The sequence below is a fragment of the Acanthochromis polyacanthus genome, chromosome 10, assembly GCF_021347895.1.
Source record: "Acanthochromis polyacanthus isolate Apoly-LR-REF ecotype Palm Island chromosome 10, KAUST_Apoly_ChrSc, whole genome shotgun sequence".
NCBI classification, from domain to species: domain Eukaryota; kingdom Metazoa; phylum Chordata; class Actinopteri; family Pomacentridae; genus Acanthochromis; species Acanthochromis polyacanthus.
Window position 1 is genome coordinate 13,875,607 of NC_067122.1, and position 72,089 is coordinate 13,947,695.

A 72,089-nucleotide genomic window follows, 5' to 3' on the forward strand; every position below is an offset into this window, starting at 1 on the left:
TAAATATTCTCATTATACATTTTTAAATTATTTATAAAATATATTTTGGCATATATGTTTTTTGTATTTTTGTGTTTGTGTAACAAACGCTACTGTAAGCTTCAGTTTGAACACCAATGTTTATTTGTTTTTTTCTCTTGAAACAAAACATTAAAGGGATTGTCACATAACAACAGGTTATTAAAAATGATAATAGTAAACCCTATACAGAGTTTCACATAGCAAGACATGAGTGACGATCCCTTCTATCCTAGCCCCATAGTCAAAAGTCAAAAAAAGTACAAGACCAAAGCACAAAGTTCTAATTTGTGCTCCACTGGCTACAATCAAGGGTTGGGCACAGGAGATTTCAAAAGCAGTAAGTCTTTTTTTTTTTTTCCATACAGCTCAATTTGAACACAAGGATCTGTCTGTCCCACTTCCAGTGTTCAGAGTGGCTTGGCAGATAGCGAGAGTTCATTAGCTCCATCCGTGATAAAATATAAATACTGTAAGGACCTCACAGTCTGATACACTAGGATGTCCTCAGGGATACGCAGACAAAGTTTCTCTTATAGTCAGGGAGAGGGGCAAATGAGACCAAGAGGCCTTCCGTTTCTTCTCGCTGAACGTACTGAAAACTGCTGAAGGAGTAAATTGATATTTTTGGATGAATCCTGTGTATATCTGTTGCTGTTTATTACAGTGATCGGAGCTCACTATACAAAGAAACAAAGAGCGATTTTGGCAGCTAAAACAGACTGCAAAACCAAGAAGGCCAAGATGTCAGTTTTGATACAAAAGTAGTTCAAAAGGCATAACTGGTACGTATGAACTGGCACCTCAGGTGTCCAAACATGGTAGTGTCCTGGCTTTGGCTCGAGGCTGTGAGAGCTGCCACTGGCCGTGTCCATGCGGTCAACAGTAACCAGGCCTGTCCACTGCGTTGCAGGACTGATAGAAAGAAAACTGAACAAGAAGCAAACAAGGAAAAAGTACTGGGCGACTACAAACAAAGCCACATCCACTACCTGGGCCTCGAGCACCACAACTAGCTGGGCAGCATACTAGCGGTTGTGCATTATCAGCCCAAGCTGGTTCTTGAATTTGTATACTGCAAATGGGTGTGTCTCTCTACTTCCACAGCTGATTTCCTTCTGTGTACACACAGCTATTGCGGGGTATATATACCGTGAGTTAGCACTGTACGCGTGTGATGCATGTTGGTGTGGTGTCGCAGAAGAAACTCGCTAAAGCACAATGTCCTTCAGGCGCTTGCTGCTGGGGGATTCCTTGTCTCGGCCCATCGTGGAGAAGCGTGTTGATCTCCCTGACAGCCGGCTCACTGTCCTTCCCCTCCGGCTGCCGCAGCAGGCCTGTGGTTGGCAATTCGCTCTGCGTCGCGGCATTTCAGTGTGTTGTAGGCAGATGACGGCTTGGATACTGGGCTCTTCAGGTGCACAGGGGAGGTGATGGGGCTGGCTGCCTCACGCCCATTGCCTGCTTCACGAAACAGCCCCTCCATTAGCCTTAGGGCTACACACCTGAGACTCCTGAGTCCGCTTTCCCTTTATCTCTCCCCGCTCCACATCTTCAGGCCCATCCTTGCCAAAGGTGGCAAAAGTCCTCTTGGTTGTGCCATCCTCATAGTGTGGCACATCCACTGTGGTGGCCTCGATAGACAAGAGCAATGACATTACGGGCGTGCTCGGGTGACTTGGCACGTGCCGGGATCGAAACACGAGGCATCCAGCAGCGGTCAGAGTGGCCTAGGATGCGGCACTCGTCCTGGCAGTGAAAGCCCTCGCTGGGATCTGTGAGAGTGGGGAAAAAAGAGAAAATCTAACTGTTAGATATATCTTAAAAACCAGCTTAATTTCCAGATACATTGCGTACAGATCTCATGATGATAATCCTCCCAGATGGCCTCCATTTGACTTAACTATGTCAAACCTGTCATAAAAGTAATAGAAGAAATGAAATTACAAACAACGATGCACTTTGTTATAATTAAAACAGCCCAAGCTAAATATTTCGCAACGATTTCCTTTCACTTGTATTGCATTCCATCTACATCTGCTCAAGACTGCAAGTCCCGTTAAACACTTCTCAACGGATAACAAGAGCTGGATAGTTTGGGGCACGTCTAATATGCCAATTAAATTATGTACTGTTAAATCAAAAGTCCATTTGCAGCTCTTGTATAATTGGGGTTTTCTGTAGCAACATTAGATAAAAGGCAGGTTTAAACAGTGCAATGAGATATCTCAGAGAGAAAGACACCAGACGAGTTGTGGTGTTGCTGCCTGGTTCATTATCTTTCTCCCTCTCTGTCTCTGTCATCTGGCGGCCGAGTTATAAATATGTAATGATGTTTAACGCTGGAGTGAAAAAAAGATTTGTCTGAGTCGGTATATACTGTGCTCTTCTGTACTTTGTTGTGTTGGGGAAAGAACTTTCAAGAACATTTTTGCATCATTATAAACAAAAAAAAATGTCTATAGTTTCTCAAACTTGAACGCTGTAATTTTTGTTTGTTCTTAATTCACATGTACGCTTAACACAAGAGCACTGCTGTCTTTTGTCTCATGTAGATTGGATAAAGAATTGCTGTTCAATAACAACAAAGATTCATATCATTACTTTTAAAAATGATCTGACAAAAGAAAATAGAACAATTCAGTTTCCAGAATCCTTATGCGACTGTACTGTGCGTGTTTTCCACCAGCTCCGGTCTTAGAAAGAACCTGCCACACAGATACACAGTGACATATTTCTGTGCTCCCCTACTGCTTGTTCACTCCTAGCAAGAGCCATCCTCCATTCAGAGGCCCAAGGTGACAAGAAGGAATTGTGAGAGGGATTGCGATCGACCCAAATGCATACGCTTACATCTAGCAATCGGCAGCTTGACAGATCACCTAATTAAAATCACTATGATCTGTTTTTTCTCCCTTCTTTTCTGCACTCATGAGAGGCACCTCTGCTAAGCCCTGGGATCGATATTTAAAGATTGGAGACAGGCTTTTCGGGGGCAGATATGCCAGAGCTGTCCTCTCATAAAGTATAATCTGATGAGACTGACAGATAACATAGGAGCTAAATGACGGAATGAGTGAGTAAAGGGTATCGTGGGCTTTCTGAGCCACATATGGGGAGTGGAATTGTGGAGCAGTCGTCTCGACTGTGGTGCAGAAGACGTGAATACGACCCAAGAATGCAGACTATGACCAACGCAACATCCACAGGACTGGTTCAGAGTGAGACACAAAGGTAGCACAGATGGAGATTCTTTTGATCATGTCTGACTAAACGAGCACACAGCGACAGACATGAGATTTTCCCCGAATGAATGCAGAATCCACCTGCTTATGTGAAATGGCTTTGTAACCAGGATCTCAGATCTGGGCTACTGTAAACAAATCATTTCACGTCTTAGCATTTCAGCATAAATTTCAACTTTATGAAATATTACTCCACAGTTTTCACACAATGCAGCATAAATAGGCAGTTTTATATCGTCACTATCATCTGAAAGGCAAAGATGAGCAAAAAATAGACTATTTTCCACCATACAGTCTTGTATATATGTACGTTTGAATGAATACTGATTGGTCCAAGGAACTGCATGGCAGCAATCAAGGAAAGGCAATAAGCTGGAGGTTTTGTTTAAAGATATGCAATCAGAATGTAATAATGCAATCACAACAGTCTGCACCAGGTACAAAGAACATAATGGAGGGTGATGAATAAAAAAGAAATAAATAAAAATGCATGATTAGATTGTCCACTGCAACAGTAATATTAAAGCCAATTCAAACTCTTTGTCCCCTTTGAAAAAATTACATAACTGCTTTTAAAGTAACAACTTGGTGCCTTTTCTTGAATAGACTGCTAATGATAAAGATAGTCATTTTTGAAAGTATTTTTAAGAAGATTATATTACAGTAGTTATTGCATTGAAAACTTTTGTATGCAATATGCATTTTTACGTTGTAACATAAATCTCAGCTCCACATTTAGTAATCAGAATGTTCCCCTTAAATCTTGTTTGATATATTTGACAAAGTGGATCTTTTTCTCCGCTGATTAAAATTTACAAGCATCTTAGTAATTAATGCAATTTCCTCTAAACACTTTGGCTTATTTCTATAGCCTAAAAGCACTTTCTAAGGCATGAAAAGCCTTGAGGCACAAAGAAATATACACGCGTTGTATGCTTGCTACTTAGCAGCACATGCATATGCAGTGAATGCCATTTTCTCTCCTTTCCTTTAGGGTCTATGGGAGAGCAACTGGGTTGTAATGACATTGTTATAGAAAGCCAAGTGCTATTAACACTCACACATCCTGCCTCTGCTCAGAGCTTCATAAAACGCAGATGTTGCTCTAAAGACCCGCAAAAAATGGAGGAGACAAAATTTAAATAAAAAAAGTGACAGGCCATCGACCCCTAACAAAACCTAATCTCCTCCTATTTCAACAAAAAGAGAGCAAACTGCAATGCTATGAGATGAATTAATGGCTTTTACTGCAGTACTTTGGTTTGGAAGTCAACAGAATAGAAGACAGTGAAGGCGCATCGTACTGAGCATTCAAAGTCATCAAGAAAATAAGCTTGGCAATCAGGAGCAGGAACAGCCTTAAAAGTACAGTGCAGAGCAGGATGTCACTGGGAACAGTTCCGATCTACAATTTAATGCCTATTAATTACCAAGAGAGCTGTGTGTTGTGCGTGTGTGTTGGTGTGTGTAGCACATTTAGAAATACAATACAATCTAATGGCTGTTGAGCCCCAAAACATCCACGTATCAGTTGCAAATCACCATCAAATCTGATGTGCTGCACTTTAACACTGAATCAAGGTCCAGAGACTCTGCAGAGCACTTTAAATATGTACCGATGTGCATGGCATTGGAAATAATAAATATTGCCACTTCAAATGCAAAAGCCAAATCCTCCTGATAGCGCTGTCCATGTTTCTCTGTTTGTAGTTACCTGGAATAGCATCACTTTGCATCAGCACTGGGAGAAAACCCACACGTTCGCTGCCATTTCATCTTGTATCTGCAGCCTGCCAGCAGCCGATTCAGTCCTGTCTCTTTCCCTCAATCAGATGAAGGCGTCTGAACTTCAAGTTACAGCAGACAGATCTTTAGCTTCAGCGTGGGAATCTCGCAACCTGACAAGCTCATTGCTCAATATACCCTTGTGCGCTGCATATAATGATCCCTTCATGTTATACAGCTGCAGGTGCTATTTGTTTGTTGCTAATGTAGCAAAAAAAGAGGAATCAGCAAAAGACCAAAATCCTCTGGCACAAAAGGGAAGGGATGTGTTCAGTGAAAGAGGCAACTCCCTGCAAAACTGCCTGAGCCTTCGCCAGCTATTTTGCGTCCTGTCTGGCAAACACATGGAGCCCGGCTTGGAAAAACACAGGCGCTTATCCCTCCAAAAGTAGCGCACTCAGCCTCAAGGTTGAGAACAATGATGTAATCCTATAAAAATAAGCGTAAGCATGCTCGAGAAACTGAAGGCCAGATAGGAAGGCCGGAAACATTGCTGGGCTGATATGAACCCAGATTCAGGTGACAAGATCTTCATTCTGTATTTCATCGTCTAACTGGAACCACGAGGCGATGGGGACTTACAGAGTGACACAATTCAGTCAGTTAGGTTTTAGAGCACGTGAACCCTAAAAAGAATTTGGAACAGCAGTGTGGGCATGATAAATCATTTTGCAAAGAATGTCTGCCACTTTTGGCCTCAAACTACTTTTTGTATTTCCTCTGTATGCCTGACATTTTTGTTGTAACAGTAACAATAAATGTCCCGATTCTGTTTGTCGTATGAAATAGACACTCTGAGCGGGAGCATTGGTATAATGCACATCTTCCTGTGATGTAGCTGTAAGGAAAGAAATAATTTAGAGCAATTTAAACCTACACAGACTTTACTTGGGGCCTGCATAGACGGTACAGATTCCCTTTGATTTCCCTCGCTTTCCAGTTTTTTTCCTCACTGTCTTTGATATTAAACCCATTAAAATGCTGAGACAAAGCTTTCAAACATAGCCTGTCTATAGTCTGAACAGACAATTATTCAGCTCTGTTGACTGAAACAGCAAACAGCAATGTTTTCATTATGCTTTGCGTTCCCTTTTCATTGCTGTTTGAAAGGACTGGTGTGAAATCCAGAAGAAATAAATCTACAGAAAGTGAAAATAAATGTGGCCACAGCCCTGAGGATCCTTTCTGAGACATGCAACACCCCGCTGCATGTCTGAATGGCATACAGAAGGTTTTCATTTGCTGCTAAAATGTCGCCCACTTTCCCTGCTCTCATCTTGGTGTTCGAGAGTATCTTTGACAGTGAGATGGCTGTTTTCTAATTGCTCTCCATATTAATTTTCCTCCTGGCAGTCACATGGCAAAGATTGATTAATCTAAATTGTTACTACGCGGTCTTGATAGAGCCCTGTGATGCAGAAGCTCATGAAAGTATCACAGGGGAGGAAAAAATAAATAAATCTGAAAATATTGCACCAAGAAGAACAGATATGTTCTGTCTGTGGTCGGTTGACGCTCAGAGTCCAAAGCATGCTCAAGACCTAACAGGCTTGGCCTCGTCTGATCCTAACACTGGAATGGAGCTTACAATCTAGTCTGTCCTAACTACGGCAGAGGACAGTTCTACGGCCAGCTGAGGCTGAAGCTTGGCCATGCAGCCTCCTACACTACTCAGCAGGGAGAGTCAAGCACTGCTGTCATCCCAGCCAGCCAATTCAGTCTGTGGGCCATAAAATCAGCCCGGAAGGCTTGGCTCCTGCGGGAGCGGCAAGATGGAGTGTGATGGTCTTGTTTTTACAAACAGTAGAGGGGCACCCTTACTGCGCCACGCAAGCCATCATTCTCTGCACAGCGCCGAGTCCTCTCCTTCTCCCTACAGCATCTGGTTCAGTCACATCAAGCTATCCCCGAAACCCCTCAGATCCATCCCTCACAGCTCCCTGCACAAGGCCATCCTTTATGATTCTCCTCCTTCTGCCCTCCTCGTTCATCTCATCAGTACCGCTGTCTTACGTATATTGATGTAATTAAATGAATCCTTCACCCAAAATCTCTTCCCTCGTTTCTGCCTATCCGACCAAAATTGCTTCAGCTCTCAGAGTCAAATATTATTGCCAAGAAAATTAGACAAACTCAGTGGCCTTGTTAGTCCTGTGACTGGTGAAGCCAGGGGTTCATGTGGCCCTGGTTCTATTTCTGAGTGTTAGTAGCAGTCAGTTTATCAAGAACAAACTCACTGTCCAATCCATCCAGCACTGCGGAGCGTGTCAGACAGTTTTTCACTTCCATCGGGCCTGCCTGTGTCCTCCCAGAAAACTGATGTAAAATGGCAAGTTAACTTCATTTCGAGAAAGCCTTACAGTTGCTTCTCTGTATAAGTGCTTGTCAATAAATGTTTTAAAAGCTCATGATAGTTGTGGACAAATTCTGCAAATGTTTACTCCCTCCCTCGCTGTGGGGTCCATCCAGCAGAGCCAATGCATTCTATAACGAGTCCTAGTATAAAAGAATGAATTTCCAAACTGGTGTTGACAAACAATGCACTAGCTTCTAAATTGGTACAAACAGCATCTGTTTAACAGCTTGTGTAACAGCAGCGGGAGGAAGGGGAAAAAAGCAATCGCTATGCCGTTTTATAAATCACTATGTCATCACAGAGTACTGTTTTGTTCACAAAGCAGGACCACTAGCCAATGGACTGCTTGATGTAGTGGAAACAATGTGAGCTAGTTGTCATGATGACATACGTGGGTGGGCTGGTTTCATTGCCCTGGCAACAAACACACTGTTTTGCTGTGAGGAGTCTTTCACCTTATTGTGCCCAACTCCTACCAGGTCTGGCTCCTAGAGGTCGCAGTGTCTCTCAACAGTTTTTACAAAGCTCTAAAGCATTTCCCTTGGCTGCTATCATGACAATATGCAACAGTTGGAGGGGCCACGATTCATGGTGGTCCGGTCTTGTGTGATCTGTAGTTTTTTTTTTTTTTTTTGGCAGACCAGCCAGTATCATAATTCATGGCCTGGTTTTCATACATTACATGGCCCAGTGACCATTTAACTCTCTCAACAGGCACTCTGAACTGGATTTAACCCAGGCAGAAAGGCATAAAGAGCTAAGCCTGGCTGCGCAAGGCTGAATTGTGTTAAAGAGGTACCAGAGAGCTTCTAAACACTGACTCCAGCACCAATACAATACACTTAAGTGTTCATGACGCACCAGGAAGCCAGTGGGAAAGCCAGTATCGTGTCTGCCTGAAAAGCGCCCAACTGTTCATACCGCACTGCCAATCCAACAACCATGCCGAGATTTGGTAGAAGATGAGCCTCTTCCAGCATGGATCCTTTACTGGACACGAAAACTTGAGATTACTATTACGAGAGAAATTATGTTAATATTTGTGTCCAAATCACCGTCTTTACAGCTAATTGCTGATATTGTTGCCAGAAAAGCATTTAAATCCTCTTCTACATGTTTTGAGGATGTTGCTGTGCACCTGAATGTGTTGGACAGCTAAGAATGAAATACATCACTTGATTTAAAACATCTGATATATTTTTGGGAGTCACGTACATACACAATCATAACCCAATGAGTGAACTGCGTTAGAAAATAAACCCATACTTTCCTCGCAAATTTGCTACACTGATGAGAAGAGGGTCATTAAGTGTATTTGGGTTTGGATATAATTACATACACCTAATAACTACAAATTATAAAATAACTTGTAATATGTCTGTGCTTTCCTCAGCAACAAGATAATGATGCCATGATATTGCTGTCATTGAAACAAGAAATCAGTTTAATAACTTCGGGGTACTAAATTAGACAACTTCGTGGCCATGTATAACATTTCCAAGAAAAACTAATCAAGGATGTAATTCAGTGATGAATTTCCATCAGAGAAAATTCATCTTTGGGTTAGAAGTGTTTTAAAGAGACAATTATTTTTAAAACATGAAAGTTACAGGATGAAAAATCATGCAATTAAAATCAAAATGAACTAAAACTTGAGCTCATCTTGTTCAACACAGTTTAATGTAACTTGCAGTTTAAAATAGGGTTGCGTGGAAACATCCTGCTGAGAGGAAACTCTGAAAAGTGCCTGAAGGAAAATGGGACAGAATTGTAAATTTAGTTGATTGGAGGAGCATTTTCTGTGAAAAGATTTGCTATTATAGTGCCAATTGGTTTTGTAACCAATTCCACATTACAACATAAATTATACGCAAACTGCAGTTGCCATATGGTGACGTCTGTGTTGAGCTCTCCACTTTTATGGCACTTTCCTTTTGAACACATTTGTAAGTGGTAGATAAATTCCACATATATTTAGCTGCTTAGCTGCTTTATTGGCTTAAAGGCTGGAAAACACAGATACTTTCTTTAATCTTGAGTAACACATATGACAAAGATGTTTTTTAAAAATGACTTATTGCATGCATTGCTTCCATATTACAAGCAGGTTCAGTGCCTTGCTATGATGGCCACAGCAAATGTCACCCTTGTCAATTCTGGGCATCAAATTGCCCCCTCTAATGATGAGCTTTTAAATTACCTGTGCTCAGGAGCTGCATTCCCACAACAATAATACAATGCACTCCCAAAACTCCCAGTTGCAGACCTGCCCATCCGCCATGGCAGCCAGACCGCCTGCCTGCCTGCCTCTGTCTGCTTGGCTCGTTCCTCCACAATGCATCGGCAGAGGACATCTTTAAATACACTGGAACAAATTCAGCATTTCTGTGTTTTAAGCTTGACCGAGCTAGCGAGCTAATTTGCTCCTAAACCCTGGAGTCTGGAGAAGCAAGGGGGCAGAAACAGACTCTTAAATACATCCATGAATGGGTTGGGGGTAGATGAAAGTAATACAGTGAGCGGGAAAGGAGAGGGGAAGAATAGCAGGCTTAAAGATGGCAGCGTTATTGACTGTGATCACTGATGTTAAGACAGGAGGGGGGGAAAAAAAAACGAGGTCACTTTATCTCATATTGAATAAACTATGAGTGAGAATTAGATTCACTTAAATGAAACCTAAGGTGTCTTATTAAGTGGAATATATCCCTGTTACAAGTGGAAGTGTTTCAGCAAAGATAATGGGCAGGAGAGAAACTACTAACTGCAACTGTTAGGGAAATATAACACTGGAAGATAGAAAACAATCATTTCCTTGATAAAATGGAAGCCCATGACAAATTAAAGACCATTACTTCCATTTGTAAATTCACCTTTCGTCCTAACAGCCAAAAAATACAACAAAGCATTTCATTGCAACAAGCTATAACTATAACCAATAAACAGCCCAGATAAAAAGCCTATTATATTCTCGCAGATTTGCTGCAAAGAAACATTGCTCATAGTTTCCCCTCTGAATACTTTTTCCTCTCCTAAGTGCTATTTCTTTTAGCCATCTGATACAAACACAATACTTCAGCATTTGTCGATGTGTCCAACAACTGGGGATGGCACACCGGGCAGCAAACCAATATCTTAGGATTTTCTCTCTCTCTCTGTGAGCTTCTGCTTCGCCTCAAAAGAGTGGCCTTACATAATTAATATAATGTGGCTTCTCATTCAGTCATGTTCACTTTGTGTTAGCCAGGACTGTGTGTTTTATATTCCATTTATCTTGTCACAGAAGCACCAGCATGGTTCCTTTTCTCTCTCATGTCCTTATTTTTTCTGCTTTCTTCCAACAAAAAAAAAGAGAAAAAAATCCACTCGTCCCTTTCTCAGAATTTAACACTTTGTAAATGGACACTGTAACGTGGTGATTGTGGTGAGCAGTGTGTTTGGGCAGGTTCAGCTCAGTGTGCACAACATACAGTTTAACTGTGAGAGGAGGGTGGGCCACCTTCAGAAAACAGATCATGGCTTTGAAAAAAACAACCTGCATGTTTCCCGCTGAACCAGAATAGACAACGTCACTTAGGGGAACAGCAGATAAAAGAAATAAGAGAAACACAGCGAGGCTCCTATTGTGTGGAGGGGCATAGATTTACACCCACTGGCAGAGGAAAAGCAAGAAGGAGGCCCTCTAACACTTTCTAACACACTTCCTATTTCCCTGTCACAAGGCAATCTGTTTGCATCTGGGAGCATACTGATCTCTCCCAGGTTCTCTATTATCCACTACAGTGAGCCTGCGCCATGATACCACTTAATATAAGACAGTCAGAACCAATGTTCCGTAGCATTTAGCCACCCACCAGCCAGCGTGAGGATTGTCAGCAGGAGGCAGTCCTTACAGAAGAGCTGCAGCTCGTATCTAAGAACACACAGATTGAAATGGAGGTGGGAGGACTGTCTGAAGAAAAGAGAGGGAACTAATAGGCACATCTTTTCTGATTTTAGGAACATGACCTATAGCATACATAAGGATGACGGCAGGGGTCTGACACAGTGGTAGTAATTGGATTTCTCAGGCCCTGTGCCCACTCATGATAACATGCTGAGCTGTGACATGAAAAAGTCCTATGTGTGCAAGGAGCAAGGTGCAGCAGAGTGGAAGTGACAGGTGTCAAAGATCCAATTCCCGCGCTCCTCTTCGATCCTTGGGTTCCTTTTCTCTGGAGACAACCGAGGAACAACTTGCCCTGTGGTAAAGCCAAACACTCAGCTGCAAATCCAAGCCAGTTAAACCTATGTAGAGCGCGGCGGAGGAAGAGAGGTGGAGGTGGGGGGGTGGGAGAAGAGGAGCGGGGAGGGCGGGGCTCCGTAAGCACTGTGGATATGAGAGGTCACGGCCTGATTGCTTGCTTTATTTATTTTCTGATGCTGATGTGCGCTGAATGGAGAAGGAGCACAAGATTCTTCAATGAGCTGATGAAGTCACAAAAGGCCCTGCGATCCCCCACCCCCTCTGCAGATCTTATAAATGATGGGGAGAGGGGAGATATGCAGTGTCTGGCTACAGTCTCCTCTCTGTCCTCTCTGTGCATTCTGGCCTCATCTTTAACAAGGACTGCATGATAAGAGGCACATCATTAAAAAGAGCCTTTCTGAGATTTTCCTGTCTGCCATTAAACTTACAGCTGGCCTCTCTCATTACCTTTTATCCTCCTCTTTAAGGAGGTGAGGGACAGAGAGGTTTGAAAGCTCACATTTGACTGGCAAGATGTGTCCACTGAGTGAATTCTGTCCCTCATTCAATTACAGAAGGGACAACATTAAAGCCTGATGTAATTTAACAAAAGCACCTTTTGTGTATTACGACACTGTTTCTGCCAATAAGCAGATTAATGTAGCAGTTAGTGCGGTATTTACATGTTTCACGCTAACCTGATTTTACAAAATATACTAATGTGATATGATAATTAGGTTAATGCCCAGAAAGATATGTAGTAGCCTCCAGGAAATCTCTTACTAACAGCACAATACAAAAATAGAGCGCCTTTGTGAATGTTTTTTAATGCTGATGAATTTACTTTAATTTGATTATCCACCACCTCTAGCTACGCCACAATGCAGAAACACCACTCAGGATCCTGTTTGGCACTTGACCTTTCTCACAAATGAACAGAGTCAAAACAGGCAGACTGCAGTGTGTGTGTATGGGACGGTGATTCAGACTGACTGGTAAACTCGGAGCGGTGTTCAGGTTATGCACATCATAATTTTGGTCTTCATCAACTAAGAAGACCTTGTTAAGCCGAGTAGCAGAGTGTGTTTCTTTAATCTGAATTACTGGTGTGTGTGGTTATTCACTGAATGAGGAACAAGCAGGCAGATAAAAGGCAGCGGTTTCTTGAATATGAAGACGTGTCGAAAGACGAAATGCAACCAACGTCCAGCGGCCAAGCAAAGGACGCGGCAGGCTCTCAGGGTCCACGTACACCTCAGCAGGTCTCCCCCTCTCTGCTACTGTGCCCTCACTCTCTCATCATAGTTTATAATCTGGGTCACTAGCAGCCACGAGGTGCCTGCCATTGTGAGACTGACTCAAATGTTGAATTACAACATACTGAGCTCATCTCTGCAAGGTCATCTAGGGGACAGCGAGGGAAACACTGACACTAATTGGTGAATGAAAGATAGTAATGATAGAGGTGGCTTGGATGACTTCTCTTTAACCTCTGTTTAACTTCTGCTGAGTACAAATCCAATGAGCATGTTCTGCCATGCTATGTTTTACAGTATATGCAGTCTCGGCGACAGAAATTCTGCATTTCAACTGTTATAAAATGCTACAGAATAAATCATTTCTAACTGAATATACATGAGGAGAGCAAAATATGGAAATATTACAGCACTCTGCCTGAGGTAGTAACCTTTTGTTGCCACAACTGAGGAGGACGACATAACTTTACATATTCCTGCTACATATTTCCATCCGAGTTATAATGTTGTCAGGAGAACCAAGGTGATGAGAACTAAGATTAACAAAAAAATACAGGACGGAGATGACAAAGGCATAGACGGGTAGACGGTGAAATGAAAGCAAAATAAAAACGCAGGAAATCTCAAATGGATTAAGGAGGATGGAGGTGTAGTGTTTTTCCCACAGAAAGGAAGTAATAGGGGTTAAAAAAAGAAACGCACATTGCTGCAGCACAGGAGACCCCCCCCCCCCCCCCCTCCCTCTCTCTTCCTCCGTTACCCCAGCTGCAGTGATAAATGTCTCTTTGTATTCTGGACAGAAAACTGCGGGCTACAATGTACTTGTCAGAAGACAGCTGATTTTCCCCTTAAACAGAGCACAGTATATTCTTAATCTTTCCTTTCACACAGGGAGAAGATAAAACAAATGCCTCGTGCCAAGACACATAATGCCCAGAAAATCTCTCCCCATTCACTACACATTTGTGCGGCGTGCAGTTATGAATGTGCGCCTGTGTGTACAGTGTACGTGTCTGCAGCAGGTGTAGCTATAGCATGTGCAACTGCATGCTACTTGTATTTTTCCTAAAAATTTGCAGCATCCTTAATCCCCGCAGTGGAGCCATAGTTCCACTATGAGGGCTCCTAAATGGGAGCCAGTGCTACAGGTAATGGAGCTGATTATAGCTATCTGGGCTATGGGCCAGCTGCCACACTCTACCCTGCCTGGAGGGAGCACAGGCCGCCTGGTGTCTGATATCCTGGGATCCCTGTAATACAAGCCTTGCTTTGGCAGTCACTCTGACTATCCTGCCCACTTCCAGCCACACACTGAGGCTCCTTTGAGTTAGTCTATGTGTATAGTATGTCCTCATCAGGTTGTTTACTCTACATGCTATCAGTCTAGAGTCATACCATTTCACTACCAAGGATGCGGTAAGTCCTGCTTTTTGGAAAACGAGTGTCAGTCACAGATGACAGAAACAGAAGATATGGGTTTGCTGCTTTTCTGTCAGAGAGGCAATGTAGCTTTTGGTGGCCAACTTTACTGTTACGCACACAGACTGCATTCCTGACACAGCAGACAACAATGGCTAATCAGCTGGGGATGCATTCCCCCAGGACAGCCATAGAAATCTCTCTCTGAGCTGACCACCGGCCATTAGAGCTAATGCTGGAGTCCCGCTCCCTCATTTCCAGTAAAACTCAAAATTAAGACGTTCAGTCTAGTGCTGCCAAGATGCCATGTCACTACCATCAAAGGACCATTCCCAGAAAGGCAGTAATGAAATTCACAACTGTGTCACAAGTACTCTAAATTGCACAGCAAAACACAACAAAACAACATATATAAGCATTTTCTGACTTGATGTCAAATCCCTAGGTTGAGATAGCTTCTCTGTCCTTTCCAAAAACAGATCCACGTTGAAAAACAACTGTTTTATGTTTCAGATTCGGTTTAGTTCAGGGAGAAATCATGAGGGGAGGTAACTCCTATTAAACATGCAACGATTTTACCTCCATCTCCTTCCTCCTTTGTCACTGTAGAAAAACCTCCCCCGACTCCCTCCTTTGTTCTTACAAAATTACTATGGCGACCAGAGGGCTTTGAACATAAAGGGGGCATTTGCTGAAACAATATTTGCCTGGGGTATTTGCTGAAACCACTGTTGTTGTCATTGTCCGTGGGAGGATGGTCTCGATAACTGTTACTTCACATGTTAAATTTCGACAAACATGCAACAACAAAGTGAATGAGAACCTGCACCGGTACATTTCAAGGAGAAATAATTGGCTTCGACTCACTGTGCCTTTTGCAGTCACAATAGGTGTACAACCTGCATCACCCTGTGATGGGAGGTTGTGGGTGAGAAATTCGAGAATGCTTTGATAACCTCTAGATAGGATGAATTTATGTTACATGAAGATTACAGCCACTTGTCCATGCCAGAAAGTCCACAAAAACCTCATAAAATATAGACACGGTAACAAAAAGAACATCTTTACTGTTGCTGAACAAACTAAGATAAATTTGCAAACAAGTGGGTAGTGAGAACAACAGAGAGGTGCTGTGGGGACAGACAAACTACAAAAAAAAGTGAGGAGAAAAGTGAGGTAGGAAGATGGCAGGAGAAAAAAAATCAATACAGTCATTATACTGCGATTAACGCGTGATTTTTTTTTTCTAAATAACTTTTTTCCAACGGCTCCGTGAGGTGTTTGTGATTTCAGCATAAATGTGGCTGCAGTTCCTTTCACCCATCCAGGCTGCTGTTTCAACCCACAGCCTTATTACTGCTTGCTTTGTATTACAGTGGAGGAGAGGTTGTGCCCATACGGTGACCTCAAAGAATTAAAAACACAATGGTGCGGTTAGAAAAATGGCTGCTGCCTCAGTTCCTCCAACAAGAAGTAGAATCAATCAGAGCCGCAAAAGGCGAGCGGACTGGAGACAACGCTATAGCTCTGCGTCTTGAATTTCGTTCTATTCCCCCCCCACCCATAGCGTTTCTCTCCTGTGCCACCTCTTTGTCTTTCTCCCTCCTTCCCTGATTAACCTTTTAAGACACACACTTGCAGCCACACACACACACACACACACACTCTATATCCTATGTACACACTCTCAGACAGATTTAAAATTCAGGTAGTCTCTCCTTCTCTCTTTAATACACACTCGGCCCCCATCAACTTCTGCACATTACCTGTTCTTAATCTCCCTCCCTCTGTCTGGGATCATCCTGATCCCCCTGTTTTCCCATCTGCTGTCGATTGGGGCCCAGCTTGGCTAGGTGTTCAACAAACAACTGTGATTCACTTGGTTTCTGCGGAGATTATTAACACACCTAGCATGCCACAGCGTCATGAATAAGCAATGGAGATCCGGAGCCCTATTTTCTCTCTGCCTCTGTGTTTCCTCCCTCTCTCTGTCTCTGTCTCTCTCTCTCTCTCTCGCCCTGCCGCGTTGTGAACTGAATGCCAGGATTGTCTAGAAAATGAGCTGTCAGTGGAGGGCCTGCAATGAGATACATCAGGCTCATTGTGAGCCCTAGAAAATAATGAACTATTCCCATTTCTCTCTCTGATATGTTCAATACGCTATCCATGACAAGTGCAAAGAGATAAGCAGTCCCCTCTTGAGCTGATTAAATACACTGGGTATATTCAGGAGAGCTTTGGCAGAGTGAGGGGTTCAGGGGATGCCATTATAGTATTATAACATTGCTATATGTGTGCAGTCTGGGCTAGAAATAAAGAACCCTTGCGTGGATTTTTGTTTGTGTCTGTAGCTGCCGTCGAGGAAGAGCAGCTAGAGGCGATGCTTGTAAAAAGTTGTCAGAGAATCAAATTATGTCACATTTGTTTTTCTCTTTCACATCCCTGAGCTGATTCCCGTTCGGAATTGGCTAAGGAACTAAAAGAGTGGGTTTGGACATGATTTTTTTAAAGAATTTGTTGGTTTACTTACGCAAGCATTGGAAACAAATACCACCACAAGAGGCCATAGTCAATTCAAAAAAAAAATATTTAGAACCTCTTTTCACAGTAATCTGTATAAAAACAGAGAAAGCAAGAGAAACAACATCTCATCATTCCTTCTTTTTTTTTTCTTTTTTTTAACCAGGGGCAAAAATCAATAATGGTCAGCTCTGTTTTACTACATTAGGAAGTCATTTCAATATGACAGCCAGAGATCTCACAGAGTCACAAAATTTCATTCAGCAATGAAGGCAAAATAAAAAAATAAAAAAAAAGATGAGCACAGATGGACACAGCTTGAAATGACATTTTATTTCCTTCTTTTTCCTCAAGTCTCTACATCTCAGAGGCAAAATCTGCATCTTGGTTGTTCATTACAGACTTCACCACACCTGCTTGCAAGCATCCTCTGGTGTGTTTGAGCATGCGGTGTGTTTGCACTCTATCTTCCTTAATGCTCGCATTGCACTCAGCTCTTTGTCACTGTCAGCCATTTTACCTCCACTGGTTCCACATTAGATTAGGCAAATCCTAAATCAAAATGGATGGTCCCAGTATAGAGTTTATATGTTGATCTAATCATAAAGTATCACAACGCAACACGTGTCGTCGCTAGCCCGAATCACAACAAGAGTTTTGATGCTTAATTCAATCAAATGTTGCTTGAGAATCAGTCAAATCCTCTGGCACATTCACAGTTACCTTGGAGTGAGGGGGGGAAAAAAATCACCCCTACCTGTCAGAGAAATTGTTTCTTCTTTTCCTCTTTTTATTTCCCCTCGCTAAGACTGCTTACTAGACTCCGCTCATCTCTCAATCTCTGTCTGCCTCACACACAGACTCTCTCTCCCCTCTCGTGTTGTCAGCACAGCCCTGTTCCTGTTGCCTTCCTGATTCTGACACCTGTCAGCATTTTCGTTAGTAGATCAGAGAACTGCAAACTAGAAATGTTCCTGTGGTGAATTTAGGGCAAGTTTGCAGCAGAAACATGCGACGTGCCTTTACTCCTTCTTTAATTCAACAGGGAAAGGGAACTGCTTGACTGGCACAAAGTTGGGAGATGTGGGTTGGAGATGTTTGCAGTCAGGAGATGGAAACAGAAGAAAACGATGGAAAGACATATGGAGAAAGGGAGAGAGAAAAAAGAGAAAGGAAAGGTGGGGGGAGCTGAAATCAATTAGGAGCAGTGAAACCCTGTGGATCTGCTGATGGAAGGAGGGAATATGGAGGAATCTGCAGCCCATGGAGGGGGCTTCCATTCCTGGGCTCCAGCTTTAGGCACACACCCACAGGGAGCTAACAGATAGATGAGAGATAGTCTCCAGAGGTGGAGGCCAAGGAATATGTCAAAAATAAAAGAGGCCTGTTCCCTGCTCTGACTAATTGAGCAGTCTTGGATCCCTTTGAGTCTAATAAGCCAGGAAGAAAGGATTTTATTTGAAGAACACTTACACATTGACCTGGAAACAATTCCAAAATCAAGACCACAAACCTCTAAGCCCACAAATCGGACACTGTAAAATGACATTATGCTCTCTCTCTCTTTCCTCCCGCAGAGATAACTTGAGCGATTTAACAATACATGAATCTTAATCCTTGAAAACCATGGCTCATCCATATCCGCGAGGAATTAAAGTGTGAGCTATGACAATCAAAGGAAGTCAAAAAAATAGATTAAGCTCCCTTTGTCACCAGCCCCTTCGGAGTCAGTTCCCTTGCTTCTCCCTTGACACTAATGGTTCTACAGAGCCAAAGCTAGCATGTCGCACATTTCAACCAAATCCCCCTGACTTCACAGACATGCCTATAAAGATAAAGAAGAATTCATTTTATATAGCTCTTCTCAGTTTATAGTTACAGCGATATCATCCATTTTTATTCTATTGGCAGATATGAGGGAGCCATTACATGTTAAAGATATCCCTTCCTTTATAGATTTTAAGAGATTTAATGTAATTTGTTCTTCAGATACTCCCCTAATCTAATCCACCGGGTGAGGATATTTAAGGTCAGGTTTTCAAAAAGAGCACACACGCCTCTTTAGATTCTTGGCAGGGATTCAACAAAGAGTTGTTCACTCAGATTTAAGTCTAAAATCTCTTCACGAGCACTTCGCTGAAAGTTACCTTGGTAGGGGCTGGTGCGGGAATAATGAATAGTGTTGCTGAAGCTGCATCAATGAAGAACAAAACATAGCTGACGGACAAAAGCCAAATATCAAACTCCCAAATTGCTTCAGAAGGGAAAGTGCCCACTGTGATATGGTGCTGGGTTAGTTAGTGGTTGAATCTAGTCACACAAATGGATTCCCACATGAAAGCCAACGAGATGACAAGGATGCGGGCTCTTTGTGTAAAGGTAACGACTCGTCTCCTGGGCAAACAACATCTTTACATGGCACTGGGAATGGCAAACATTTGCACCGTGAAAGCCCGAGAGTTTAACCCTTCCTCCTCCCCCCCCCTTCCAGTTTCCTTTTGTTCTCTGCGCTTATCAACACAAGAAAACAGAACAATAAAAAACACACAAAAAACAAGGCTCCTCTATCCGCAGCTTGTGTGTGTGTGTGTCTGTGTTGTCCTTTGGCAATTGCAGTCTCTCAACTTGTTTTCTGTCTTAGCTGGCAGGAGAGGCACACCATACAACACAGTTACTCCCAGAAGACATCTAAGCAGCGGGGTGTTTAGTGAACATGCCTATTTGTTTTCTGAAAATTCCTCCCTTTCACTCAATACAACTGGCAGATAGTGTCCATTTTTGTCAATTAAGACAAATGGGCTCAAAGTAAAACCACATCGTCACGTGACCGAAACCACTGCACGTCTCATATTATACCAACCTCAACTGTTCTATTTCTGCTTTTGTACTCAAGTCAGTGTGCACAGAAGAGAAGCAAGCAGGGAAATGACAGCGCCAGTGTTCTCCTGAGGAGCTTCAGAAAAAAAAAACCCTGATTATGTAAAATCCTCATACAACTGTAGAGCTGGATTCACTTGTGCGTCATGCTGAATCTGCCCATCACTGTCATCCCACCATGCCCTTTAACCATGTAATTAGACTGTTGAGATGGTAATAGAGGGACAATTTCATTTGCCATGTCATTCCATTTCTGCACGTGATCTTTGGTCAATTCATTTAATAATTATGAACAGCTTCTCATTACTCAATGGTGTGACCACTGCTGCTGCCTGACTTTCAAAAAACAATGGGGGGAAAAAAAAGATTCTGAGAAGCCATTTTGCTAAGTCCTTACTGAAGAAAATTGCTGGCCAGAAGTTAGTCTGCAGCTGATCACAATAAAAGGAGAAAAAAAGAGAAGCCAATAACAAACCATCAAATTGTAATTCCAAACAGCTACTTTGTTATCATCTATTTGTTCTGGTCAAAAGAATGGACAGCACTGTGAAATAGCCTCTTATTTTGTTTACCAGCAATGTGGCGCTGCATTACACATTCAGGAAGCATACATCCATTTTGCTGAAACAGATACAATCATTGGTGGTGTTAATGAAAAAAAGAACTGCCTCGGAGAGCTCTCCCCACTTGTAATATTCTTCATGTACATCATTTCTAATTGTCTCCAATAATGAGATCCCACTACTAGAAGACCTGTCAGCATGCATTTTTTAGAGGCACAGGAATTTTTGCAGGTTGTGAAATAATTACAGCTGGCAACCGATAGTCAGCAAATTCACTTTTCATTGTTCATTATCATCTGATACTGCTGAGGCAAGTTGGACACTATATATATATATATATATATCACTTTATATATCTGTGTATCTCAGATAAGTCAATACTAAGTGTAAGCTACCAACCAAGAAGAAAGAGCTACTTGTATGGTTACATACATCAAGATTAACATAAAATGTAGGCTGGTGGTGCTGCGATTGCTCACTTGGTAGCTCGTGTGCACCAAATACTGGGGCTGAGTTCTTACTGTAGAGGACTTTACTGCAAATAGTCCCCACTTACTCCCCTTTTTAACCCCATGAACCCTGAAACTCTCAGTCAGGTTTGAAAAGAGTGTTACTTCGGGAAAAAAAAAAAAAAAAAAAAAAACAGTGCCAAAATTGCAACTTTTACCAGAGCCAGAAACCATACAAAGAGAATCAGTTGGTTTTCAGCCTTCTGAGAGTCTTTAAATATATTGCGTGCAATTTAAGTTTTGACGGTAAAATTAACTAAATCACAGCTTAAAATCATGAAATTTCATCAAAGTAACTTCACTGCACAGGTCTCATTTAAAAAATTGACAAAAAAACAGTTTGTTCTAACAGGATTCAGTAAAAAACAAAAAGCTCTCCACTTTTAGGTGCAAACATAAAGCCTTGACATGCCTATTTGTTTTCTGAAAATTCCTCCCTTTCACTCAATACAACTGGCAGATAGTGTCCATTTTTGTCAATTAAGACAAATGGGCTCAAAGTAAAACCACATCGTCACGTGACCAAAAACCACTGCACGTCTCATATTATACCAACCTCAACTGTTCTATTTCTGCTTTTGTACTCAAGTCAGTGTGCACAGAAGAGAAGCAAGCAGGGAAATGACAGCGCCAGTGTTGTGGCTGAATTAGGTTTAACTGCAGGCTGTGTTTACACAGAGGCATAGAGCAGATAGAGAAAGTTGAGTATGGAGACAAATAAAACATGTAAATAGTAAAATATCTGTAGCATGTTGAGCCATTATTTTTTCTAGCATTGGTCACATCTGTGGGAAAAGGTTCCATGAAAATTCCACTTTCATTTAAATTTCTGTAGCATTAATATTTAAAAAAAAAAAAAATCAACTTTTGCTTTTTCTTGTTTCTCATTTTTCCTTCGTTTTTTTTTTTTAATTACATGACCGTGTCACACTGATCAAACAACATTTTTGCGTTCAGCCTGCTTATAGCAATAGCTTTACTGTTTCCACAGAGGTGCAGGACTTTATATTGCAGTGAAAAATGAGTCCACGGTGAGCAAAAATGTGACAAAAGCAAAAATAAAAAAAAATCACAGAAACTGCTAGAGGTACAGAGGGTTAGTGTCTATCTTCAGCTGCTCCAAACTAAAAAAAAAAAAAAGTAAAAGCTGGAAAAAAATCCTCAAAAACCTAAAACATAAGTTGTCTATTATTATTATTATTCCCCAGTCAAACAACATCAACAGCCAAACTGCTCCATATGAAGCATCTGGTTAGTTAAATATACCAGGGACCAGAAAAAGAAGAGAACCTACCCATCCTCACACTTCACAGTCCACAGATAAAAATAGATGGGTAAATAATTAAAAAAAAGAAATCACATCTTCTTTCCTTTATGCATTTTTATAAAGCAGGATTCCTTTTCGTTATCTCTTGCTCATTAAAATTTCTCCTCTATATACGCTGAGGAAGAAGAAAGTAGTGAGGAAGTAGACAGCCTTACTGGGCCAGCGCTGGTAAAAAGGACCCAAAATTATGTCGATGTTAACTGGAGGAAGAAAACCTAAATGTGGCACAAGCTCTAAAATGGGAGCACAGTGCGACAGTAAAGTTCAGATACGACTGTTATCTGGAAGTGGTGTCCTCAAGAGTGTGTTTCTAATACAAAATGATGAGTGTTTTGTTCTCACTCTGAATGAAACTGCTAATGGGAGTCATCCTAAAAAAAAAAAGTGTCTACAATTTTCACAGACGCTGACTCTCGTGCTCCTCTGAGCCGCTGCACCTGTGCATGTGGTGTTTCCTTTGAGCTCGGTAAATACCCTCAGGTGCATATAGCCACATCCTGGCCTGTTCCAGACAGCTTTATCCTGCTTTCGCCTCTTCTCTCACACTTACTGACCCACTCACTTCCTGAGTCTGACTGGCAGTAGTTAAGAATGAACATGACCCTTACACTGACTTCTGCCAACCAAGTGGATGTCTTTTTAAATGGCGAGTTAGAAATGAAACATCAACATTAATTCCCAGCTAAATTATCCCAGTGAATAATGGATGAGGGCACATGAAGATATGTAGATTTCCACCTTCTACCTTTGTGAGCCTAATTGCTGCCATTCAAGCACATCTGAAGTCAGCGCAGCTTCAAGAGCAGACATGGCTACTATCAGTCAATAATGTTTCCTAAGCCAGTATCAAAGGGTAGCCTTAGCTGTCAGAGATCCCTCACATTAGCTGCACGAGCAGGACATCAAAGACAAAAAAAGAGAAAAAAACATTAAAAAAAACTGTGATGTTAGCCATACTTGCACATCCTAGACCTGCAATGGGCATAATGCATCTTAAAAGGTATTCTGGTAGCATAAAAAGTGCAAATGCACTTTGGTTTTATCTTGAAACTGGGAATACATACTCCAAAGCAGTCCTCTAAACACACACACACACACACACACACACACGAGCGCAGACTTTCTTACCTTGGTCTGGCAGCTGGCAAACATTGGGGGGGACAGTCATGTTCAGCACATCATTGACAGCCGTGTCAACATAGTGTCCTCTCTGGACGTCGTGTTCGCTGTCGGTCTGGTCGCTCTCCTCGTGGCCACTGTCCTTCAGACTGTTCCCCTCCAGGTCCTTGAATGTCGATGTGCTACATGGGGGCCAGGAGGGAGGAAAACGAAATGCTGATTAACTGTCACATCACCTTCTCTTGCATGCTCTCGTTCGTCGCCATGTCTCTAATGGTTTGTGAAGAGCTGTCTGTCTTTCCCTCCCTGTCCCTGTTTTTTTTTTAAATATTTTCTTTGTATGCTTTGCCCTCCAACATGGTCCATTTCCATGAATTCAACGCAGATGAATAGCAGTTTATTTTGCTGTAAGTCTTACTTAAACGTTCCACCTGTGCAAAGAACAAAGACAGTCTCCGGCTTCTTTTTTTGTTGTTGCAGGAACCGTGTAATAAGAAGGTGGTTTTAAATCTGCTGAAAGCCTTCTTGGATTAAGCAGAACATTTTTTTTTAAACTCCACAGACAGCACAGAAGCTATGGGAAGTTTAAGAAGGGGACATTTTGGATGGATGCACTGATTTCAAGGGCATCACATTAAACAAACAGGAGGCACTCACTCACTAAAATCAAACAAGTACTGCAGTAATCAGGAATTCCTGGAAGGAAGATGGATGTAGGAAACACTGGAAGCATACAAACTGAGCATCTGTCTTGTTTGGGGCTCACAGTCAACAAAGAGGGTGGGGTGTGCAGGCACAATCAACAGCTGCACAGTAACAGCGTGATTTCCCTTCATTTGATTTCCATCCCACTGGAACAAATTCTGCTTTACAAACAACACTAAATAGGGGTGAATATATGAACATGTGTTCTTGCGGGGGGAAGAAAGAAAATATATGAATGAGTTCATGTAGGAATTGACAAGAGGTTAAAAAGGAGAGGGAAAATAGGCTGAGGAGAAAATGAGAGTAAACAAAAGTGTGCAAACAAAAAGAAAGGTAGAGGAAGTGAAGGGCAGTGCAAGGTAGCTGCATTCCCCAGCCCGAGCCTCACATTCTCCAGCCTGGGAGAGAGGACTGCAGTGGAGGTAATGCTGGCTCTCTGATGTTATCACTGTAATTGCACCTGTCCCAGACCATAGGCTCCCTGGCTCCTGAGGGGATTTCTTTGTAGTATAGCTGCAGAGGCCCACACTTGAATGCTCCTTGTTTACATTAATGCAGGGAATCTTTTGGGGGAGAAATTGCCATAATGGGTTTTCAAAAGAGCTGGGACGGCCTCAAACAAAAGAAAACCTGGAATGTTCTATAGCTGCGGGAAGAAAGGGAGAACTGTTTTCGAGGTTACAAAAACCTTCTATGGCTAGAGGGAATTATTATATGACCCCCATCCCAACCCCCGCTGCTGAACCCTATCCAATATCCTGGCTCAGGTAGACTGAATAGCAATGCACAATGAAAACACTTATCCTTCACTTCCTCACAAAAGAAAACAAACAAATGTAATTATTGACTATTCATGAAACAGCTTGTCTTGAAAAACAAAGAAGAAATCTTTTTGCATATCATTTAGCCACTGCGCAGTAGTTTGAAGCCATAATGTGATGCAATTCGAGCCACATGTGTTGCTAATGGACCAAATTACAGGAGCGAAATAAGGTTATCTGTAAATACAGAAATCATTCCGTGCAGATTCTACTGCTCTGCATAATTTAATAATCTGAAAGTATGACTTTGTGGCTCATTTCAACAAGTGTCTGCTAAACGCATTACTGAGTAATGCTATTTATCCCAAAATCTTATCCTCCCATTGCAATTATACCGAATGAAAAACATGCAGAAACACACGCAAACTTCTGTAACGGTAGCTGTGCACTCGTTAGATAAAACAATTACAGATAACCATGGTAATGAGGTGCTGGTAACAGTTCCTAATCAAGACATACCTTTTAATGAGGTGGGCTCTGCTGTTCACGTAACTGGAGTCAATGGAATAATTCTCCGTCTGAAAGAGAGTGATGAACGGGGTGGGAGAGCAGGTGGGGGTGGTGGAGGAGGAGGAGGGTGGGGGTGGGGGGTGACGATGGGGGCAACAGAGAGAGGTACTTTTAATAATGGAAGCAACCAAAATAATGTTAGCAGTAATTGGCTTTCAGTAGAAATGTTATTTCACACAAAGGCCCTGGTGAGCAGCCTTGGCTTTCAAAGGGCTGAATCCTATTCTCTTTCAAAGCACACACACAGAGAGGCTGACTGGGAGTTGAGAGCCGAGGAGAGTGCTGCAGTGAGCACAGCCTCTCTTCTCCTCTTCACCCGCCCTGCTCTCGATCCCTTGCTCCCTCCCTCCACTGCCGGTCAGCCCACTGTCTTTAAAATGGAGTCATTAGGGAGGACAGACTATCATGCAGACAGGGGGAGAAGAAAAGTTTCCCTTTTTTCGTCTCTGAACTCTTCACTTTTACCATGTTTGAGAAGACATTAATGTAGAAATATTAAATAAATAACTGCAAGAGAAGTAGATGAAATTAAGAGTGTACCAGGGGAATCTTAACTCCGCAATTGCAGATGAAAAGGCTTTCAGAATATGCATGCGATAGATCTCTGACCCACATTAGAGAACACAGTTCAAAGGGATCCTACATTCATTTTTTCCCCCAACATTTATTTAGCAGGGAAAACGTCTGACGAGAGGAGCACGTGTACAGAGGAGTCGCTATACAGTGAGCAGGTAGCCCCTCCTAAATCTGCGGAGCATCTCCTCACACTCGGGGAGATGTCAGAGGGGCCGTAGGATATCAAAGCCTCTCAAAGGACTTTCTCAGTCCTGTGGAAAGCCAGTATGTGACCTTTTTGACAAAGTTTGATAAGATGCAGGTGTTTTCCACAGAAAGAAAGCAGAGCCTTCACTTAAAATTCCACAGTGCAGATACTGTATCCTGATAAAACCTGTGAGTCAACGGCTGACTTCCGAGGAAAGTCTCCAATACCGATATCAAAGCCCTGTTTGAGGGGGGGGGAAAAAGTCACCCTGATGGTTGGAAAGGTTAATGCCGCCACTGCAGCACAGTTGCTGATTATCAAGTGAGCTACACATTTGACACGAGCCTGCTGTTGGGGTAGCAGTGGCCCCGCACAGCTGTCATACGTGGTGACCAAACAGATTTGGATTAAAACTCAGTGTGCGACTGTGCGAACACTCTCCTTATGAGATGTTAATGGGGTTGAACATTTTGAACTTTTTCAGCGGCTGCGTTGGTAGTGAAACCACAATGCAGCGGAGTGTGTGCAGGGCGGGGGACGGGGGAGCAGAGGAAATGTCAAACATTAGTCCCAATCTTCTTGGATCTCTTTTGATATAAATAAACAAATAAACACATAAATAAATAAAAACGATGCTGGCAGATCACACAGCAGCGAATGTGCCGTGTTTACCTCTGGCAAATAGCTTCCATGACCTGTTTGCATCTATGAAAAATGTAAGAGTTCGTTTTTTTTTGCTACCAAATGCATGTCCTTGTTTGTTCAATTTCTTGCTATTGATGCCATTTTCAAATGGCTTCAAAGACAGCACATGCATGCTGTGCGGCATTATTATTTAACTGATGCTGATAGCGGTATTGTGTCTTCAATTGCAGGGGTTCAGGAATCTGTACGTATATTAGAGGTATATATTCATCTTCTCGTATTCTCAAATGTGCATACGTCTAGCTCGAATCATTAGATAAGCTGTTGCTCGCCTTCTCACCCCCTTTGCTCCTCATTATTTTTGCAGAAACATCGCATGATGATAAGCAACAATGCAGTGCAGGCGTCTGATTGGGGTTTTTTGAAATTATGATGCAACATGTTTATGCGCTGAAGGTTAGCATCATTCCATCTCCTTTTTACCATTTACCCCTAATTAAACTTTAACTCATTACTATAGAGGAGATAATTTATAAAAAGGAATTCAATTAACATTTTATTATTATCCCATAATTTGGAGCACACAGTGTTTGTTCTTTTGTATTAGCCCTGACTCCTTTTGTTCCCGTTCAGCTTGACTCCATTAAATATCAAAGGTAACGGTAGTGGCAACATACTGCAACTCAGATTAATCATTAATTAAAGATTAACACTTTTATTTAATTCATTTGTAAATTATGCCACATTTTACAAATTCATGTGTGGTGTTTTATTAACAATGTCTTTCCCTTCGCACAACTCTATCTGTAAAACTTCGGTGATGGATAATTAGACAGACAGAATAATATGTATTTGCTATAGCAGTCATGTTCAGTATATGCATAATTTGGTGTTCCACCTGTGCTCCGCTTTGGTCCCAGTGTATACAAATTAAACTGCCTCATCTGCTACAGTGACTACGCATCCAGTGAGAGTCTAATGAAAATGCAAGGCATGAGTAACAAGAGGGAAACTTCATTTAAAAGACAAGATAGAAAATTTCTCGTGAATGTCACTCCGGCTGCAGCCTGTAATTGGTTTGGTTGGTATGTTCTGTGTGAGCATGACCTCGAGAGGAAGGCAGCATGCCCCCGCTCTGAAGCTGTCCCTGTCCTGAAATGGAACTGTACTTTCCATAATGCAATCCTCTCTCAGGCATTTTTTTTAACATAGAGCCCTCTTAAGGGTGTAGTAGGAGCAACCAAAGGAGGCTCTTCATAGTATTCATACTATTCAGCTGCTCTGAATCACCATCTCTTCTGCTCCAGTTCTTCTGCACCACTTTAGCTCCTCATTAATCAAAAAAAGGTGTTCTACTTTCTCTATTTATCAAATTGTCAGTGGTAATAAACAAACAGCCATCATGTGAGGGCATAACCTTGGGCATTGATGAGTCACTCAAAAGTGCCTATTCTGAGGGAGAATCGGATGCATTAGCCTGGGCTTCCTGTAAAGAAATGTAATGTCTTCCCCCACATTTCTGTCCGACCTCAAATTGGAGGACATGTCAATATATCTTGCTGGGAGGTCAAGTTTCAGGCAAGAGGATGAGGACTGCTTAACTACAGCGAGAACGCCACAAATGGCTACTTAATCAGGTTGGACAATGTGTTGTTGTGATTTGAGCGGCCCCAGTTTGGCGGCCAGAGCCACTCTATCCCCATAATTATTGTTCCGTTTCATCTGGAGAACTGGAGGCAGGAATGTAGTCCCCGGTCACCGGATGACTGATAGGTAGTGTCAGGATGAGCGTTGAGAGGAGTGGAAAGAGAGTGTAGAGCGAGAGATGGTGAAGATGGGAGGAAATGGCTGAGATTTGACCTGCAGAAGACGTGCAGTCCAGCTCCTGCAGCCCTGCTTTTCCCCCTTTTCACCCCTTCGCTTCTTTCTCTCCAGCAAAAGCCGAGGCACAGGGACGGCGGACTTGCCTCTCTGCCACTGAGAGGAAAAGCAATCTCCTCGCCTAGTTGCTGCCGTAAGATTTGATTTGCCTTCCTCCCAGCGTGACAATTGGTTCTGTAGTCTGGATGCAAGTGTATTCATTGTGTGGGGGCATGGAGAGCACCAGGGAGGAGAGGAGGGGTGGGGGAGTGAAGACACCAGTTGTTACACCAGTAAACACCCGACAAGTTCAGCAGATGTCACACAGATAGGAGAGGAGAAGAGAAAAAAAAATGTCACACAGCTGCCCTACTGTATGCATTATCGAGGCTGATGCGGCACAGTATAACATTTAAACAAGGAAGCAAGCTAGCAAAACATGGACAGACACAGTGACATGCACATGCTATTTTGAGTAAAAGACGCATAAAATGTCACCATTGGCAATCTGGCGCTTACAATTAAATTTAAAGACACTGTTTTCTCTTTCTTCACCTTTTATGGTTTTAAAAAGCATCCAGACTATTGGGATTTTTTCAGACAACAGAAAATAACAATTGCTATTTTTTTGAATTACAGAAGATTAAAACTTGCTTAAACAAGGAATACTACAAGCTATCTTTTAAGCGAAGTTGCCATTTGAGACAAAATGGAAAAAAAAGTCAATTACATAAGTGAGTGGATCCTATCTGTCATGGATGCAACTCCTTAATGTCGTCAATTTAGTCGACAAAAAACATCCAGCCAGCTCCTCGTGGACATAAAATGCTCTTACTGACACAAAAAGGCACAGTTTAAACAAACAGAACAACAGACTAGACAGAATCAATTAAATCTGTCAGATCAAATTTTACTGCTTCATTTTGTGTTTGAGCAGCCTAAGGATGTGCCTCGTCGCTGCAGCTCGGTCACGGACTCCCCTCGGTCCCGGAAGGAAATGTTACACATTATGTCCCTTGTTATTGATATCCCATTGCTAAACAAAGGGATGAGGAGAGATAGATCCAGGGGGTTTACAGTGCAGACCAGCTGCAATTAATGAACAACAAAAGGTTTCATTGTCCTGCTAGGTTTGGTTGTTGTAAAGTAAAAAGAGCAGAGATGGGTAAAAAAAAAGGGTAAGAGAGTGGAAGGAAATTATAGCAAATACTGCAACAGATGAAAGATGGTCAGCGTATAAAAGCGGCTGTTGGCAGATGCATGTGGTCCTCTCATGTCATTATTTTTTTTGCCGGTGAGAATGCAGAGGAGTATGTGTGGGTCTACCTTTCGTATCCTATACACTGCGAGAATGAAAAGAAATGCTTCACTTTGAGCCTCTTGCACATTCACATTCTTGCACACACAGGCTCTCTCTTCCCACTTCCCTACAAAAGCACCGCTCCAACAATCCCTGACTTGCAGGTCTGTGCTGGCGCCCGACGTCCTCGCCTCTGGGTCTGCACCCAGCAGCAGCTCGGATTCAGTCTGCATGACACCCACGTCACAGACGCAGACTATAAATGCACCTGTTTGGAGTGGGCTTCTTTTGTTTACCATGTAAGAAGGCAGAAACGCTCTTCGGCTGCTTGGATGCAGTAACCCTCTCCAACCACCAAGCCTTTGCCCTCTTCCTCGGTGAGGGCAAAGGTTTGATGGTCACCACCTTCTTCCTGATTATAAAATTTCCCATAGACCCTCTGCCATCTGCTAGATTATAGATTTCCCTCTTCCTTTAGAGAGGGTAGGGCCCCTGAGGGAGGATCAGTGGTAAAAAGGGTGAAAGAGTGCCTGAGGCAAAGCCATGGTTGTGGATGAGATTACATTTTCTATTTCTGCCTGCTAAAAGGGGCCTGCCGTGATGAATACAGAGAGTTGTTACCATTTAATATCAACTGGCTCCCCTGCAAACTCAAATTATACACAATCAATTGTGACAGAGGGGTACACGTGTGACAAATAAGCTGCCACATTCTCTGCATCATTTCACTTCATCACCCATCAATTCACCCCAAACCCAGTAGCCCATTTGGAAATCAATCATGTTATGAAAGTGAGTGATTCTGCAGAGGGAACGTTTTTAAAAGACTTTCCTGCTTTGCTGCACTTTCTACGTTTCTGAAATCTCTGTGACAGAAAAAAATGAAATAAACTGGGTGAATTAAAAAGCTATCATGGGGTCTCTCTTGTATTTCTGACCACAAGTGTTCAGTATTGTTGGAACAAACGAAATAACAGCTTTTCTGAAACACAATGAAACTGATCCGTAAACACAACACAACTTCCTGCCTGCATTTCCGCCTCATTTTTCTCGCCTTCCTGTGTGAAATTCAACAAACATTTGTCCATTCAGACCAAAAACAACCTCCCTCCACCCCGCTTCTTGTAAAGTGAGGAAAAAGGCCAAAGTGCTGCTGCTATTGCTCGCTCCACCTGTGTAGCACACCCACAAAGAAAACTGCACATCATGCGGCTGTCTTTTATTCTGTAACAGAGACAATAGTCCAGACCAGTCTCCATGTCACTCAGGACTGCAGGCTCCACAGAAGTCCAGTTAGTAGAGATGTGATTAATTATACATACATTGATAGAAACAGCATTCATTATTCATGAGCTTCTCAACGTCAAAGCTATTTCCCTCCCTTTCAGCATGATGAAAAGATTTTAAATAATAGGCCCCCTCTGCAGACGTCTGCATTCCAGCGGAGTCGGCTGACGCTAAAGAAGCTTAAGTCAGAGCTGTTGTCTTACAGGGAATCACTGCTCGGGCCCAACATGTTTCAAACTGTTGGTAGCTGTGTGGCTTCCTGGGTCTGTGTTTTTGTTTTGTCTTTGTGTGCACAGACAAGGCTGCTGCTTTTAAGCCTTTCAGACAGAGTTATCGCGTCCACTTAGAATGAATAGGGGTCCACTGCGTCAACCAGGAACAGAGGAGCGGATAATGTTTCACTTAACACCTGTTCAGCGCTCCAGTCTTCAGACTTATGCTATCTGCAGATCAGAAAGGGAACCTGCGTATCTCCGTGACATTAGGATTCACACTTTTTCAGAGCAAAAAAGGTGGGAGGGAGGAAAAAGGCTCGACTATCTACGCTGTTTCCTAAAAGAAATCGGCTTACTTTTCCTAAAGCCTGTGGAGCCCAATCAAACTCAAATAGCAGGAACTTCCCCTTTAGGCAAGTCTTGAGGGATTTTCTTTAATTTGGATGTCAGACTGAAAAGTTTTCACACTCCTCTCATCCCAAAATCCGTTAATGTGTGCATGGCGCCTCATGAGAGGTAGGTGGTGACTCTTTTGAATACACTCCGGAAATGTTAAGGGGGACCGTCTAATCCAGGTAGGTTTTGTGGCTTTCCGGCCCCCTGGGAGGAAGCATTACAAACATGTTTTTAGCAGTCGTTTAATTTTTCTGAAAGAATTACTAGAAAGCTATTTCTCTCCTCAGTTGTGGCCTACATTAGCCAGTGTTGAGGGGGAGGGGGAGGGGAGAGGAGGAGGGGAGAGGAGGGGGGGGGGGGGGGCACGCTAAATTAGCGCACAAGATATTCCCAAAGGTTTCTCCCACCTCCCCTGGGCTGGGCCTTAAAAATAAACATTCAGCAACACTACAGATTATGTAAACACATTCCCCCTTAAATGCTTACATGAGAGCAGCAACTGAATAAACAGCATAACTTTCAGTCACTTTTGAAATCAGTAAACTTAGAATTAATTTTTGATTAACTCAATGCACACGAGGACGGCAGGAATTAGAAATCTGTGAATCTGTGCTGGGAGCAGATCAGCTTGCACTCTACAACATGGTGGAGCACGGCTCGGTACGATTTTTTTCTCAGCTGCTTAAAGGTGGCTGCCAGTCACATCGGTGCTGCTGTAGTCTCTCTGTCTCTCGCGCCCTCCCTCTCCCTTTTTTTCCTCTTGCTCACTGTGACAAGGCATCTTTCCAGACATTTTAGTTGGATGGAGATTTGCAGCAGCTCATTACAGACTGGGAGGCTCTGTGAGCGGATGCAGTCACTCGGAGATGGATTGAGTGGGTCTGTTTATTGACATGCCTTAATCTGACACTGGGTAAAGGGAATGAGTCACCGCCTCCAGACACACTACCACATCACAGCCACTCCAGCAAATAGGGAGGCAGCACCTAGGATACAAGTGGAACTTCATCAGCGCTCATTAATCCAACAACCCCAGGCCACTCGCTCAAACAAACCATGTTTACACTGCGTGTTGGCTGGATGGAGGGGTGATGGAGCTTTTCAAAGGGCATGTGTGCAGGTGCTCAGGTCTGAAACGCACGGCACAAATGCGCACACTTTTGCCACACACACGCATACACACCAAAACATGTACTCCAGGCTTCTGCTCATCAAAAACTCGCCCGCCCTCCTAACCCACAACCCCCTAAACACAATATCTGTGTACACCAGCTGCTAAAACTCAGTTGACGCACTTTGTCTCGCAAATCAGTGCTGGTGCTCAATTTGGGGGTGGATGATTGGGCTCGGTGCCAAAGTACGTATAATAGGGGGGGGCTTTTCATTTACCAGATCTTTCAGCCTGCGTCACAGCGAGGCTACTCCGATCAGTGATCCAGTCACGGAAGCCTGGTTAGCTTTTTGATCCTGTTTACTGGTGCTTCAACGTGAAGCACATCTGGTGATAATATTTGGGACGGTCCTTCTAGGCAGCTGTCAGTGCTGGGATTGACAGTAGAGTATTAGCTGCTTGCACATCACCACCGCATCTGCAAATCCAGCTTGTTAACAGGACTACGACAGAACGCCATCAGGGCACAGGCAGAACAAAACAACATCTAATGCTTGGGGTCCCACACTACTGCTTGTTTTCCATCGCACTACTACTGTTTACCACATTGTCTGAGAGATGTAAACATGCGGATCCTTTGTATTTTATATTTAACTGTAAATTTAAAAAAAAATCCAAACAGAAGGGAGAAAAAGACAGAAATATGTGTGAAATGCTTAAGCCACTCACAAACACGAATAAGCCTTTTTTTTTTTTTTTTTAAAGAAATGCACACATGCAGACACACAGGCAAAGCAAGCAAAGGGGAATAAAGACTATGTGAGTCAGAGAGGGAGCAACACAACACAAATTTACAGTAAAGCACACACACACGCATACACACACACACACACACACACATACATAAATATATACAGTGGCAGCAGGGCAGAAAGTCTGAGCGAGGCCTGCTGTCGTCTCCGTCAGGGACTGGGAGTCTGGCAGCTTGAGAGCAGGACTAGTGCATAGGGGTCCAGATGCAGCAGGCTTGACCCACTCATTCGTGAGGGGGGGTGGGGCGGTAGAGGGGGTGTTTTTTCGCAGCTGAAACACACAGGGATTAGCCACACTGACTTCATTTAATTTAATTTGTATTAGGGCCTTCTTTGGGGGCAAACATCGTTTTTCACTGCGGGGGGACAGACGGGGTCATGGAAAACAGCAACAGACGGTGGAGCTGCACCTCCTACCCCTGCAGTGGATTCACAGGGGAAAGCGAGGCACTGTATTCTCAGATCTCCTGCACGCACACACACAAACACACACACACACACACACACCTGAGCACATATCTTGTTTCCCCCTAATTATGCCTATATTATCAAGTCAAATCTATCCAATTGGCATGCATCTTAGACCCTGCATCCACCTTTCCATGCCTTGATTTCTTGAAATGAAGACCTTGAATCCTTTTGTTCTGCCACCATAAACAACATGTAGTAATTTTGGTGCTTATCAAAGCTCCGCTGCGTGCGCTTGTACGCCCGTGTTTGTGTGTGTTGCAAACACTAAGCTCTTATCTAGCAAGAACATATCTTAGGGGTGGATGTTTATCTGTGCTGATGCAGATTGGAGGAGTTCTCTTTGTCTCAGTGCAGTGGTACATAATATTATTTGTCTTTTGTTTTTGTTTTCATCATCTATTTCTCCTGGGCTGATATAGTTTGATGTCCTATAGTGGAAAAATCCTTTTCGTTACCCCCAGGCATTTAATGTGCTTTTACTTGTAATCTGGGAAAAGCAGAGGAAAAAAATCTGTACACAATCAAATAATTCAACTCCCTTTTGTATTCTGCTGAACATGACTTACACTGTTAAGCAGAGGGGGGAAAACAACTGCAGAGAGTGAGTGAGTACCCAACATGCCTCCTCACAATTTACAACAGCTCTGTGGAAAAATATGGCAGCGATCAGCCATCAAGTCTGCTGTAGCCAAAGCCTGCGGTCATGCGAAAGCTTCCTCTCTGTCTTGTGCAGGTGACATAGTCTGAGAGAAAGCTAATGTACCATGCACTGGGAAAAGTAGTTTTTATTACAAACACATCCAAAAAAAAATTAAATAAATAAAAGAATGTGTGCATTGCCTTGTCTTCGCCAGACAGAAAGGGCTGTACTGCTGGAGCCCGTTCAAGACTATCAGGCACTCACTGGCAATCGTTTTTCCCTCTCTCCCCCAGCCCCTATCAAAAGATGTTACTGTGTAAAATGTCAAAGAAAAAAGAGGCAAGAGAAGTAATCTCCTTCTCCTTTTTGATCGCAAGTGGAATAATTGGAACCCTCTTAGGCTCATTACATGAGTTGCCCGCCAGCCAAAAGACGGCTCCAACTGCCCTTCTTCATTCATGTTGGAGCTTTGAAAATATTGCTTCCTCTAGTAACAACTCTTTATGAGATGCAATGACTAGAGGTCCTGGTACCTACATTAACGGATAATCCCACAATGCCTTTGAAAATTTATCTTTCAACTACCACTGTCAAACATCAATTCTGAGCCATGGGAAGGAAACAGCAACAATGTGGCTCCGTAATAATGTCATTATGCATATCGCACAGCACTTCTCACCCTCACTCTTTTTTTAACATTTTTTTTTGGCAATGCCGTTCTTCTCAATTACATAAGGTACTGCATATGGCTAGTGAGTTCATCTGGATCCTTATTACTAATAGGCTGGTCTTCATTGCTATTACAACTATGCTTGTAATTATTGTGACTCTAATTACTATTACTGTATTACCCAAATTAACCTTATTCTGGGTTTAGATCACCCGCACTGACGGTAGCCAAGACATGCCTATGAAGAATGGCACCAATGTCCCTTCAGATAAATCCAGTATAATTAGCTGTGTGCCTTACAGGGCCTGTGTGATGGTAATAATTAGAGCTACTGTAGCAAAGGTCATGCAAAACAATTTAGAGAGGATGCTGGCTGCATGGGTAATGGGATGAGATGAGGGGAGAGCATGAATGTGGCAACTGCTCTGCTTTTCTGTCTTTCCGAGATGGAAGACAGAGTTGTTACTTTAGCTCTCCATTTGCTTCTTTTTTAACCAATGCTCTCAAAATAATAGGAATTGAAAACCCATTTTAATGGCAAGTAGACTCCCAGCTAACGCAGTTTAAATGGATCCATGATTAGATTTGAGGAAAGTGCTACAGGGTTCATCTGTGAACGGGGATCAGCTGAAATCGATTCGCTGCCTTTGAGGTGTGATAGCTGCTCCGTAACCCCGTTGTTGTATCTGTTCATTAGCTTGAGTTTAATGTGTTTATGCGTACCCTTAGCTATCACTATTAATTGTGAAAGAGAGAGTGGGGGGAGAGAGAACGCGAGAGATGTTCTGATCCACCCAAGTGCACAGGTTAATGAGCTGAGTCAAAAATGTTGACACAGAGGTAAACAAGTACTCACACCAAGGTACTTCTATTTCTATGCCCTCCCCATGTGGCTTTGCTCTCTCTGCAAGTCCCAGACTGCTCCTAAACTAAGAGCTCAGGGTTCGCAGCCCGGATCCACCAGGAATTCGCACCGCTCCCTCACCTTGCCACCGTCACACCAGATGACATAAGTAACGGCCTCACCCTCAAATATAGCATCTCAAATAACACATATGCTCATGTGTGCTAGATTGGTCTCCATTCCCTGCTGAAACACAGAGACACACACAATTGTCTCACGAGTCTCAACAACACCTCCTTAGCAGTGAGTGTCACAAAGAACCTCAAACTGGTTCAAAGCTTCTCTTAAGATACAGCTTCTGTCTGTCACCTGAACTGAGCAGCTCATTAAATATCATTTTAAAAAAAGCTTTCATTACGGTCAACAAAACCGTGGTGTTTTGGAATTTTGATGTTAATTTCTTGCCATCTTGGATTTACATTTATTTCTGTGTCACATTTAGGTAACAGTTCTATGCGTTGGTAAATGCTTTAATTTGTTTTGCAGATTAAAAATAAAATACTAGAAGATCAATACTATACACATCTGTTGTGTATGTTAGCTTAGCATTAAAAACTGGAAACAAGGCGACAGAGTCAGCTTTTAAAGGGGGAAAAGAATCTTCTTGCCCATCTTAAGCTTACTAATCAACATTTAATGTCTCAGATGTTTAGTCTGTTCACAAATCCTGTGTGAAAATGGCAAATTTTGTTTTTCATGTGCTACAAAATTTGTTGGCCAGAAGCAGTGATATCCTGAAACCTTTAAAAACTATTCATATATATTTTCATGTTCAAAAAATATGAGGAAAAACTACAAAACCATCACTATGATGCTGCACTAATAAGATAAGAAAATAACTTCTCAATTTAATAGTAAGTGTTGAGACACTGTTAAATAAAGGAACAAATATAGGTCAGTTTATATAAGCATTTACTCTTCTTGATATTTCAGAAGCTTTAAATACACATTTTTAAACAGTAAAAGCTGAAGTCGTTGCATCAAATAGTAAATTAATATATATGTGTGAAAGTGATTAAAGGCAATACGAATTTCACTGATAAATTGCTGCTAAGATGTGGAATTTAGCAGTTTCCCCCAGTTAGATTTAACTTACTGATAAAATTCACTGGGGCTGGAGCAGAGGCATACGCTAAGATCCATATGTCTCTGTGAACGTGGGGGTTTAAAAAGCGTAAATTGTGATTATCATTGATCTCAGTTGTCAGATGCCTAATCTCAATGACTCATATCCACACTGGCCACATTGGGTGACGATGAAGCATCCTCCCCCACATTTGAAGTCCCAAACAAGTGTTGAGGGAAGCAGTGATAAGCAGGTCCTTATCCTTTTAAAGACACTCCCGTAATCCAGCAGGGGTGGGAGGAGGGGGGAGGGAGGGGGGAGGCTTCAGCTTTAAGGGACTTAGTCTGGATTATAGCTAGTCCTCCAAATTAAACCAAAAGTCAGCTTTCTGCAGTTGCTCATGCAAGCTGGCAACTGGCTTGTTACCAGCGCGACAAATAAGGCAAACGCTGGAAGTCTATAATTAGAAAATTTTCTCAATCAGCCACCAGACGAAGTAATGGGGGAAACACAGTAGCAAAAACCCGCCTAAAGTTCACATTCAGATGTTCTCTGTCCCCTCTCACTTCCCAGCTGACCTCCTGCGACTACACTCAAAATGTCTTCCATGCTGTGTACCTGACTCTGGTTGCCAACCAGCTTAGCCACAGACAAGCTTCTCAGCCAGGGCAAGGCTGCTCTGTCCCCATTGATGCTGCTTCCCACCGCAAAACAAGGCCAAATCTGGGGCTTAGAGGCTAAAATAATCATTACTGGGTAGCGAACAAATGAAAAGTCAGAACACTACTCCCATGTCTGTCCTCCCCCAGCACTCTTGGTATTTTGTCTGCTGTCCTATCATGAACAGACAAAAAGGGGGCAGCCCCACATTAACATTTGGGATGAACAACACTATGAACTGTTAATCAAAAAAGAGAAAAAAAAAAAAAGCAGAGCTATGGCTGGATTCTGCTTTTCAGGAATATTTAATCTAATCAAGGGCAACAAACCTTTATGCAATAATAAACTAAGGGAATAGTTTAACATTTTGAGAAATGTGCTTCTTTACCATTTTTTCTCTCATTTCAGCGTGTTTAATGAAGCTCATTAACTTAGTACTGGAGGTAAACTGTTGGAAACAACTAGTCCGACTCTATTCAAAGGAAGAAAAAAAATCTTTATGCAAGCACTGCTAAAGCTCCGTATTCAAAACATTATATCTGTTAAATCTGCATGTCTCTCCTCGCCAATAAATCTTCACATTAAATGAATAGATAGAGTTGTAACTCCCACTCTAAACGCATTTAAATGTGCAATAAAAAAAAATTATAAATGTTTATTTTAAGAAGAATATTTGCATTTTGGGCAGCTACATGCGTTCCCTTGCAGTATTGAAGTTCCTTCGTGTGCATGCATGTACTGTGCATTTATTTTAATACATCAGAATCTGATTTATTGCCAAGTAGTTTTTTTTTAAATGAGAGGAATTTGACAGTGTCTTGATGCATAAAGCTGACAAGTGCAACATTTCTAAAGAAGGATCAAACTTTTTTTTTTAAACAAAGCAAATATTACAAGTTACATAAACATAAAGTGTAGCAAATTCAAGGAATTAGAAAAGTAATAAAAAGTAATAGAAATATTTACACTGTGCATGAATGCATTACAGCCTGCTTTGATATTACAATCCCTGGACGAGATAAGAGCCCTCGAACTCAGCTCCATAGTGACCTTCCTGCCGTGCTCCCCAAAGGAGGAGTCAATCTCTGTTATTAAAGCAGAGAGATTATAAGCAATCTTCCCTTTAACAAGTATAGACATGCTGCCTTCCCTACTCACTAGCTCCAAATAAAACTGAACTGGGAACAGCTAATCTTGAACTAAGGAGGTTACTGGGGAACCTACTGCACTCAGAGCAGCCTGACAGAGGCCAAGTGCTTTTCATTCATTAACTTGGCTGCCTCTGCAGTGCTATGTCAAATTGTGGACGTGAGGGGAAAGTCAAAACTCATGTCCCATTGTGCTCCACAGCCAGACGACTGAACCCTGAATATTATTGTCTGATGCTGTGAGAGAGTAGAAAGATGCGAGAAAGGTGGTTGTCAAGCTCCTTGCAAAGCAATAGCAACTATTATCAATAATAATAATGAGAACTATTAGTAGAATTTTCATCTTTCAAGCTCCAGAGTAGATATCTAATCTATTCCCCTGCGCACATTCTTGTCTTACCAACTTGACCTGGTATCATTCAAGCAAAGAAATGGCTTCCCGCCTCCCTACAAACCAGATATGGGTGTAAATAATATGCCTGGGCCATTTCTGAAAAGCCTTAATCCCAGGAAAACAAACCCAAGTGAAACGGGCCCACCTGAATTGCTTTCAGGAAAACTAGATAATCAAAATGCAAAACAGCCTTTGATAGAAAAATGAGCCGAGTTCTAACAACAAATCCCCAACAACTAACATCAGCAGATTCTCCTCCTGAACTTTTACTTGTATTCAGGGTTTGGGTTTTTAATGTAATCACAGTGCATTCGGCGCTCCATCAATGAGCTATTCTGATTTATGTCAGCCTGAATCGGACCAACTGCTCAGAGGTTTGGGGAGACATCATGAATGAGAAAAGGAGCCACACATTGAACACATTAGGGGTCCCACCATCTCCTCAGACAGGGGGACAATGGCTAAAGGAGCCGAGATAAAGGAGAGGGATAACAGGGGTGAAGGAATGGCTGACGTTGATCAGGCAGAGAAGAATGGGAGAGCGGGAGAAAAGAAAAGAGGAGGCCCAAGACTCTGGCCACACAGGGCAGAGGGAATGCAAGGACTCTGAGAGGCCTATACTTGGTCATAGCCCATTAGGCTGGCTGGGTGAAAATGCTACAGCTCATTACATGCTCTGCCTCTGTTCTGTGGATGAACAATGCACAATTACGCTACCCTGCTGCTCCTCTAGCCATACTGCTGCATGCCTCTGAGGCGGCTGATATTGCTGCTATAGTGGCTCGCCTGCCAACAGCCTCTGTGCTCATCAAACATCCCATACATGCACTCCCTAATGCAAATCCAGGTTTATGTCTAGAAACAAAAGCACTGTATGAATTTGCTGAAATGAAAGGAGGAGAAGGAGCAGGAAAGGCTGCTCCACCGCTGGAGTGAACGAAACAAAGGTATAATGCAGCATTTGTGTGAGCAGCACAATGACGTTTGCTCCCTTTTGTCTGCTCCACCTCCTTTAAAACTCTTTTAAAAAAGGCAGACATGTGACAAATGGATAATTGCTTTGTTTCCAGCTGAATTAAGTTTCACTCGATGGTACAATTACTGTAAAACGAGGTGCAGCCCCAACACGTAGATCCACATATGACTAAACTAAAGACACTGAAAGTACAGTGACAATATCTGCAATGCAGTGAATAAAACAGGATTCATCTATCCACCAGCAAATTGGTTCACTTCAAGTCTTCCTCCTTTCCATTCTACAATTATGCATGCAGAAGTTGACATTTAATCTGATATGAGGAGGGGGGGAGAGAAATGCTAACTAACATCCTCCTGCTCCCTCTTTGTTTTAGGCAAAAAACAGGACACTTGGAAAGGTCATTCTTCCCTGGTGTCAGAGCTGGCTGCTTGGAAAAGTTTCCATTCACACCGAGTATTGTTATGTTTCACAGAATCCCTCCCCCATTTCCCCATCATTCAAAAAGCAAAGCATCAGCACTCAGGAGAAAGCCCTGGGAACTCTCCTAACAATATGGTAACAAGTCTGGCAACCTGCAGTTCAACGAAGACTGGACAGTGGAAGAAATTACAAGCCTGATATCCATGAATTTTAATTAATACCTTTTCTCATTGCACATTTAGATGGAAAATAGTTTTGGCGCACACAATAGTCATTACAGGAGAGTTGTAATTACTTTTTTCTCACTTTGCTTACTTTCTGAAAAACATTCTGGTTTTGTTGTTCCATCACAGATCAGAAAAGAAGAAAATAATTTCCACAAATATGGATGCCAGGTCTTTTGTTATTCTTATCTGCAAGGAGGGACTCATATATTGAAGGAGTGTCGATGTTTTCTTACAGTGCATGCCCATACACATTGTACAAATGTTTCTATTTTAATATTCCTAAGCCTCGGGGACGGAGGTGGGCACATTCCTCTAGACACGCACTGAATGCAACAGAAAAAATATAGTATTGTGAGCTCACACTGCAAATAGATTTCACTCCTGGTCATAACAAGTCTTAGGGTTTGTGTTTTTAAATGTGTAAGCTGACCTTTTCTTTCCTATACTAATGTAAATACAGGCATTTCCACCACAGGCAGCAAAATCTGCATTAATGAGAGATGAGGTTCTTCTTTTTTTTTTTTTTTTTTTCCTCCTGGAGCCTTTTCTTGTCAAAAGTTTTCTTCAGACTTTCATTAACTATTGTGGCTTTACTTTCTACAAAACTCTGCGATGGTCTTGCTTTCCCACTTAAAGAACGGCAGGAGTCTCAGCTACAAAATGTGCGATAACTTCAGAATGGCTTAATAAATCTGTGCTGATGGTACTTTCCCACACCTCTATGTTCCTCTACATTGGAACTTGAGTGTCGAAGGATTTCCATTAAAGAAAACAAAACGTGGCATATTTGTGTCAGACAGTTTAATTTGAGAAATAAAAAAAAAACAACGCTGCAGGAAACTCATTTAAATGGGTAATTACGTCCACGCAGCATTGCTTGCAGGGTTTAACAAGGTGCGTAATGATGTCCCCTTCCCCAGCGATAAACATCATCGCTATGTCCATTTCCTTCACTCCATTTAGCCCTTTTTCATTTACGCGCGGACTCATCAACCTATAAGCCCGGTGCCATTATACCCCTTTTTGCATTTAGATACGTGTCCAGTAAAAACCCTAGAACATAAATCGTTCGACCACTTCCTCCATTATATAACTATTTTTGGCTCCACAAAAGTCCCCTTTGCTTTGATGTTCAGTGGGTTTACAACAGACCTAATTCTTTCAGTGTGGTCGAGCTTTTAAAGTAATTGAAGGTGTATGTTTCTTTTCAACGCTGATATCTTAAAGCCAAGTTGTCTCAAATAAGTAGAAGACTGATTAAGTTGATTGTAACCATATGATGTCACTTTTTTAGTTCAGTGTTACTGTGCACTTTTGTGTGTCTGCTGACATCTACTGAAGTCTCTTGCAGCTGCTGTTCTCAAGGCTTTTGATGATTTTATCCTCGACTGTCGAGATTCTAAGCAGACGGTTTAAGTGCTGCAAAACCTCGACTCACACCACAGTCACTTTTCCGCCTCTTCTATCTGCAAGTGCATTGAAATAATAGTAATATTTGTTTTTCAGGAGGAAAATCCGCATCTTCTACAGGCAATAGGAAAGTGACATGATTGCTTTCTGTAGAGGTTAATATGATCTGTGCAATAAAACCTCTTCCGCATCCTAACATTGCATTTTACAGAGAAAAATAACATGTTTCAGATGGCAACAATACAGGTTGAGGAAAATCATTGCCGTACTATAAATAGATCTCTCTCCCTCTCTCTCTTTCGCCATCCACAGTTTTCCAGGCCTTGCCATTTTTCTACAGAATAACTCCGTCTGTATAATCCGTGCAAGTCACATGCAGTTAAGGACACATACAGTGACATGTGTACATCAGACGCCGTCGCTCATGTGTTTTGACTCTTAAGCTCTTTTGGCTGGATGCTCTGATCCCAACGAGAGGGTGGTAACCCGGCGGGCCTGGATGCTTCTGACTGGCTCCCTGGGGTAGTTATGTCATTTCATTGTACCTCTGCAACATCAAGAATGACATGCAGTGATGGGACGTCTCGGGTTAGGGTCAAGGCTATAAAAACCCAACCAAGTGTAAAAGCAGCACTGGTTGTACACGAACTGAAAACCATCTTGCTGAGTAATGTCGTTCAATCACCCACAGCTTCCCCCAGTTTTCGCGTGTTAAACAGGACGGGAGGAGCCAGCGGAGGAATGTTATAAGAGGGCACCGAGTACATCACTGTCACACTGTTAATTTACTTTTGACAGACACTTTATAAGGCACCTTATAAACACTGACACTTGAAAAGCGGAGCATTTCTGAAGTCTCTGCCTTACAAATAACCTCTCTAAATAATTAACAGGTTCATCTGCCACTCAATCAGTGCGCATCTGAAGCTTTTGGAGATGAAATGATTCTTTTTCAAATGCTTTGAAAAGGGGAGACTTTAAAGAATGCAACCTACACCTCCAAGTCTTCCAACAGATCAAAAATAAATAAAAAACTCTGACTTTTAAGATCAAGCACTTATGTATTCCTTCCCTTATTGCACAATATCTCCATACTGGTTATTGTTACTTTCTCACTATGATTACCCTCCAACAAATAGCTCAGAATTTAAGAAGTTTTGATCCTTATAAAGTCTGGATATATTTCCTCTATAAAGCATATTCTCCAAGACACTGCCTACAAGTTGTATAGATTCTCGTAATGTAAGCAGAATTTATAATAATTTCATGACATATCCAATAACTATTGCCTTGAAAAAATATAAAGACAATATTTCATTATTTTGAAATGTCTTCTTGAAAAAATCTGTCTAAATTCAAATCTATTTGAATAATCTCTTTTTATTATTCCACCCCTACTCGTTATCCGGTTGTAAATGCGGACCCATGACTCGATATTTTTAGTGTATTTAATGAAAATGTCAGACTCATTCATTCTATTCTCCTTCAATAAGCACAAACATACAAGACTGACAGTCGGATACTGCAGAGCTAATATCAGATGGTGAACCTTTGCATTTTGAAAGAACGTCCAGCTGCCTTCATTTGCAGTGCTGCTTGCATTCAGCCACAACATGAGAGCTGAGAGGGAGTTTCATTTCCAATTTCTGCCTCTCTCTGTTCCATGTTGTTCTCTCCCAGTTACACTTTCGACCAAAACTGATGTCCTCTACTTTCTGTCAATCACAGCTTGTTGAAGAAAACAAACAAAGCTAATTGATTTTGCCAGATCCAGTCTACTGAGACAAACTGAAAATGAAGCTCGGATGCCTGCTCAAAAAATCTGCAGCCTTCCTTTGACAAAAACAAAAAGTTCCAAAATTTTTCTATATAGTAAAAAATAAAAGCTATTGAAATGTAGGGAAAATATTAATTATTTCACATTTTCTAAAACTATCTACACTTAGGAAGAACAGCTGTGACATTCGAACTGGAACTGTCCTGTGAGATCATCACATAAAACGACAAACTACCAAGGAAATCTTTACAACACTTACAGCCACCCATATCTGAAATAGAGCTGACAATATCACAACAACACTAAAAGAATACTTTAAATGCAGAATCACAACAGAGTTTGATTATCAAAAATGTTGGATTATACTTCCCATTCCTCCTTCTGTTAGATTCCTGAGTAGGTCATAATGATGTAAATGATAATGTCACAGCCCATATTTCAAACAAATGCGACACTCCATCAGAAATATTGTGTGTGCATGTGTATTTATGAGTATGTGTGTGGGGGGAGATTGGCAGTTTCAACAGATGTGTACTATGTACTGACAGCATGACATCTACTTTGCATGCTCAATATGACACGTCTGAATGCTCCCATGCATATTGTCCTGATGTGAAGTGATAGCGAGGGATGTGCAGCCTTGCTGGAACCACTCCCTGTTGTCTCTCCTACAGCAATATCAAAACATCTTCCTGACTAACGGGGAAAAACAGCAAGACGGGTGCGGCGAGATCCCTTGTCAGTTGTTTCGTTTCAATCTTCTCTTTCTCATTTAGCATCCTTTGATTGACTGTGAGAGCTGAACAAACAAACACATAATGCATGTCCATTTTTTTGGGATCTGACAATGTGGTATACATTACAATACAGTATTCCTAAGGCTTATATATCAACAGGATACTTTAAGAAGTAGCGAGGTGAGTGCCTAGAGGATGATTGCTTCAATTATCAACTGAATAAACTTGTGAAACGAACTCCTGATTAAATATTAAACATTTCACACCATTTAGTGCAATGCACAACCACCTTTTTCCTAATTGTATCACGTTTTTCTGATTAATTTATCATCTGTCTGAAGGAAAAATGATCGTTCTCATACCTAAATAAGGCCGATCGATAAAGTAAGATAACTCATTTTCCTGCTATGCTCATTATCTGGAATCACAGGTGTGAGAAGCCTTAGCACGCATTACAAATTCAAAAACACATTCTAGCCAAAGGCCATTCCGTTACTGTATAATTGTCTCCCCCACCAAGTGATTCACTATAATTAAGCCATGGAAGACAGCTCTATTCTCCAGTGAGTGTTCATATTAGTGCTACCACAGGCAGGTCTAACAAACATCTCATAGCTGATGCTTTCCAAAACAATGGACAGTGATGTTCGAGGAGGGATATACTGGTACACATTCTCACAAGGGAGAATACAATATACACAATGCAATTGCAGGTATGACGCCTTTGGGGAGACCTGTCACTGTTATCTTGGCTAAGTTTGTTGTGCTTGTGCGTGTGTGCGTGCGCGTGCATGTGTGCTTTGTCTGAAACAGGAAAAGCTCAACTCCAGCTGCTCCGACATAAGCAGGATGCTTTCTGCCCCACATAAACCAACAATAGAGGAGAACTTTGTATCGATCAAAAAAACATAAATTACAAATAGACACGGGGCCCACATCCTCTCTGCCTCCGTTAGCAAACCAAATCTGACCACGCTGTGATCGCTATGATAATTTGAAACTACACATTTGGAAAATAAACAAACGAGGAGACATTACTGTGCCCTGGTGTAAAAACAAAAAGCTCTTCTGCCGAGGATAAATGAATCATGGATAATTATGAGGTTGCCCTCAGGATGAAAACAATTTTTTGGGACAAAGCAGGCTCAGTAATCACAACAGTGCAGCCACTCGTGTGTCCTAGCCAGTCAATGGGATATGGGTTGAGGACTTGTGGAGTCAAGTGGTTTCAAGCCCAAGCTTGCTCATTGTGACGAAGCAATTATCAGTCATTTCACTGTTGTTTGTTTGTGCTATAAATGGCATTGTAATTAGACCGAAAACATTTTTTATTTAAGGGCAACATTTGTACATACTGTATAGCTTCTGTGTCTTGCAAATGTCACAATGGAGAGGAGAAAAAAAAAAACACTGTCGTCTTGCTGGGTTACTCTGTTGGAGGATAAGGCATGCTCTCGCTACGCTTCTCCCTAATTTCTCAATCTCACACACACGCTCTCTCTTCTCAGTCCAGAGAAAATGTGCAGAGGCCGGGTCAAAGAGATGTTTGTCAACATCAAGTGCAAGAAGGAGCGAGAGGGAAGCTGCATGCTAAACAGCCCCAGCCTCCATCAAGCCAATCAACTGCCTCTAAGAAAATGAGAAAATGTGGTCGGGGCTCAGACACCTGGCACTAAGACTCCAGATTCACCCTCGTTCACTCCTTATCTCGCTATCTGCCCTCACACAGCTCTATCAAGGCAACTCCAAGCTTTCCATATGGAATCATCAAAATCAATCTTTCTCCCTATCCGTCTCCCTCTCCTCTTTTTTTCTTTAGCCGAAACAAATAAAGGGTGTCCTCATTCTGCACTGAATGCTCCAGCCAAAAAGACAGGCTGCTGCGTGAGAATTTTTACAGTCTTAGGTGATATCTTCGTGTACTCAGATCCACATTTTTTTTTGGTTGAGAAAGGATGCAGACATGTGTAGCGCGACCGAGCAGCAAACACAATCACAGCATGCGGGTCACTGCGTGTACCTGCTGAATCCCCCCACCTCTGCCTCCGACGATCGCGTAACACCACAGGATAACGGCGTACAGCATTCCTCATTCTTTCCACCTGGGTTATTCACACACACCAGACAGGCCCAGTAAATCAGCATGCCTGTAAGTAGGTCTCATTGACCCCTCAGGATCCATCGGTGCCTGGATCTCGCTGGATCATCCGGTCAATATATCAATATCCACCTTGTGCTTCTTGTTTTAAGACCCCCACTCCCAGACCCCACGCCCCCACCTTCTCCTCGTTGAATGTCAAACGGAGATTGGACTCATCAATTACAAGCGAGTGTGTGCATGTGTACATGGAGCTGGAGCTTATTTGCTGCTGTCTATTTGAGTGAGCATGACACACATTCTCATACAAACACACACGCTGATGCACGTTTCCTCTCTCTCTCTCACACATACACACACACACACACACAAACATAAATGTCCCGTTTTCCCATGGGATCAAGGAGAAGTGGGTCATGAGGAAAAAGCGGGGCGGTTGCCACGAGAATCCAATAGTCGAGTTCATACATACAAAAATCTATAAACTAAAGATCAGCTGGTCGGCATACACCTGTCAGCTTGAATAGTCTTTCAAGTCAGACCTTCACTGCTCTGCTGGAGCCATGCATGGTATGTCAGGATAATTCAATGGCTGGCTGTGCAGAGCAGCCATGCGGTAACATTGCAGCCAAATGGATGACATACAGATTTAAGCAATGATTATTCTTTCTGTTAGCACCTGAAATGATGTGTGGTGGAGCTGATTAGCTGGGTCAATTCCTCTGGCAGGTGCACAAACTCCTGTTCTTTTTGCAATAGCTCAGCACACACACACACATATAAAAAAAAAAAAACAAGTGGAGGAAGAAAGGCCAAATAATCCACTTTGTCAGGCCTCCAAATTCTGCTTGGCAAAGCGCTCTCATCACAGGTCAGCTTCAGTGTCTCGGCACTTTGAAATGCCTTGAAGGATTCCACTCAGATCGACTGACATATTGCCATTTCAAATAGCTCAGCTTTTCCATCAATAACAGACGAAGATTTCACTGACACTATACATCCTCTGGTAATGTGGAATGTTAAAACTCGCTAGAAGCTAATGAGCATTACAGCAGCATCTTTACATTTACATTCTAGTTGAATCAATGAGACCTAATAAATATGATTAAAGAAAAACTCCACAAAGGTGACTATTTCTTCACCGCTACTAAAACACTGCATTTAATCATGCGAATCCATTTTAAAATCAATCGTCCCCTTTACTCACCCCCTGACAAACAAAAGCAGCCCAGCCAAGGATCAAGGACAGAGCACAGTGGATTGTATCTCACCTCTGGCAGTGGCATGCCGTTGATGATGAGGTCTGGCTGCTGGTGACCCTGCCCCGTGAACGGGTGCTGATAGCCATGGTTGGGAGCTGCATTGCGTGAGTTCTGGTTCTCCACGTTGAGGAAGGTGCTCTCGGAGCGCCTGCAGCCCAGCGGCAGGCTCTGCTGGTGGTAGTCGAAGTAGTTGAGCGAGGAGGTGAGAGATGAGCAACTCACCACATTCATCTTGTCTGTCTCCTCAACGTCTCGTGGCACCAAGCGGATGTCATTCTTGCTCAGCTTCTTCTTCTTGCTGGACTTCTTCTGGTTGCCATATGAGTACTCCGCCACCCTGCGCAAGTAGAAGAAACTGAACAGACTCAATAAAGCAGTGTTCTGCCTTCCTCTTCCCTGCCCACACGGTCAAAACCCTCGCCCACCATGCCAGCTAGGGCGCTGTTCGACCATGGGTGTCAGACAAAGGCTCATTGCCTCTGTCCAGGGGTGGAACAGCACACCTAAGTGACTTCCCACTCCCGGCTTGCAATGGAGCTGTCATCTCTTGTTTGTTTGCATTTGCATGCTCAACAATCGACATGTCACAAACAGGCAGACAATATGCAAACATGCCAAAACCACAGAAGCAAAGCAGAAGAACACACTGATACTGAGCAGCACTACCGGTATATGCAATCATATTCAAAGCACACAGCCCACACTAATTCCATTTTTTTTCATTACCAAGCGAGCCCACTAGCAATATGGAGTGCAGGAGAACTGCAGATTCAAATTCATTTAGCTGCTCTCTGTGGCTGCTGCAAACTTGAACTGAGTATTTTGACTTTAATAAGAGCAAATGAGCAACACAGCCATGTTTTATCAAAGGATCCTCAGACTGGGGGAAATATCCATTCTTAGCACAGTCTTGCAGTTTTCCACAGGAGAACAGATGCTAAGTACTCTACAGTGATGACTACAAACCTCACTAGACATATTCCACATAATGCATGATGTTTTTTACCATCTGCATTACCTCAAACTCTGGAATAGGTCATTTTTAACCTTATGGCATAGAGCATATGGGTTATTCCCCCCATTAAGCCCACAACTAAACTATGGCTGCCAAAGAAACTGCAATATCAGAAATGCCTCTGCTCTTGTCTCTTGTCTTGTCTGAAATGTCTCTGCTACACTAGGCCCCACTGGCCTCAGTTCCTCTCTGAAATGCAGCACTAATCCTCTGTCGCTTCTAAAATCACACTGGCTAAGAGGAAGCACCATTGTAGTTTGTCTTTTTCATTTTTCTTTTAGATTGCATCTTGAAAACAGCTCCCGCCCCCATTCTGTTCCCCCTTGATACAGAGGAAAGAAAATGGGCAGCTGCAACGGTAGAAAATACTCCATCTCTTTTTCGTTTATCATTTTAACATGTTGTCTCTCTTCTCTGTGCCCAAATTGAAACCTGGGAAGGGAAATCTTCAGAGTCAGAAAGACTGACAGAGGACAAGCAATAAATTGGAGATAACTGCTCCTCATATTCGAGGTGGCGACTAGGAAGCAGAGCACATCAGCGCTGATTAAAGCGCCCTAAAGGGAGAGTGGCTCACACTAGCAGAGTGAAGTACTGGGAGCAGTTTTGAATTCTGAATTTGATGTTGTCTATCATTGTTTCCTCCCTAAAGATAACTGTATAGCTGAAAATATGACAAAATGTTTTCGAGCAAAATGTCAGAACATTGATTTCCCTGCATCTCCAATCAGGCTTGAAAGTAAACACATTTAGAAACATGTTTATATGAAGACAGGAGATATGGCTTCCTCTTAATAACAACCTGAACATAGGGACAGCTGAGCAGTCATGATTTGTGATACAATTTTCTTTAGAGCTATAAAAGTAGAGACTGAATTAATTTCCTTCTCCAATCTCTGAAATAAACAAAAATCTTTTAAAAAATATGACACACATGTGAGTATTTCAAACAAAATGACACGTGAATAAGAAACAATAAAAAGTCCTCATTAATATTGAAAAGAAATACAGTCAATACTGAGGAAGTTTTAGAGCTTTGTTTTGTTTGTTTTTTGTGACCACTACAGCTTAAAGGATGAAGTTAACTTCAAATCACCAAAATTATGTTTGGAGGAAAATATGATTATAGCTTCAGGTTAAATTCTCAAATCCAATCTATATGTAAATTTATAGTGGTAATGTGGCACAGGGAAATCAAAGCCAGAACTGATGCTCAGATTGATGAACAAAACAGAATATGCAAGTGTAAGCTTGGGAAAATAATAATAATCTGCTCTTTTCCATGAAAGTGTCTTAACAGCTAATGACTCTGATGTGACTCACATATTTTTAGATCACCTAAACTACAGTATTTTTTAAACTGCTATTGATGTGTGACTTTATTTAATTTGGTTGCAGCTTTTCCTGATGTAGGAGAATCTGACTGATCCTAGAGGGCTGTCCATAATCACACTAGATTAAAGCTGATAACAGCCAATCAGCCACGGTGGACGTTAAATAATAAATGTCTGGGACTGCTATTGAGCCAGTGGGACGTTAATTGTCCGGCAACACACCCGCAAATTGAACATGACAGTTGAACCATCGTATTTATGAGTCAATTGGTTACAATGGAAGGATTAAATCCATCAATCACGTATCCCTTACGCGGAACAGCGGGCCGCAGCAGAATGTGTCTGATTTAAAGCAGGCGTTTTTTTTCCCTCTCCCTCTCTCTGATGTGTGTGTTTTTTTTTTTTCTACCTCAGTGTCAGCTGTGGAAAGAAAATCTGCAGTCCTCACATTCGGGCCTCTACATGCTGCATGACAAAAGCAAAGCGCTGACAACTGGCACACTCTCACGCACACATTCTTCCATACAAACACACACACACACACACACACACACACACGGGATGTAGTCAGTACCTGCAGTTGTACGTCCGGATCTCCTTGTTATCCCTCTTGCACTTGACCGCCACAAAAATCATGGTGATAAACAGGATGGCTGCGATAGAGCCCAGGGCGATGATGAAGATGAGGGACAGGTTGACGGGTCCCATAGGCTCCTGCGCGTTCAGGTCTGGGGAGAGGTACACCACTATGTAGGCCGAGGCGGACAGGGAGGGCTTGCCGTGGTCCCTCGCCACCACCGTGATCTCGTAGGTGGATTTGGCGTTTTCTCCAAACATCCTGGTGGAGCGCACCTCTCCGTTCACCTGGTCGATCTCGAAGAAAGCCCTGTCTCCCTCTGAGATGGTGTAGGTCAGCCGGCCGTTCTCCCCCTCGTCGTAGTCGTCTGCCTTCACCTGGGTCACCATGTAACCCACCCCAGCGTTTCTGGGGATGGAAACCTCCGCTGTGCCATTCACCAGCGGCGGGTTTGTCATAACAGGTGTGTTGTCGTTGACATCCAGCACCACAATACGCACCGTGGCGTTACTGGACAGGGAGGGGTTGCCATTGTCTCTGGCCAAAACTTTGAAATCAAAAGTCCTGGTGTACTCGTGATCAAATGATCTCATGGAGTAAATGCGGCCTGATGGGTTTATGCTGACATATGTGTTTACATCCATGTGCTTAATCTCACCAGGGACTATGGAGTAGGAAACTGTGCCATTCATGCCCAGGTCCGGGTCTTCTGCTGATACTGCGAGCAGACACGAGCCAGGGAGGTTGTTTTCCATCACCATCTCTTGATAGTGTGGCTTAAGAAAGTGGGGAGGGTTGTCATTTTCATCCGTGACTTTGACCACCAAAGATTTCGTAGCGCGTAAAGGAGGGATGCCACTGTCCTCCGCTTGGATGGTCAGGTTGTATGTGTCCTTTTGCTCTCTGTCCAGCCTGCCATCAACAAGTATAGTGGAGAAGCTCTCGTATTCTTGCAGCCGGAACGGAACGTTGCCCTGCAGCCTGCACTGCACTTTACCGTTTGCCCCGGAATCCTTATCTGACACCCTCACCAGCGCAATGACATATCCACGCTGCGCGTTCTCACTGACTTCCACCATCTCCGTGTTCAGTGAGAGCAAACTGATGACAGGTGGGTTATCGTTCGTATCCATTACGTTCACTGTGACTTTGCAGTGAGCTGGGATGGAGTTGGGACCTAAATCTTTGGCCTGGACGTCTATCTCGTATATTTGCGTTGTTTCATAATCCAGAACACCGTTGACGGTGATGATCCCGGTTCTGGGGTCAATTTTGAAAGCATCCCTCGTTTTCTCGGTGACGTAACTGTTGAACGAGTACACAACCTCTCCATTAGTGCCCTCGTCAGGATCCGTTGCATTCAGGTCTATGACTAATGTATTGATGGGGGAATTCTCCATCACATTAACTGTGTACACCGGCTCATCAAAAACGGGGTTGTTGTCATTAGAATCAATCACCTTGATGTTTAACTGGACCGCGCCTATCTTTGGGGGGTCTCCTCCATCTTCTGCGCTGATTTCATATGTATAATGGGACTGGGTCTCCCTGTCTAACGATTTTTGCACAACAAGCTCTGCGATTTTGGACCCATCCCCTCTGGTCTTGATTTCTAGTCCGAAAAGCTCATTTGGGGTAATGGAATATGATTGCACTCCAAAGATTCCCGAGTCCGGATCGCTTGCCCCCTCTAGGGGAAACCTGGTACCAGGGGAGGCATTCTCTGAAATTTCAATGTCAATGTGGCTCGTGGGGAATCTGGGTGCGTTGTCGTTCAAATCCTCTATTTCAACTTTGATGACACAGATCTCCATAGAGTTTGACATCACTTCTAGGGAAATAATGCACTTTGGGTTCTGTCGACAAACTACATCCCGATCTATTTTCATTTGGGTTGTAAGGATTCCGGCTGGACTCAGTTCCACCCATCGCGGTTCTGAATTGGAAATAACCCTCAAGTACGGGGGCTGTGGTGCAATCTGAAATCCTTGCTTTAGTGCGTCCTTTGTCACGTTTCCAATCACTGACCCGGGCTTCATCTCCTCGTTTATTCCATACTTCAGGTTGATAACAGCCTCAGTCCCGACCCAAAACAAGAGGAACACAGCAGTTAATTGTATTAATTCCATCTCCTTGGTTTGCATTGTACCTGTTGAGTTTTTTATCGGTGTCTAATAAAGACCTTGATAATTACGCACAGGGTTGCACGTCAGAGAAAATTAGAAGAATTACGCGAATGAATCATCTCATTGAAATGTCCAGGGGGGGAAAAAGTGTTTGAATTTCTCTCGTGTTGTGCAAATTATATCATGATGTGAAAGCTAGAATTCTAACAAGTGCCTTCAGCCTATTTTACTCTTCTCAGGCAGAGCACATCCTCTGGTCTACTGCGGCGCACGAAACACTGGGGACGACAGATCTGTGAAAACATGCTGAATCTTCTCACAATAGTGGTTTAGTCGCATAAATCCGTGCAGCTCTTATCAAGCGGCAAACTGCTTTTACACATGACTCATAAGGTGAACTGTCCATTTTCAAGTCGTCTGAAAGGAGGAAAATGCTCGGACTGCATAGACGCAAAGATGAGAATTCCTGTGAGCAAGTCCAGAAAAAAAAAAAAAAATCTTCCTCGCCGATGAAGTAATGGGGCTCAAAAGTCCATGTTCAATTCTCCGTCTTGATGCCAAGTCAGTGTTTAAGTCGCATTTCGGATAAACATCTTGTTCTGTGTGGTATATTACAAGCAGTGATAAAACATTTCCTCTCCGGTCGAGCTGCAATAGGCTTTCAAACTGCAAAAAAAGCTACACTGATCTGCAGTCACAAAATTATTCAACAGCCTAAGTCCGGATATCTTCTCCTAAAGAACAAGGGTGCAATTGCAGGAATGTCTCATCACATCACTCAAGTCCCGGTTACCTTTTTCTTATTTTATTATTTCCAGCAGATTAAGTCTTTCATCCACCCTGCAAGTCTGGAAGCTTTTACTTACTAATTAATTTCCTCGTATCTCACTTGGAAAAAACAGGGTTCTGCACGTATCCCGATTATTAGTCCATGCAACACATTCAAAAAGAAAAAAGAAGAAAAGATCCGTTGAAGATGCAGCCAAAAGCCAGTGGGAAGAAACGATGCCAGAGCCTAGTGTATGTTCATTTCAGTCTGAGCTGCAGCAGCACACAGAAGCCTATATCCAGGCTGGCTGAGGCAGTAAAAAAGAAATCGCCACTCGTTGCCAGTAGGCTGTCTAGTTGACTCCAACAAGCGCTCCTCTCGCTTCACTGGTGCACACTGGAGGACGCGCAGCTCCGAGCCGAGCGCTCAGTCTCAGGACCCGCAATCCGTTCAGCCAATCAGGGGTTACACGGGAGGGCTGGAGCTGCTGGTGGGTGGGGCAAAGTACAGCAATGAAACACGGCCAACTACCTGTTCTCCTGCAGATGGACGACTCAACGGGCAATTACAGCGCGCACGTTGAAACACGACGCTGAGTGTTAGATGATCGTTAGAGCTGCGGTTCCAAAAGTAGGGTCTGGGGACCCGTGGGGGTCTTTGAAGAAGGCTCCCATGGGTGCCACAGGAACAAAGAAAAAAAAGAATAGCAGACTAATTTCCCCCAGCAGAGGCAGAGAAGGATAACTTCCACAGGTTTTTGCCCTTGTTTTCTCTTCTGCTGCAGCAGTCAATTATTTGTAACAAGTCATATTTTACAGCACTGTGGGGATCCTCACTGTGGACTAACATGGAGATGTCTGAGACAAAGATCGGTAACCTCTGCAGGTGACACTTCCTGCTTACCATACATTGCACATCCTGTAATCAAATACTGGCCTGTTGATCTATACACAAGTTGCAACTTGACGCATTAGGTTACATCATTTGCGTTCAGTGCCCACTAAGTCTGAACCCCAGGCACCGTGGTGAGGCAATTCCTAATCGTACACAAACATTATAGATGTAGCAGCCTCCCGGGCGGAAATCTTGCCCTGGGCCAAATCGATAAAAACTTCTTTTATATAAAGAAATCACGAAAATAAAACATTTTTTTCTGACAAAAATATGACCAAAACCCGGAATTATTGGCTACTTCCAATGGTCTCTTTCATACCTGCAGGATGACTAATTCAAGTAATTGCATGGCAAACAGTTCTAGCTACAGACAGTCTACATAGAGTGAGTTTAATTATAGAGAAAATATTTTTTATGGAGTGAAAAACATTAAATGGCCTTCAGTGTATGGAATCATTTGTTGAGAAGGTTAATAATGAGGTGGGTGGACTATGACCCGCAGCCTGCCGCTAATCATCACGATAAAAGGAACAATAACACATCAATTATTAGCCATTATTCAAAGCGTCCCTTCTCTCTTATCTCCGTGTAATTCAGACCGACATCATGTGGCTGCGTGTGATGTGAACAATTCATTACCGGTACATGCCAGGCAACACGAGTCACAAAACTACACAGACACCGAGTAAAGGGGCTGAGCAGAAAGTTCATCTGTGCGCATACTGCAGCCTCCCTGAAATCTCACTTTTCTCATTCAGATAGAGGCACACAAACACACACACAAAACACACACATACACCCTCCTCCCATGCAGCCAGTCTGCCTTCCAGCCTCACAGGCGCGCTCCGCCGCCATCACATCCTGAGGAGGTTCAGGCCGGTTTCAAAGTCACAAGGGTGACACCTAGCGTCCGCATCAGCAGCTCCATCCTCTGCTCCTCCAGCTTTGTCCACTTTTTTGCCCCCCTTCAGACTGTTTCACCCCAAATGAAAAACAACAGCGTGCCACAAGAATAACAATGAAACACACCGGCGAATCAATTTCCTCTCTATATTGGAATAGAAGTCTGCAGTTTGACCACAATTAATATTCTGTCCAGGAGGTGAGCCGAGCCATATCCAATCATTGTTAATCAATAGAGTGATTGAACTCTATATGGAAAGGAGAATAAGGTCATTGTTGTGCAATATGGAGATGTTGCTTACCTCATTTATTTATTTTGCTATTCATTTCAAGTGGCCAGCACCTTCACTGGGCCTATTTTTGTTTCTCTTTTGGCATAGTGCTTCGGAAAATAATATATTAACACCTACAGGACTAAATCTTACAGGTCAACAGAGCAAAGCAAATTATCATCCTTAATAGTTTAGAATTACTCAGCACCATAACTGCTGCTGAAGATGAAGAAAAGGTGATGCCACATCTAATAGAATCGCTGCTAAATGCCGCCGATCCAGTAAATACCGCCCCCCCCTCCCCTCCTCCTGCATAATGCATTCGCATCTTGACAAACAAACAAGTATCAACAAAGCAACTTGTTTGTTCGGCCAAAGCACTTTTCAAGACATGTTGCAGTCGCATAAAGAGAGCGCCAGAAGAATCTTTAGGCTCATAAATTCTTCATGCCAGCGAGTTAAACAACCGTAGGCGGTGGCAGGGGACTTCTCTCTTCCTGGGGGCTTTCTGAATGGCCGTATGCACAACGTAGTGCAAACTGCATTTTGTACTTCTGCCATTCTGAAAACTGTGTTGCAGAGGCTTGCGGTGTGTGCTTGACTGTATGAACAGGTGCAAGCTCTCCCCTGCTAACTGTCAAAGTAATGAGCAGCACCAAAATGTGCTTTCATCCTCACATGATGTCTGTGGACGGACAGGAGACAGCGAATGGACATATGGACTATTTGTTGTGGCACCCTGTCGTGTATTTTTTTTAAAGACAGTGACTTGGTTCTCGTCAACAGTTGAGGCTTCTGTCAATAACCCAGCATTGTCAGGTTAAATATTCTTGACTCTAAAAATTGTGGTCCACTTTGGAGATCCGCAGTACACGATGAGGGCCAAGAGGGTTAAAAATGTTGCAGATGTTTCTCCCCCTGCAGATGAGCGCAGTGTGAATAAAGGCAACAGCACTGCCTCGAGCAGCGGTGTTGATCATAAACTATAGCAGTAATTTAGCCACAGCATATTTCTTTCTCCCAGAGAGTGGTGGCATATTTCATTTATGAGCTACAATCTACCTCAATATACTTCCTGCTGTTGATGTTCCTTTGTGTCCTTTATTGATTTTCACCGCTACGTTAAAATGCTTAAAATTTCTGTTGTGAGCCGTGCGGCATTGACTGTTTAGCATCAGTGTTTATTTTTACCGCGAACATTTGTGGGGAGGGGAAAAAAAAAGAAGAGGGAAATTCATTGTGAGAAGGTAAGGTGTTTACTTGTCCACTGATTCATTAAACTGTCAGTACGGCTCAGGAGCATCTGGCTGGCCACACTTTGTTCTCGTCTCAGTACAGTATATTACCAATATAGCTACACTCAAAGATAACATGAAGGATTTACCTTAATTGCAAATCAAGTGAAGTTGGGAAGTAATTATCAATCAAGACAGATATGCCACTACATCCTTCAACTCTTAAAACAATGCTGTCGAGATAGCAGAAATGGAAATCTGTTTCCACATCCACTTTAATGAGTTAACTTCACAGCTTATATTCTAATTTAAGCAGCCCTCATTTGCTGCTGATGAAACATGTGCAGAAAATTTATGAAATTACTGAAAGTCCAAACACAGAGAACTGCACTGACGTGTTGTGATTGCTCCATGTCCATCAACACAGGTGTATAATTTGCAGAAGAATCTACTATTATCAACCTTAACATGATAGTTCGTTATCAACTATGAAGGCACTGTCTAAATATTTTTCCTGGCATATATGTAGCACGGCACTATGAGTGATTTAAAACTGTGCAGAGGTTTGCTCTGAAACTTGAAGATAGAAGACAGAGCTCGGCTATTTAAGTCCATGGGAATTTCACAACCTCGCATCAGTTTTGAGTATATTTGAAGCATTTGTGGTGGAAAGCTTGAACCAGTGCAGTTGAAAGTACACACAGAATGACTGATTTTAGTTCATATCAGTTTTTTTCTCTGCTGCCAAGGAATGGCACACGTCTGTAGTCTGTCCCTGCTGCTTGCTTGGAAAGGAATATCTAAGCTTTTCTGACAGATGCTGGCATTATCACCTCTATGTCCTGCCCAGCCCTGGATCTTGGCCCATGCACAGACATGGACTTAGAGGAGCTAGCATAAGTCGGCAGAGACACTGGTGCATTGATTCTGAATGGGCAAGATGGCCATGCTTATTTTGGCTGCAGCTGAAGATGATGTTATTATTATGGTCCTCACTCATACAGCTTCTCAAAAAATTGATTCCTCCTGAGCACCCCTTGCCAGAGGCATAAAAAGGAAGGGGAACTGACAGGCTTAATCTATGGGCCACTCGTCAATGACGTTACGCCCTCCACTCCATTCCACACTGTGCCTGTCCATGATACATCAATTAGTATCAACTCTCACCATCCATCTGAGAGTTCATAGAGTCCCTTGGGCTTACCAACATGGCAACAAGTACAATTGAACAGCAAAATGGGCTCCCTTTTTCTGCTCCTCAGCAACTATTTTCTGATGTGCTGCTGGCTGTTGTGTGACTTTTAATTTAATCCTGCTTTTAATCCTAATTTCCCCAAAGCACTGGCCTGGGACCCCTCCGTGGCTGAGCTGAGAAAGAAAGAGCACGGTGGCTACAGCTTAGCTTTGTGTCATTCGTTCTGTTAATACCACTCAACACCATTTCCTTCCCTCCCAGTCACATCTCTGCGAACCAGTGAGTGGAAATAAAGTATATGTATTTTGTTTGTGCCAATTTAGAAAACTGTGCTTTTCTCTATTATCTGCTGGAGTGTCTGAATAGAACAAAACTTTTCTCAAGACTTCAGATAAACTTGTTGGGCACAAATGTTTGATCCCTCCTCAGAAACGATCAGACACAACTTTAAAGCTCCCTGCCTAATACCGTGGAGGTGCACTTTTGTGCTGCCAAAACGGCTCTGACCTGTTGTGGAGCGAACACCATATCTCTGGGGGTGTTTTGTGGCGTCTGGTATCAGGATGTTGGCAGTGGATCTTTGGGTCCTGTAGGTTGCAGGGTGGAGCCTCTGTGGATCGGGCTTGCTCCCATGGATGCTCAATCAGACTAAGATCTGGGGATTTTGCAAACCGGGTTAATGGTCTGGGCTCCTTTTCTCGTATTCTGTGAGCAGTTTCTGAGCAGTTTTTGCAATGTTGCGGGTATATTGTCCTCCTGTTGGGGAGTGCCGTTGCCATTTTAGGGGTTTGCTGGGTCTGGAACATAAACATGAATCCCAGGGCTCGAGATTTCTCAGAAGAACATTGCGTTTTAATGAGATTACTGATGTTATATAATTTATCCGTCAGTGGTTTTAATGTTGTGGCTGATCTGATGTGTTTTAGTAAATATCATTTACCGGGTTTAATAATGAAATGACAGCCGTTGCCTTGCTTTGTCCACCACATGCAGAAAATGGATGCAGATGGTCTGGTATTAGAATGAGGTGGCCCTTGTTGCATACAGATGCAAATGAATGAAAGAATTGTTGAACGGGGCTGTTTGAAGTTGCGTGGTTGGTGGGGCTCCTGATCATCAAAAGCTACATTGATTTAATATGCAGTTTGTTGATGTTTAAACAATTAATAATTTGTAACCCAATGACCCATTTGCCTCTGAAATGAAATATGTTTAAGAGAAGCTTGTTCTATTTGTGCATAATTGGTTTAGCTATTTATGCTGTTAGATGGCAATTAACAGACTTTGTTTACAGTCCTCTCATGTTTAGAGCCAAATGTGTTCTCAGTGCTTCTGTTAGAATGTCTGTATGATAAATGGCAATTTAAACTCTAAATGGCTATTTGTTCAAGTGGAATTATAGTTTTAGAACATTTGCAATTCACTATATTGTCTGTTGTTATTGAATGTCATTTCTGTAATTTTCTAATTTTGAAATTGCTCTCCAGCAAAATTAGGTTCACAAAGTTCAGTGTAAAAGCAATATAGACAGTTTGTTGCCATGACAGCATCTCCTATATTTTTCCCCTTTTAATTTCTTAAATACAGACATAATATAGCCTAGTTGGATGGAAAATAAAAGGAATATGCTTGTGGAGGCAGTTTATAGTGTTGTAGAATGTAACACAGAAGACCATTATAACAATTAATGAGATTAATTATATATTCAGAACATTTCTGCAGTACACGGCATTCTGTGAACATTTTGGTTCACTCATTGATTCCCCCCTCTTTGACTACAATTCTATTTTTTTTAAGAGAGAGAAAAGAAGAAGAAAAAGGCATTTTTTTTACAGATGGCTGGGAGCCTTGCGTCATTCTAGATATTTACCATTTACAGTTGTGTTTCTTCCAAATCAACAAAGTGCTTCTTTTAACACATTTCACTTTCCCCGGAAAAGGACTGACCTCCGAAAAGCAGTCCTGAATTGGGAAATCGAACATTTTACTGTAGTTATGAATGCTTTGGGCAACCTGAAGTGGTAAAAAAATGCTCATTGAGTCAGTCCGTTTTGGACCGTGTCTGTTGTATTGATTACATTTTTTGGAGCTGCATGTTGTTGAATGCTTCACTGCTTAAGCCGTGATATTTAACACTGCTTTCCGGTTCCATAGCATGAAGCACAATAGGTGTAATCACAAGCGCAATAGCGTGCCAGAGATTTCATTCTGATCTGATTACTCCTGTGTGCAAAAATCAGCTGTCTTTGTTAGGAGGTCTGGGCCCATTCAAAGAAATAAAAACACATCAAAAAAATCTAACAAAAATCTCACAAACCCAGAAATCTGAACAGACAGTAGACAGGATCTGTGAACACACAAGTTTCTGTTCACCTGGCGTATGGTCAATTAGCTTTGTGTTGTTGTGTTTATTCAGTGTCAGCTCTGATTAATAGGCACAACATGGTGGATAGAACACCTGAAAATGTAGTGTGGTGCCTGGGTGGGACATTGTTGCCATCTGATACCATCTCAACAACATGGCACTTATCTCGTCGGCCCCCTTGGGGGTGCTTACAGCTGTTTTCTCGTCAAGACAAATTAGTTTGCCTGTGTATCTTTTTCATCCCCTCAGAGTGGAGCAGTGAACAGAGACGTCATGGTCACTACCTCGAGGTGGGCTTTTCAGCTGACGTGTGCGTGGCCATGCCCAGCTGCATTTCATAGGCGCTGACATATGCCATTTTTATGTAAATATGTTCATTGATCTTTGTATTCATAACCTATGGGGCCAGGAAGAGGATAACATATTGTTGGGGTTTTTATTCCTCTCTAATCTGTCTATCTAATCTAATATCCAAAATGTTCTGAGCGGCTGTGGCTGATTTAGCCATGGTAATACTCTAAATCCTGACCAGCCTGACTGGGCTGTGTGCTGTAAAAAGAGACAACAAGGTTATATTCACAGATGACAACTTCCTCCACACAACCACACACATACTACGCATTCTCCCTGCCTGCCGTTGCATCTCTCTATCTCCCGAACACGCCGAGCCAAACAGCTGCACACATTTTTACTTAAGACACACACCTTAGAGAGAAGGTTATAGTCTCACTTTAACAAATGCTGACTTCCTGCTGATAACAAAAAAGGAGGTTTTGTTAGGAAAATGACATTTTTCGCTTATACTGACCGTGACAGCGTTGTTGGCAAACCCCCGGCGGGCGAGCACAGCCACCCCTGCAGGCACCCATATGCTGTCTGCATGATAGATGCAGTCACATGAGGAAGGGTCATGTTTATTGCTTTTCATAATGTGCCACCAGTGCCTTCATGATAATGAGGATTTTGCCCTATGATTGTGCCAGTTTAAAATGTTACACTTCATCACCTTAATACTGGGCTGCAGCAGCATGTGATGGCACAGGCTCCATAAGGCTGGCCACAAATTAGTAGGTCTTGTTATTTCAACATTAGCTTGTCAACACCTCATCTTAATTTCACAGCTGAACCGCATCTGAACCATATAAATGGAGACCCTGAACGCTTTGGCTGCTTATGTCGACGAGAGATAGGAGGTGAGAGAGTGTGTGGGTGTAAGCACACAGGCGCGTTTGTGTCTATGCCACTATGTATGGATGTGAGTGTGTGTGCGTGTCAGCATGTGTCGAAAAGGCATTCTCCTCCTCAGAGAGATACGAATTCAAAATAACAGACACAGAGATAGAAATAGAGGGAGAGAGTCAGCGAGAGTGAGCGAGAGAGAGAGAAAAAAATAATCTCATGCTATGTTATCCCTGCAAAACCTGACAAACCACCCCCGAGACTGATCTGGCTTAGCATTCAGTGTGGTTAGGGGCTTGTTTGTGCTCCTATGATTGGAGCAGGCTGGCTAAGTTGGCCTCATAACAGTCCAGTCACAGTGGAGCCCCAGTGGAGTAACGCTGCCTGGGGATGGCAGGCCTGCCTCTATCTGGCCACAGATATCAATAAAGGCAGCAGTGCAGTCCTCTGGGAGGCTGGACAGTCCAAATTTCCCCCCCTGAAGGTGGGTTATTAATTGTCGCGATGTTGTATGTGGTCTGCTTGCACAACATGCTTTTTTGTGGAACATTTTCAATTCCAGGCATGTATCCCAGAATGCAATTAGTCCTCCGCCATTAGATCAAGCGACACATGTCTTCTTGCCTCGTGCCTGGTCTGGAATTACGGTGAGGGGAGGGAGAAAAGAAAGAAATTAGTATGGAAATTAGCTGTCTTCAAAGCCTTTGGCGTTAAAGGTGGCGTAAGGTGCTACAGGAAGGTGGCAGTTCCCTTTGCAGATATCGGAGTAACAGAAAACTGCACGGATGCAGGAGGATTGACTTCCTTGGTAGACTCATATCCCTCTGTGCAATGTGCGATTAAGGAGATGGCACATGAAAGGCACATCATGCTGTTGAGTATACTCTAATTGTGCATTCGGTACAGAGTGGTCTGGGGTAAGCAGATTGTATTTTAGTATGACACACTGATTTTTGATCCATGGAGAGTTGGAGGTCCTTAACATTTTAAAATAAACATATTAGCGTTGGTAATCTTTACCTAATGGAAGCAAGCCCAGGCGTGAGAGATGAGTCTGGTTTGCATTCTGATCCTTTCCTCACTTCGTCTTGGAATTAGGACTGATGACAAACTGGCACATATTGAAGCTACGCTGCAGTAGACTGTGGGGTCTTTAAAGGTTCAGAAGGTTTATATCAACCAAAATTTGAAAATGAATGCACAAATTGTACATAGCAACATATATTTCCCAAAATTCTGACAGCATGTTTTACTTTGGAATGTTGAGTCAAGTGGGGGCTTTAAGACTTCCACGACACTATTCAGGGCAGTTTGACTGTTACAGCACACACAAGAACAACTGGATTCTCTGTGAGTTTCAGCCAAATTACCAAGGCAGCAGTCACAGTGCAAAGGTCCACAATTAAACCAAATCTAAAGGTAAAAATTAGCATCTAAAGATCACCTGCTAAGATCATCTCAGCGATCTTATTTGAAACAAACTTGGGAAAATTAGACTAAACTGTACCCCCTACAGATCTGAGACAATCATAAGACATTTAGTTCCCTAGAAACAAAAAAAGCAACACATTTTTGGTTATTAACAAATTAATTATGCAAAGACATGGAAGAGTTTCATTTCTATACCGGCAGCACAGTGTTGGTCTGCTGTGAGCTGGTGAGAGGTATACTTGAGCTCAATGTTCCTTTGAGATGTGATATCAGCTGCACTGAACATTGTGCTACAGTGTGGTAATGTGTGAACAGCGTAATAGTGCCGTGGCCCATCAGTTGCAGCTTGGTACAGTATGACTCCAGTATACTCAAACGGCATCCTGTATTTTATAGCTTTTGGGTCGTTGGCTTATTCACAGTTTTCTAGTAGTTTATGATGGAGACAAGGTGTGAGATCATGTGTTTATTTAATTGGTCATTGCATGAATTTGGACTGAAGTGCGGAGAGTTTTTTTTAATCTTTCCACGTGTAGCCTCTAAGTTTATTTAAAATTTATTTAACCAATAAAGGGTTGATCTAACATGTTATTTTTCCACAGCAACCCGCTTCACTCTTTGAGATGCAGACATTTTCCACAAGTCCTCCATACTAAATAATGAAAAAGGTCATGGACAGTCGCTTTCCAAATGGACCTAGTGTAAGTATTTACTGATTTTATTTCCAGGATGACATGAAAAAAACTGATCAATACAAAACTGATTTTTATGATTCTTTTTCCTGTTAGCTGCCACTATCATTAAGACTACATGGCTTACTTTTAGGTTGGGACTGAAAGATCACAGTAATGGTTACAAGAATGACTGTTACTTGGTATTCTTTTTCCTCTCTTCTTTCTGTCAGCTAACAGTTATAATTGACATGTCCACTAGAGGTCCTTGTCAGGTAATCAGGTCATAATTGTCCTCAGAATAAACAAGCAGTGCTCTCTTTTGTTGGCGTGGGTTGCACAGATGGCAATCAACCCATCTTTTTCAACAATCAGCCTGATTTAACTCTTCTTTAAACATCAGACTGCAGCCATTGCTTGATTTGTGTTCACTGTTCAGTGGCAAACAGTAGTGCAAGTGTAAGAGAGGTGTCCCAAAATTAGGCTACATATATTCACAGATGTCAAGGTAACACTTAATGCCTCTATTTCTATTTCAGCCACATGTTGCTTCAGTTTTTCATTTATTCAGCACAACCTCAAGGTATTCGAAGGCCATTAATACCTGAATATCTAAGATAATTGCTCTTTCTAGAGCCTCCTGGCTTCATTATCTCTCGTACTATGTAGCACGGTGGTGTTGCTTACTTTGGCAGGAGGCAATCTGGCCCTGAGGCTATGGGGATTCCTTTCCCCCATGTGTCAGCTAATGTTTACCGAGGCCTGAGGACTGAGGATGGATCACAGGATTTCATAATCCACTGCCCGTACATTGGAGCAAGGGCAAAAAAATAATTCTCTTTGTGTCAACAGTTGTTTCATTCATGGGTAATTTCCCCATAGCTACCCTCATGCTGCAGTCAGAGATAGAGGCAGAGAGAGAGAGAAAGGAAGAGATAGCAAGAGAGATGTCCACACTCAAGTGCTCTGCTTCCCTGGAAACTGCTTCATAATTTGGTTGTAAAGCCAGGCTATTTGTATTCCACCTGAGTTGTTCCTTCTCATTCATGTGTTTTAGCCAACCATGTATTTGAATTTATGACAGCTATATAAGTCAAGATGCAGATGATGTCAGCAGTTCTTTTAAGAGGAGGGGGACATCTCTGGAATCGCTACTCAACAGTTTTCTTCTTGCTCCCTGGGCTCTGGCTATCTTCCAAGACGTAGTTCAGGATCAATGCACTGTGGAAGTGAACCCTGAATGGCAGCGCTGGTGGTAAAACTCACTCAGACCTGAGCATTGACTGTGAACTCTGAAATGTTATATGTGGGATATTTCATATGGTATAAAGCAGCAGTGCCTCTTCTTTAATATTTCTTTTTACTTGTATTTTCTTGTGGTTATAGTTCTCAAATATGGTTATCAGACATTAGAAACTGAAATAACAGTTTTTGTTTTTGTTTTAGAATATGTTAAATGATTGTTTACTTTCTCTTTCATAAGACGACATTTGTTCTTCTGTCTAGTCTTTAATTCATTGTTAGGTCACTTGTGCAATACTGCAGGGTGCTTCTAAATTATGCACTCTGCAACTACCACACACGGACCATTTTTCTTACTACTGCCCGCCTTATTAAGTTGAGTCAAACAACAGTGGAGCTCGAAACACCTTCTTCCAGCCTCTCCTGCAGCCACACTGTTAAACTTTCCCATCAATATGTGTTTATACTGCTGTCCTCCTCTGTCCCTCAGTGATCACAAAGGTGGAACAACTCCACACTGTGGGCGAGCCATCATGGCCCTTTGCAGACCTCGGGATGTACATTCAATACACACCCATGTACTTTTTCTCTCTTCAGCTCTTGACTGATATCTGAGCTGCACAGAACTGCAAAAGCAGGATCATCTTAAGGTGGATAAAGAAGAACTTTCACTATCATAACCCTGTGGATTAACTGGTCCCCTCACTATGCTGATATGGAAGTGCACTGCATTGCAGGCACAGTACATGAGCATTGCAGTCAGAGTATAAACTGTAAGTCAAAGGTGAATTGTTTGGCACTGTGAATAGGCAACTGATAGTGTTTTGTTAGCTGACGGGTACGCTGGCAGAGGTGTGCACTCAATACTTCGCTGCTGATGTAAATTACATAATGGAGAAAAGAACAAGTGATGGCAAAACAAATGAAAAACAATGAAATTACCACTGACATCCCATCAATAGCAACTATAAAGAAATAACAGGAAAATGAAATAGTATAGCAATAACAAGATAGCAGCAACAACATTGACAAAACATTGAAAACATCCTGTACTATTTGTGACTACCACTTAGCGTGACTATTTCTATACGTCTAACACACTGTATGCTGCTGTCATGTCACATTGTACTGACTGAGGTTTTGATGAGGAAATAAACAGTCACGTCCTCATCCCAGTGGTTATTACAAGTAGAAGAAATATGAAAATGTCTGACAGCTGCAATATCTCCCATTTCCTAGAAAAAAGAAAACAAAAACCAACATTTCTGCAAAGCAACACTGTTAGCGGTTCAATGTAAACAGAATCCAATATTAACACAACTACAATTGATCCTGTTCATTTAAATGGAGCTACAGTTTGTTTATATGTGATTTACCTTGTCAATTAAAGCTATGCAATTCAATTACGATGGCTAATTTCGGCTACTTTTCCATTTGTATGGTGTGAGTAAAGGACTGGCATAGCAAGTTACTACTTTAGAATGACTGGGAGGGCTTGAAAGGCAACAAGAGGATGTTTTCTTTTCCTTCTTGTTCTCCTAATTGGCATGAATTTAACGACAAGCCAACTCTGAACATTCTTCTATGATATTCGAAGACTGAAGTTGGAGGTCATATGGGAGCCAGAAAGGTCATGTCTCCTATAGGAAAATACAAGCAAGTGACTCTGTATGGTGTCACTTTAGCAGCTCTGAATGAAGCTCACTGTAAAGGTAACCTGATTAGGCATTCCCCCGGCCACGGCAACTTAAAGTGTATCTCATAACCTCATACGTCACTGTAGAAGCTGTACTGCTCACCATTGTGCCTAAAACAAATTTTCCGAATAAATCCTTAATCTGTAGTTTATCATGCCAGAAAATTCACTAGCCTATAAAGACTATCAATAGCAATACTGTGGCTTTTCCTGTCTATATGAGATAGTTGTGAAATATGGATCTCCATAAAACGGCATCAGAGACCCTTCTATGAGAACACATTCATTGATTTAACTCCTGTGTTCTCATGTGTTTCATTAACTTTTGCAAGAAAATGATTGATTTTAACAGTATGAAATCTAGTTCAGCTAGGGGCAGTGTTAAATTGAATTTAGGTCTCAGGTTGATAGACTATTTGTTTACAGTATTTACACCCAGTGTGGATTATTATGTGTGTGTGTGTGTGCATATGGATGTGAGCAAACAAGTTTATACATGTCAGAGTCAATAGACGTGATGTCTGCAGAGCACTTTGTTTTTCTCACAGTAGGCACCAGATGCAAAGAGGAAGGCTTGGCGTCATTTTTACCTGCCTCAACCAAACACAGCGACTATATCACATTTCCTGCTACAGTCACCAAGACTAATTTATGTCAAACTGCCACCACACTGGTGAGAAGCGACTCGTGAGATGCCACTATAAACAAAGCAGTCTGCAAGTGTAATACCTGAGCAAATCTAAAGATGATGTACAACTCATCCATTATAAACCAACAGCAACACGAAAGCGATAATTTAGCTTTTTTTTTTTTTTTTTTTTTTAAAACAAGCAGCAGTGAGGCCGGTGCCCAGCACAGTGACTGCCCCGCCTGACTGGAAGCTCACAACTCCTCAGTGTTAGATAAGGTTGTAATAAGATATAGTCAAAGCCTGGCAACTAATCTGATATTTCACCTCAGTGAGAGATAGGAAAGATATAAAAACGTATTAGGAGTGGGCACTAAGAGGATTAGAGTATGGAAACGGATGTGTGCTGGCGTTTTAATCCACTCATGCTTAACCCTTTCAAGCTGCCCAATCTGCCAGACACAAACAATGATTATTTAGCATTACTTCTGATGGAAGCGTTGCTCTTGTTTCACACCAGTAATTCTCCACACACAAACATCCCACCCTCTCTCTTTTAATTTGATTTTGTGTGGGGGGGAAAAAAGGTGAGCAGTGGACTGACAGAGCTCAGGTTTGATTAAGATTCTCTGTCCTGTGACAACGCTGCATGGGTCTGTCTCCGGTGAATTACTCTGGATTGAAGATTGACATTTGGTGGTTGGTTTAGCAGCTTTGTGTGTGTGTGTGTGTGTGTGTGTGTGTGTGTGTATGTATGTGTGTGTGTGTGTGTGGCATTTGTTTCCACGTACATTTGTTCAGTCTGAACCTGTGTATCTCTGAGCAGCCACCCACAGAGCTGCGTCTTTTATGTTTTACATATGTGCGCGTGCACCTAAATGTGTCCCTGTCTGTGTATACACCAAGCGCTTAGTGGCTTACTGCAACCTAATCTCACATAGCCACACTTTGAGGGCGCGAGATTAAGTACGACCAGACTGTAGAGGGCAATTAATCTTCCTTACACATCCAGGCAGCCGCTTTAATTTTGGTGTGGGCTGATCATTGCCAACATTTGCTGTGTGAAAGGTGAAAAAGCACGTATTTGACCTTTTGACATATGCTAACGCTGATATTAGTTTCAGGGGGACAATAGCATCAAGGGGCCTTTCAGGAAGGATCATTGCAGTCCAAATGAAGTCATCACTCTGGGAGAGACAGCTGTTATATGGCGTATGAGTAGTCAAGCCCAAGAACAGTCCTATTCTGTCAACCAGGTCTGCCCTTAAGAGTGGCACCCGGCAGCCCACCAATCGTCGCTCTCTGTTGGGACATGACCCCCCGCGACAGCGAGCTCTGAGGAAGCACATGTACCTTACAGAAGGGCACGGCCATTAATAAATCGTAGTCAGTGGTGGGTGGCAGAGACAAGGGGAAATAACAGGTGTCAATCTTCATTAAATGTGATCTGCCACCTCTCCAAATTCCAAATTATTCCCCAATTAAGAAGAAAAATGAAGGCGAGGATGCTCCCTGAATTTGACATCCTAATTAATTACTTCCTTCACATGAAGAATTGACTCATACTTCATGTCACCTTGGAGCCCTCTCGTGTGTTTTGAATTGCAAAATTAGTCCAGAGAGCTTGCAATGAAATAAAAGTTTCCCAGATAGGGATGGCTTTAAAATGTTTTGACAACTTATAATAATGTAAAGCTATAATATAATTATCATTTGCTGTTTAATTATGTCTAATGCATAACTCAATATGTCAAGGTGTTTTCAAAATACATCATTAGGTGACAGACAGCAGACTGGTTTTGAATGTGCCACAAACTTGATTGTGAGGCTTAAAACTCCCAACAGCCGTGATGACAGAACTCACTGAAGACATAATTGGATATACCGTGAAATGGGCTCGAGTTTTATTATCAAATCAGTTGTGGTGAATTAAAGCAGTGTCTTTCATCCTGTCCTCTCATTTGTTATTTAGTTCCCTCATGCCATCCCTCCGGCAATTCTATCCCAGATTGTAACAGGCAATTTCATTCTTACAATCAATTACAGGTTGATTGTGAATGGTTTACTGTGAGGGGAAAAATGTGAAAAAGATTGGAAATATGATTTGACTTCCATGGCTAACTGTAGCAATATGAAAAAAAAAGAAGAAAAAAGTTTTTATGACCATCTCTTGCTGTCCTTCTGTTCCCCTGACACACACAAATCACCACAAATATAAAGCTCTTTACAGGCAGCACACCAGATTTTTGCATAAATTAAACTTTTTCAGAGGAACTAGTGTCCTTGTGAATGGCATAGCGATGGCTTTGCAGCATTACAGATGGCTTGATATGAAGCAGTCAGAAAAATAAAACTTTTCTCATAATCATGTCTGCAACATGACAAGTGGAAGGGAACACTGTGCATCGTTACAGGATTTGGCTCCTTCCACGTACAGTTGTACATCACTCGCAGCGCCTCACGCATGCTGAATGTATGTCATTCTAGCTTACAGCCAACATACTCCTTTGGTGCAATTTTTACACTTGGCAGGTTGATTAACGCATGTGATGCACTAAATCTGGGTTGCCCAGGAAGCACCATGCTCAATAGAGTGGGACTCAAAATCCTTTTCTTCTTTTGCCTTCTGGCTCCTCAGGCTCTTACTGTACATCTGCTGGATTTATTTTTCTTTTGATGATCACCACTAAAGAAATATTTGCTCTCTGAAATAACAGCCACACTATGCCATTTGAATGTATACATTTCATGAGTGTCTATGTGTGTGCACACTGTCGGCTGCTTCCATTTTTACTGCAATATATGAAATTTGAAAGTTAAATGGCTCACATAACCTTGCAGAATTGTCTGTAGAACCTCTTGTTCATCGAACACTCGGTAAGCTACAGCACTTCTCAGTCTTCCTGTGTCCCTGACTCAACTGCTTAGCAAATTGTCAGACAACCTACAAAGAGAATTATGGGCCCTGAGGGGTCTTGGGGAAATTGCACCACTGGCAGTTTTATCTGGGGGAGCTGCAGGGCCTAGACAATGCTTCACTTAAGTATGATGACAGACTAGAGGGGATGTACCCAGGCCCTTTCTATAAACTTCACAAAACCCTCACAGCTGAAAACTAAAACTCCTGGCATTCCCTGCTGAAGTTGTCGCCGTAGGGCAAAAGTCAACTACCGTAAATTTGGCTTATCAGCCAACTTGAAGACAGGAAGCATATATTATTTTCGGATTTGTTCTATTAGCAAAGTAAATTTAAATATTCCCAACATATAGCTTCATAGTATTTCAGAGATATTTTTCACATTTATTTGCATTGTGACAAGTAACAGTACGTGGAAATCATTCATCATAGGTACAGCCGTTTGCACCAAAAAACAAATCAAACTAAAAACCCAGACAGTTGACTTACACGATGACAAACTACAGCCAGCAGGTCGGCGTGCATTTGCCTTTGATATGTTTACATGCAGTTTGCTCTGGGGGTTCATAACAGAGGAAGATAGACCTCTAAATGCATGCACAACACATTCAGGGGAGCATTTTCGCTTTGAAGTGGTTATTAATACACAGACAGAAAATTCCTGCAGGGATCAAGACGAGACGGAAGAAAAGACACAGTAGCACAGTGCTGCTGCGTCCAAGGAAGCTCATTTTTCTTCCTTTGCTGGGTTAACATGTTGGTTTGATGTTCTTGCTGCTTCCCTGTAATTTGAATTAAACTCTGCACATGATAGCGAGAGAGAGAGAGAGAGAGGGACTATAGATATGAATGAAGGTGTTTGTTACATGTCCCATCACCTGTCACATTTGTGATGAAACTCTGCTCGCAGCTCCTCCTTAATACATTTCCCTCTTATTTGTGAAATGTGCTCTGGCTGTGTGTTTCTTTGCAGTGTATGCAGAAGTTTCTCATTAAGCACAGTAATGAACAGGAGTATCAGCAGCGGGCAAAGTGTTTTATCAAAACCAGGGGCGGAGAAGTGAACCAAGCTACACGGCCTCACTTCTGACACTCAGCAAAGAGCTAAGTAAGTGAACATTGGACTTTTCCCT

General features: G+C 42.4%; 1 protein-coding gene across 1 annotated transcript; it reads right to left on the reverse strand.

Moving 5' to 3' along the window:
- Positions 1-1,226: 1,226 nt before the first annotated feature.
- Positions 1,227-54,777, reverse strand: pcdh19 (protocadherin 19). The gene is given in 9 exon segments (XM_022214152.2): positions 1,227-1,283; positions 1,285-1,342; positions 1,344-1,498; positions 1,500-1,664; positions 1,666-1,793; positions 23,229-23,401; positions 25,205-25,263; positions 48,517-48,844; positions 51,431-54,777. Coding segments are annotated over 9 exon segments (3,267 nt in total). The 5' UTR covers positions 53,578-54,777; the 3' UTR covers positions 1,227-1,229.
- Positions 54,778-72,089: the final 17,312 nt, after the last annotated feature.